General features: G+C 45.8%; 2 protein-coding genes across 4 annotated transcripts; both read left to right on the top strand.

Moving 5' to 3' along the window:
- The first annotated feature begins 22,509 nt into the window (after positions 1-22,509).
- On the top strand, positions 22,510-45,215 carry TCN2 (transcobalamin 2). Of its 3 annotated transcripts, XR_007514941.1 has the most exons (12): positions 22,510-22,734; positions 22,878-23,077; positions 27,115-27,307; positions 27,983-28,158; positions 29,921-30,082; positions 31,675-31,847; positions 31,979-32,165; positions 33,414-33,585; positions 37,913-38,028; positions 40,365-40,973; positions 43,694-43,806; positions 43,935-45,215. XR_007514941.1 is itself a non-coding variant. In XM_049866370.1 (10 exons), the coding sequence occupies exons 2-10, from the start codon at positions 23,014-23,016 to the stop codon at positions 40,424-40,426; spliced, it is 1,305 nt and encodes a 434-aa protein (XP_049722327.1). In that variant the 5' UTR covers positions 22,510-22,734; positions 22,878-23,013; the 3' UTR covers positions 40,427-45,215. The 3 variants fall into 3 exon arrangements, 1 of the variants encoding a protein (XP_049722327.1); XR_007514940.1 differs by having other exon boundaries at positions 40,365-43,806; XM_049866370.1 differs by having other exon boundaries at positions 40,365-45,215.
- An 806-nt stretch (positions 45,216-46,021) lies between these two features.
- Positions 46,022-52,545, top strand: SLC35E4 (solute carrier family 35 member E4). Its single transcript, XM_049866579.1, has 2 exons — positions 46,022-46,640; positions 51,562-52,545. Exons 1-2 carry the CDS (start codon positions 46,022-46,024, stop codon positions 51,993-51,995), a joined length of 1,053 nt encoding a protein of 350 aa, XP_049722536.1. The 3' UTR covers positions 51,996-52,545.
- The last annotated feature ends 18,757 nt before the right edge of the window (positions 52,546-71,302 follow it).

The following is a 71,302-nucleotide window of genomic DNA, read 5'->3' as shown; positions in this document are numbered from 1 at the left end:
AAATTAGTATAGAGTTTTACCCTTGTAGGTATATGAAAAATGTTATAACTACAGGGATATTTTTATAAAATTCTTAAATTTTTATAAAATTTCTTCTGAAACACTGCACAAAAGCTTTGTAGACAGGTATTTTGGTGTCACCTTCTCTGACAGTGCCAGCTGGTGCAGTCTGTACTCCCCGGACTTTCCCCCCAGTGGCACTACTGGCCACTATGACCAAGACTCAGGCTACATATGGGTTCAACATCATGGACTGTCACTTACCAAAACCCATCTAGGCACCATTCTCTCTGAATGCCCAAACTGTCAGTAACAGAAAACACTGAGCCCCCAACATGAGCATTATTCCTTGAAGAGACCAACTGGCCACTTAATGGTAATTAAACTACAATAGGCACAATATGTCCTAGGAGAGCCATCGGTTTATCCCCACAAGGATATATACCTATTCTGGGTATGGGTTTGCCTTTTCTGCAGAATATCAGACAGCACCACTATCTGGTGGCTTATGTGGGATTCCATGCATAGAGTCCCACATAGCATAGCATTCCACCAGCAGACCCATTTTACATCTAAGGAGGTGTGAGAGGGGGCCCATGGCCATGGGATCCAATGGTTATATCATGTAATTCATCACAGAATACTGGAACAGCCTTCTACACAGCTAAAGTACCAGCTTGGAGGAAATACTCTATGCTATCCTCAAAGATGCAGTGTGTTTATTAAATGTGAGATCTGTATATGACATTGTGCCTCCAATAGAAAGGGTACATAGGTCTAGGGCACAAGGGATGGAAGCAGTAGTGGCCTCACTTACTCCCAATGATCCACTGGGGCTATTGTGCTTCTCATTCCTGCAACTCTGAACTCTACAGAGTTAAAGATACCGTTCTCCAAAGGGGACAGACTTTTGCCAGGAGACACATAAAAGGTCCCATTTAACTATAAATTATGGCTGCCACCTGGACACTAGGATTTTCTCGTGCCTGGGAACCAGCAGGTTTGCGAAGGAGTCACTGAACTGGCAGGAATAATCCTGATAAGCAGGAGGAGATATGCTGCCTTTACACAATGGGGGCAGGGAGGAATATGTGTGAAACCCAGGTGATCTTCTTGGGTGCCTCTAGGTACTACATTGCCCGTTATAACTGTGAATGGACACATGAAAGACCCTGGCCTCACAAGGGTTTGAATACCAAAGGTTCAGACAACTCAGGAATGAAAGTTTGCAACATACCACTAGGAAAAACAACAAGACCTGCTCAGGTGAGAGCTGAAGGTCAGATAAATCTAGAATGGATGGTGGAGGAGGGGGAGAATGAGTACCAGTTGCAGCCCGGAGATCAACTGCAGCGATGGAGGTTGTAGTTTATCCTGCTGGCCTTCTCTTTTTTTAACCGCCATTTTTTAAGGTTCTTCTTAGGAAGATAGGCCTTTGGCATTGTTCCCTGAGGAGAAGTAGATATATGTAGTGCATGCAAGGGATGGGCTGTGGTGGCCACAAAAAGTGCTTTTCAGATCTCCTGCTGTGGAGAGCATAATTGCTCAACAGCCCCATCTGCACTGCAGTGAAATCCATCACTGTGTTAGTGGCAAGATTATACTTCCCATGCTTTATGGGTTGAATTGCGTCCCCCCAAAAATGTGTGTCAACTTGACTAGGCCATGATTCTCACTATTTTGTTCTCTTTTTTGTGATCTGCTGTAACTACCTATGTGTTATAAATCTTAAACTCTATGTTAATGAGGCAGGATTAGGGTTATGTTATATTAATGAGGTAGTTATGTTAATGAGGCAGGACACAATCTACAGGATTAGGTTTTATCTTGAGTTGATCTCTTTTGAGATATAAAAAAGAAAATTGAGCAGAGATGGACCTCCTATCACCAAAAAAAAGAGCAGGGAGCAGGGAGTATTATTTGGATCTGGGATCCCTGTGCTGACAAACTCCTAGACCAGGGGAAGACTGATGACAAGGACTTTCGCCCAGAGCTGACAGAGAGAAAGCTTTCCCCTGGAGCTGGTGCCCTGAATTCAGACTTCTAGCCTCCTAAACTGTGAGAGAATAAATTTCTGTTTGTCAAAGCCATCCACTTGTGGTATTTCTGTTATAGTGGCTCTAGATAACTAAGACATCGCCGGCTGCTCCCAGCCAACAACTGAGCACAGCAGGGATACTGAGGCAGTCCAATTCCTTGGAGGCACAGACTCCTCTGTTGGGCAACTTTGGCTTGAGGGCTTTCCACAGCTTTGATGAAACTTTGTAGGAAACGGACAGCAGTCTAAGATCTTCACTTATTTCTTTCATTCCCTTTCTTCTTCACAGAGGTCGGACCTGCATCATAGTCTGATGATTCTCCCAGCCCCCACTGGCTCCTTCCTCAATTACGTACACACTACTTTCCCCCAATAAATCCTTTGCACGTATAATCTCATCTTGGCATCTACTTCTTAGAGGATCTGGACTAACACAACCAGTCATAAATTTATATCTTTATGATTCTTCACAAACTGAACATTTCTATGTAACCAGAACCCCAGGAGCCTCCCAACCCAATGGTGCTTCCTTCCAATTTACTCATGCAAACAGAATTGCTAATCTGACTTCCCACATCATACATTACTTTTGCCTGTTTTTGAACTTTATATAAACTGAATTTCATACATGTGTCTTAGTGTTCTCTAGAGAAACAGAACCAGTAGGGTGTGTGTGTATATATATATATATATACATATATGCACACACACAGAGAGGCCTATGTATCTATGTATCTCTCTCTCTCTCTATATATATATGTAGAGAGACAGAGAAAGATTGATTTCCTTTAAGGGATTGGCTCATGTGATTGTAGAGGTTGGCAAGTTCAAACTCAGTAGGTCGGGTGACAGGCAGGTGACTCCTGCTGGCTCACGTGATTGTGGGAGCTCACAAGTCCAAAATTCATAGATCAGGCAGCAGGCTGGAGACTTCCGAAGGCTTGTGTTCCAAGATCCATAGGTTAGGCAAAGGAAAGAATGCAGAGTGAAGAGAGAAGGCAAGTTCTGCCAAAATATCTATTTATAGTTTGGAGGCAGAACATACCCTAAGGACCACCCCCCCTTCAACTGATTGATTGATTGCATTAGATTAGATTACATTACAGAACATGATTACATTACACGAGGTTAGATTACTTTATGAAACAGCAACTAGACTAGTGTTGGGTCAAACTACCAGGAACTATAGCTTAGCCAAATTGACACATAAAAGTAACCATCACAGAATGCTTTCGCAAGAACTGTGAGGGGTCTGGGATGTTACTCCACTTGCACAGGATTTTTAGGACTTTGTGGCTATTGCTGGACTTGGATACCAAAATTTTCACTATCAGCCCAACCTTTATATCAACATTTGAAGGCTTCCAAGCCCAATCCTTTTCAACTTCCAGAAGATAGTAGGGAGGCCATGCTGAATTAAAAGAACCACTAGCTGATGCTCTGGCTTTGGGATTTCCTAGCTATAATCTAGATTTTTCACATTTTGTACATGAGGTCTACAAAAATGCCTTAGGAGTGCTTACCCAAAAGCATAGAAGACAATAAAGATTACAGTCTGCCACTAGACTCAGTTGCCAGAGGATACCCTCCTTGCCTTAGAGAGCAGTGGCTACCACTCCAAAATTAGTAGAGGCAACAACAGACATGGTTTTAGGGAATTTCATAGATGTTTATGTTCCTCGTGTAGTGTCCATCATTTTGAACTCCACATTAACCCAGCACCTTTTGGCCAGACTTATTTCATATGAAGTCTTCCTCCTGGCTGCCTCTAAGATTTTACTACACACTGTAGCCTGTCTAAACTCCGCTACCCTCTTACCCCTCCATGATGATAATGGCTACCTCCTTCAGGATTGTTTAGACTCAACAGAACAGCTTTTGTCTCCCAGAAGTAATTTACAGGAAACTCCTCCTGCTAACCGAGATTTAATTTTATTTGTGTATGGGTCATACTTAAGACCTGACCCTTCCAGTTCTAATTATCAAGGAGGATACGCTATTACTACTTTAACTGAAGTCCTTGAAAGCAATGCCCTTCCTGAAATCACTTTGGCCCAACAAGCTGAACTGATTGCACTCATGAGGGTTTGCAAATTGGCTTCCAGGTGATCAGTAAATATTTACACTGACTTGAGTGAGGTATGGCTTCAGGATAGTCCATGATTTTGGCATGTCATGGAAACACGGGGGTTCCTGACTTCTGGAACCCAAATTAAAAATGGTCCCTTAGTGGCAGACATCCTAGAAGCTCTTTTACTTTCTTAAGAGGTTGCTGTAATTAAAATATAAACCCATCAGCCTAAAAGAATGCCCCAAACAGAAGTGATTAGAGGGAACAACTTGCCTGAGAGAGCAGCCAAAGAAGCTGCTTCCCAAATTCTCGTTTCCCTCATCATCAATCATGAGGAGGAAAAAAGGAGGGAAATAAATTTACTTATGATAACCTTAACCTGCATGCTGCTTTAGAACTGCTCTTCAAATACTAATATTGGGCCCCTAAAGATGAAATTAAAATATGGAAAAATAATGGATGTTCTAAGAACTTGATAACTAACCTATGGACAGAGCCTAATGGAAAAATTGTTTTACCCAAAATCCTGCATATACCCATGTTTTGGAATTTACATGAAAGCACCTAAGTGGGATGTGACCAAATGATTGAACCCATGAAACAGTATTGGTGAGAAGAATTCTTTGAAGCTGCAAAACATGTGGCTTCCCATTGCCTGGCCTGCCCTGGACAGGCTGCCTCCCAGGTTTTCATGTCTGCTGTAGTAGCTGAGGGAATGTTTAGCCCTGAGCATAATGAAGAAGATCTCTTTGATTAGTTTATATAGGACTGTACCCCTAACAAAGTTGCCTCAGAGAATCTCTTTAAACATAAAAAAGCAGCTTCTGCTGATGAAATAAAGACATGGAAGAAATATGTTTGTTCCCAGGAATCTACCTTTGGGATATGGATAGGACATAATCAGAATCCTGCCCTCCCCAACTCTCTCCATATCCCTATGGTGAAAACGTTACACATGCACTCTAACTTGGAGAGAGATAAAATGATGGGAACTTTAAAGAAACACTTGGGGGGGGTGCAGTTTTTTGAAGCCACTAATTATGTTACTCAATCCTCAGCTCATTGTTCCATTTGTTCTCAATTCAATTCAGGCAAGCCCTATAAAGCTCCTCCTGGGAGATATTCCTTGCCTTCAGGGCCTAAGCTTGAATGGCAAATTGATTTTATTCGGTTTCCACCTTCAGATGGCTATAAATATGTCCTTGTTATGATTTGTAGGTTTTCACATTGGGTGGAAGTGTTTCCTTTTGCCAAGCTACCACCACTTTTGTAGCTAACAAGCTTCTTGAAAATATCATCCCCACACAGGGAGTCCCCAAAATTCTTTGCAGTGTCTGAGGGACTCATTTTAGTAGACAGATAGTTAGAGAAATATGTAGAGTTTTTCCTATTTTTCAAAGTCTCCGTTGTCCTTACCACCCTCAATCTCCTGGTCTTGTAGAGAGGAGTAATAGCATAATAAGGATTCAATTAACCAAATTTTTTAATCTTTACAACTCTCCTGGGTTAAAGCATTGCCTTTAGTTCTTTTGAACGTAATGTCTACTCCATTTGGGCCACATAAATTAACCCCACAAGAAATTATCACTGTATGGCCTATGGCCCTCCTTTTTTTGGTCTGCCTTTACTAATTCTAACCTAATTCAACCTGAATTATTGAGATATTGCCAGAACTTATGCCAGTACTCTAAAGACAACTCTTCACAGATTAAAGAGGACTTCAACAATCAAAAGCCTGATGTACTACAATTACCTACATTAAACCTAGAGATTATGTCTACTGGAAAAGACATCAGTTGAAACATTCTCCTTAGCCTCGCTGGAAAGGACTACATTTGGTTCACCTCACTAACCCTTGTGCTACTAAACTGCAGAGAATTAAGACTTAGATTCACCTATCCTAGTTGAAGAAGACAAAGGCACCTACTTGGACTGTTCAACCTACTGAAAGACTTAAAGTTCAAACATTCCAGTGGCCAGAAGCAGACGATGTCAGATGTGGACAGCTCCTCCCAAGATCACGGAATAAGACCCCATGCAAGCTTTGAGGTTCTTGGACTTTGCTTCATAGCCATTTTTATGTTAATCACTGTATTACGTACATACTTGTGGTCTTATTTCCTGTAAGATTTATTTTTATGTAATTGACTGATATTTATGGACTTTACTTCATTGCAGCTATCATTCTTATGCTATTTGCTTTATTATATTACTCGTGACTATTTTTCCTTCAGTATGAAGTCTTAAGTTTCATTTTACTACTTTCAGTAATACCTATTAATGCTTAGAAGAAAAATGCATTTGTTAGACTAGCTTAATCAGACTGCTGGTAACTTAACTGATTGTTGGATTTGCCACTGTCCCCCTAAGTCTATGCAAGTAAATTCAGACCCATTAGCATTACCTCTATCAGATTATAGCCTTGTACCTGCCACTACTGTTAATTTCAGCAGCATTGTTACTGAGCCAAATGTGGGTCTCTCCCTGGTGTGCACAGAAATCCAATTACTGGACACTGGTCTTTGAGAAAGAGAAAGTAGTTTTATTGTTGGGTGCAAAACAAGGAGCCAGGAGGAAGATTCCACAGACTTGACTCTCCGAAACGTGGGTGTTCGGGGGTTTTTATGAAGGTAGTGAGAAGGGAAGTTACAAATATTCATACAAGGGGTTGGATGTCACATGGCGATTGAATAAAACTAAGTTTGCTTCAAATTAAAGGGCCAGGCAGTGTTTATTCTTCTGTGCAATGGAAGTCTTTCAGAGTTTAAGCGTCAGGGAGCAAGGAAGTTCTACTTGGTGGGTGTAGTAGGTAGGTACCGATGTGGCAGGCCTGAGTTTGAGAAGGGTAGAGGGGTGAGGCTCTCTCTTTGCACATCTGTGAAGATCATGTCTGTTTTGTTTTGTTTCTTGGTCTATCTGTATGTTTCTGAAAAATGACTTAAAGGAATTTACTCAATTTCCTGGAAAATCACTGGTAATCATCAAGGTGGAGTCCTAGCAGGCTTACAGGGTTGGGGTTTGGTTATAGCACCATTGTGAAACAGATGATACTTGTCAGATTGTGGCATCCCCCTGGGTTATTAGACCTACCTCAGGTACCCTGTTTTCATTTGACCAAAAAATGCTATGGTCAACCTACATACTATACCACACCCACACAAACATTCTATTTCCCTGGCATCAGTTATCGTAAGTCCTTTTCCTTCATAAAACTAATACTGGTATTTGTAGGTCAACTATGTGTTTGTAACAATTCCTTAACAGAAAACTGGCTTGAACAAATTAATCAATTCATTCTCTTCTCACATGGCAATGATAGAGAAGATATTGTGCTTTAAGTGAAAGTTTACAAACCAAGTCAGTCTCTCATACAAAAACTTGTGTTCACCTTGCTATATGCTCCTAGTTGCTCTCCCTCTAATGATACAGCACACTCCTTCCCTCCACTCTGTTTTCATGTCCATTTGGCCAGCTTCTGACCCCCTCTGCCCTCCAGACAGGAGCTGCCCACATAGTCTCATGTGTCTACTTGATCCAAAATGCTCACTCTTCACCAGTATCATTTTCTGTCCCATAGTCCAGTCCAATCCCTATCTGCACAGTTGGCTTTAGGAATGGTTCCGTTCTTGGGCTAGCAGAAGGTCTGGAGAACATGACCTCTGGGGTCCTGCTAGCCTCAGACCATTAAGCCTGGCCTTTTTACAAGACTGTGAGGTCTGCATCCCACTGCTCTCCTGCTTCCTCAGGGGTTTTCTGCTGTGGTCCATGTTAGGGCAATCATCAGTTGTAGCCAGGCACCATCTAATTTTTCTGGTCTCAGGCTGATGTAGTCTCTGGTTTATGTGGTCCTTTCTGTCTCTTGGGCTCATAATTACCCTGTGTCTTTGGTGTTCTTCATTATCCTTTGCTCCAGGTGGGTTGAGACCAATTGATGCATCTTAGATGACCGCTCGCTAGCATTTAAGACCCCAGACGCCACTCTCCAAAATGGGATGCAGAATGTTTTCTTATTTATTACGCCAATTGACTTAGATGTCGCCTGAAACCACGGTCCCCAAACCCCCATCCCTACTACACTGGCCTTTGAAGTGTTCAGTTTATTCAGGAAACTTCTTTGTTTTTGGTTTAGTCCAGTTGTGCTGACCTCGCCTGTATTATATGTTGTCTTTCCCTTCACTGAAAATAGTTCTTATCTACTATTGAATTAGGGAAAACCCCTCTCCCTCCCTCCCTCTTCTCATAACAAAGAATATTTTCTTCTCTGTTTAAACCATTGCTTGAATTCTTATAATAGTGGTCTCATTTGTCCTTTTGCAACTAATTTCACTCAGCATAATGCCTTCCAGATTCCTCCATGTTATGAAATGTTTCATGGATTCATCATTATTCTTTATTGATGCCTAGTATTCCATTGTGTGAATATACCATAATTTATTCATCCATTCATCCATTGATGGGCACCTTGGTTGCTTCCATCTTTTTGCTGTTGTAAACAGTGCTGCAATGAACATGAGCGTGGATATATCTGTTCATGTAAAGGCTCTTATTTCTCTAGGATATATTCCAAGGAGTGGGATTGCTGGATTGTATGGTAGTTCTATTTCCAGCTTTTTAAGGGAGCGCCATATCTCTTTCCAAAGTGGTTATACCATTTTACATTTCCACCAGCAGTGTATAAGTGTTCCAGTCTCTCTACAACCTCTCCAACATTGATTATTTTGTGTTTTTTGGATTAATGGCAGCCTCGTTGAGTGAGATGGAATCTCATTACAGTTTTAATTTGCATTTCTCTAATGGCTAATGTTTGTGAGCATTTCCTCATTTATCTGTTAGCTACCTGAAGGTCTTCTTTGGTGAAGTGCCTGTTTATATCCTTTGCCCATTTTTAATGGGGTTATTTGTCTTTTTGCATTGAGTTTTTGCAGTAAAAATGTAGATTTTAGAGATCAGGTGCTGATCAGAAACGTCATAGCTAAAAACTTTTCCCTAGTCCGTAGGTAATGTTTTTACTCTTTTGGTGAAGTCTTTGGATGAGCATCCCAGTACCCAGTATAGGTGTCTGATTTTTAGGAGCTCCCAGTTATCTAGTTTTTCTTCTGCATTCTTAATAATGTTTTGTATACTGTTTATGCCATGTGTGAGGGCTCCTAGCATTGTCCCTATTTTTTCTTCCATGAACTTTATTGTTTTAGATTTTATGTTTAAGTCTTTGATCCATTTTGAGTTCTTTTTTGTGCATGGAGTGAGGTATGGGTCTTGTTTCATTTTTTTGCAAATGGATATCCAGTTATGCCAGCACCATGTGTTAAAGAGACTGTCTTCCCCATTTAAGAGACTTTGGGCCTTCATCAAATATCAGCTGCTCATATGTAGATGGATTTATGTCTGGATTCTCAATTCTGTTCCATTGGTCTATGTATCTGTTGTTATACCAGTACCAGGCTGTTCTGACTACTGTGGTGGTATAATAGGTTCTAAAATCAGGTGGAGTGTTCTTCTTTCTCAGTAATGCTTTACTTACCCAGAGCCTCTTTCCCTTCCATATGAAGTTGGTGATTTGATTCTCCATCTCATTAAAAAATGTCGTTGGAATTTGGATCAGAATTGCGTTGTATCTATATGTGGCTTTTGGTAGAATAGACATTTTTACAATGTTAAGTCTTCCTATCCATGAGCAAGGTATACTTTTCCACTTATATAGGTCTTTTTTGGTTTCTTGCAATAATGTCTTGTGGTTTTCCTTGTATAGGTCTTTTATGTCTCTGGTAAGATTAATTCCTAAGTATTTTATCTTCTTGAGGGCTACTGTAAATGGTATTGATTTGGTGATTTCCTCTTCAATGTTCTTTTTGTTGGTGTAGAGGAATCCAAATGATTTTTGTATGTTTATCTTGTATCCTGATACTCTGCTGAACTCTTCTATTAGTTTCAGTAGTTTTCTTGAGGATTCTTTAGGGTTTTCTGTGTATAAGATCACGTCATCTGCAAATAGAGATACTTTTATTTCTTCCTTACCAATCTGGATGCCCTTTGTTTCTTTATCTAGCCAAATTGCTCTGGCTAGGACTTCCAGCACAATGTTGAATAAGAGTGGTGATAAAGGGCATCCGTGTCTGGTTCCGGATCTCAAGGGGAATGCTTTCAGACTCTCTCCATTTAGGATGATGTTAGCTATTGGCATTGTATAAATGCCCTTTATTATGTTGAGGAATTTTCCTTCTATTCCTATTTTGCTGAGAGTTTTTATCAAAAATATGTGTTGAACTTTGTCAAATGCCTTTTCTGCACCAACTGATAAGATCATGTGGTTCTTGTATTTTGTTTTATTTATATGATGGATTACATTAAGCGTTTTTCTAGTTTTGAACCATCCCTGCATACCTGGTATGAATCCCACTTGGTCATGGTGAATTATTTTTTTGATATATTGTTGAATTCTATTGGCTAGAATTTTGTTGAGGGCTTTTGCATCTAAGTTCATGAAGGATATAGGTCTGTAATTTTCTTTTTTTGTGGTGTCTTTACCTGGTTTTGGTATGAGGGATATGCTGGCTTCATGGAATGAGTTTGGTAGTATTCTGTCCTTTTCTATGCTCTGGAATACCTTTAGTAGTAAAGATGTTAACACTTCTCTGAAAGTTTGTTAGAACTCTCCAGTGAAGCCATCTGGGCTAGGGCTTTTTTTTGTTCGGAGTTTTTAAATTACCTTTTCAATCTCTTCTTTAGTTATGGGTTTATTTAGTTGTTCTACCTCCGTTTCTGTTAGTTTAGGTAGATAATGTGTTTCAAGAAATTCATCCATTTCTTCTAGGTTTTCAAATTTGTTAGAGTACAATTTTTCATAGTAACTGGATAGGATTCTTTCAATTTCAGTTGGGTTTGTAGTAATATCTTCCATCTCATTTCTTTTCTTTCTTTAAATAATTTTTATTGTGCTTTAAGTGAAAGTTTACAAATCAAGTCAGTCTCTCACATAAAAACTTATATACACCTTGCTACATACTCCCAATTACTCTCCCCCTAATGAGACAGCCCGCTCTCTTTCTCCACTCTCTCTTTTCGTGTCCATTTCACCAGCTTCTAACCCCCTCTACCCTCTCATCTCCCCTCCAGGCAGGAGATGCCAACATAGTCTCAAGTGTCCACCTGATCCAAGAAGCTCACTCCTCACCAGCATCCCTCTCCAAACCATTGTCCAGTCCAATCCATGTCTGAAGAGCTGGCTTCAGGGATGGTTCCTGTCCTGGGCCAACAGAAGGTCTGGCGGCCGTGACCACTGGGGTCCTTCCAGTCTCAATCAGACCTTTAAGTCTGGTCTTTCTATGAGAATTTGGGGTTTGCATCCCACTGCTCTCCTGCTCCATCAGGGATTCTCTGTTGTGTTCCCTGTCAGGGCAGTCATTGGTTGTAGCCAGCAACCATCTAGTTCTTCTGGTCTCAGGATGATGTAGTCTCTGGTTCATGTGGCCCTTTCTGTCTCTTGGGCTCGTAATTACCTTGTGTCCTTGGTGTTCTTCATTCTCCTTTGATCCAGGTAGGTTGAGACCAGTTGATGCATCTTAGATGGCTGCTTGCTAGCATTTAAGACCCCAGGCACCACTCTTCGAAGTGGGATGCAGAATGTTTTCTTAATAGATTTTATTATGCCAATTGACTTAGATGTCCCCTGAAATCATGGTCCCCAAACCCCTGCCCCTGCTATGCTGGCCTTAGAAGCATTCAGTTTATTCAGGAAATTTCTTTGCTTTTGGTTTAGTCCAGTTGTGCTGACCTCCCCTGTATTGTGTATTGTCTTTCCCTTCACCTAAAGTAGTTCTTATCTACCATCTAATTAGTGAATACCCCTCTCCCACCCTCCCTCCTCTTCTAACCACAAAAGAATGTTTTCTTCTCAGTTTAAACTATTTCTCAAGTTCTTATAATAGTGGTCTTATGTAATATTTGTCCTTTTGAAACTGACTTCACTCAGCATAATGCCTTTCAGGTTCCTCCATGCTATGAAATGTTTCAGAGACTCCTCACTGTTCTTAATCGATGCATAGTATTCCATTGTGTGAATATACCATAATTTATTTACCCATTCATCTGTTCATGCGCACCTTGGTTGCTTCCAGCTTTTTGCTATTGTAAACAGTGTTGCAATAAACGTGGGTGTGCATATATCTGTTCGTGTAAAGGCTCTTATTTCTCTAGGATGTATTCTGAGGAGTAGGATTGCTGGATCGTATGGTAGTTCTATTTCTAGCTTTTTAAGGAAGTGCCAAATAGATTTCCAAAGTGGTTGTACCATTTTACATTTCCACCAGCACTGTTTAAGTGTTGCAATCTCTCCACAGCCTCTCAAACATTTATTATTTTGTGTCTTTTGCATTAATGCCAGCCTTGTTGGAGTGAGATGAAATCTCATTGTAGTTTTGATTTGCATTTCTCTAATGGCTAATGATCATGAACATTTCCTCATGTATCTGTTAGCTACCTGAAAGTCTTCTTTAGTGAAGTGTCTATTCATATCTTTTGCCCATTTTTTAATAGGGTTATTTGTCTTTTTGTAGTTGAGTTTTTGCAGTATCATGTAGATTTTAGAGATCAGACGCTGATTGGAAATCTCATAGCTAAAAACTTTTTCCCAGTCTGTAGGTCGTCTTTTTACTCTTTTGGTGAAGTCTTTGGATGAGCATAGGTGTTTGATTTTTAGGAGCTCCCAGTTATCTAGTTTTTCTTCTGCATTCTTAATAATGTTTTGTATACTGTTTATGCCATGTATTAGGGCTCCTAGCATTGTCCCTGTTTTTTCTTCCATGATCTTTATCATTTTAGATTTCATATTTAGGTCTTTGATCCATTTTGAGTTCATTTTTGTGCATGGAGTGAGGTATGGGTCTTGTTTCATTTTTTTGCAGATGGGTATCCAGTTATGCCAACACCATTTATTAAAAAGACTGTCTTTTCCCCATTTAACTGTTTTGGGGCCTTTGTCAAATATCAACTGCTCATATGTGGATGGATTTATGTCTGGATTCTCAATTCTGTTCCACTGGTTTATGTATCTGTTGTTGTACCAGTACCAGGCTGTTTTGACTACTGTGGTGGTATAATAGGTTCTAAAATCAGGTAAAGTAAGGCCTCCCACCTTGTTCTTCTTTTTCAGTGTTGCCTTATTTATCTGGGGCCTCTTTCCCTTCCATATGAAGTTGGTGATTTGTTTCTCCAACTCATTAAAGAATATCGTTGGGATTTGGATTGGAATTGCATGAAATGTATAGATCGCTTTTGGTAGAATAGCCATTTTTATAATGTTAAGTCTTCCTATCCATGAGCAAGGTACGTTTTTCCACTTATGTAAGACTCTTGGTTTCTTGCAGAAGTGTACTGTAGTTTTCTTTGTATAAGTCTTTTACATCTCTGGTAATATTATTTCTAAGTATTTTATCTTCTTGGGGGCTACTGTAAATGACGTTGATTTGGTGATTTCCTCTTCGATGTTCTTTTTGTTAGTGTAGAGGAATCCAAATGATTTTTGTATGTTTATCTTGTATCCCGATACTCTGCTGAACTCTTCTATTAGTTTCAGTAGTTTTCTTGAGGATTCCTTAGGGTTTTCTGTGTATAAGATCACGTCATCTGCAAATAGAGATACTTTTACTTCTTCCTTGCCAATCTGTATGCCCTTTATTTCTTTATCTAGCCTAATTGCTCTGGCTAGGACTTCCAGCACAATGTTGAATAAGAATGATAAAGAGCATCCTTGTCTGGCTCCCAATCTCAATGGGAAGGCTTTCAGGCTTTCTCCATTTAGGGTGATGTTGGCTGTTGGCTTTGTATAAATGCCCTTTATTATGTTGAGGAATTTTCCTTCTATTTCTATTTTGCTGAGAGTTTTTATCATGAATGTGTGTTGAACTTTGTCAAATGCCTTTTCTGCATCAATTGATAAAATCATGTGATCCTTATCTTTTGTTTTATTTACGTGGTGGATTACAGTAATTGTTTTTCTAGTGTTGAACTATCCCTGCATAGCTGGTATGAATCCCACTTGGTCATGGTGAATTATTTTTTTGATATGTTGTTGAATTTTATTGGCTAGAATTTTGTTGAGGGCTTTTGCATCTATGTTCATGAGGGATATAGCTCTACAGTTTTCTTTTCTTGTGGTGTCCTTACCTGGCTTTGGTATCAGGGTTATTCTGGCTTCATAGAATGAATTTGGGAGTATTCCATCCTTTTCCATTCTCTGAAACACCTTTAGTAGTAGTGGTGTTAACGCTTCTCTGAAAGTTTGGTAGAACTCTGCAGTGAAGCCGTCCGGACCAGGGCTTTTTTTTCTTGGTAGTTTTTCGATTACCTTTTCAATCTCTTCTTTTGTCATGGGCCTATTTATTTGTTCTACCTCTGTTTGTGTTAGTTTAGGTTCGTAGTGTGTTTCTAGGAATTCAACTATTTCGTCTAGGTTTTCAAATTTGTTAGAGTACAATTTTTCATAGTAATTTGATATGATTCTTTTAATTGTAAATGGGTCTATTGTAATATCACCCATCTCATTTCTTATTTTGGGTTATTTGCTTCCTCTCCTGTTTTTCTTTTGGCAGTTTGGCCAGTGGTTTATCAATTTTGTTGATTTTTTCAAAAGACCAGCTTTTGGTCTTGTTATTCTTTCAATTGTTTTTTCTATTTCATTTAGTTCAGCACTAATTTTGATTATTTTTTTTCTTCTGTGGGCTTCTTTCGTTGCTCTCTTTCTATTTGTTCAAGTGGCAGGGATAATTCTTTGATTTTGGCCCTTTCTTCTTTTTGTATGTGTGCATTTATTGATATAAATTGGCCTCTGAGCACCGCTTTTGCTGTGTCCCAAAGATTCTGATAGGAAGTGTTTCATTCTCATTGGATTCTATGAACTTCTTTTTTCCATCCTTAATGTCTTCAATAACCCCGTCGTTTTTGAGCAGGATATTGTTCAGTTTCCAAGTGTTTGATTTTTTTCCCTGCTTTTTCTGTTATTGATTTCTACTTTTATGGCCTTATGGTCAGAGAAGATGCTTTGTAATATTTCGATGTTTTGGATCCTTCTATGGCTTGCTTTATGACCTAATATGTGGTCTAATTCTAGAGAATGTCCCATGTGTGTTGGAAAATAAAGCATAGTTGGCTGCTGTTGGGTGGAGTGTTGTATATATGTCTTTGAGGTCATGTTGGTTGATTGTGGCATTTAGATCTTCTGTGTCTTTATTGAGGTTCTTTCTGGATGTTCTGTGCTTCACCGAATGTGGTGTGTTGAAGTCGCCTGCTATAATTGTGGAGCTATCTATCTCACTGTTCTATGTTGTTAGAGTTTGTTTTATGTACCTTACAGCCCAGTCATTGGGTGCATAAATATTTAATATGGTTATATCCTCCTGGTATATGTCCCTTTAATCATTATATAGTGTTCTTCCTTATCTTTTGTGGTGGATCTAACTTTAAAGTCTATTTTGTCAGAAATTATTATTGCCACTCCACTCTTTTTTGATTGTTGTTTGCTTGATATATTTTTTTCCATCCTTTGAGTTTTAGTTTGTTTGTGTCTCTAAGTCTAAGGTGTGTCTTGCAGGTAGCATATAGATGGATCATGTTTTTTTATCCATTCTGCCACTCTCTGTCTCTTTATTGGTGCGTTTAGTCCACTTACATTCAGCATAATTATGGGAATGTCTTTTTTGTGTGTGTGTGGTTGACAGTTTCTTTTTCCCACTTAATTTTTTGTGCTGAGTAGTTTATCTTTACATGTTGTCTTTTCCTCTTATTTGTTGTATTTGATTTTGCTTCTACTGGGTCTCTATTTTTTTTTTCTTGTATTTTATTTTGATGAATAGGATTGTTAGTCTCCTTTGTGGTTACCTTAATATTTACCCCTATTTTTCTAAGTTTACACCTAACTTTTATTTCTTTATATCACCTTGTCTTTCTCTCCATATGAAAGATCTATGACTACATTTCTTAGCCCCTCTTTATTGTTTTAATGTTGCCTTCTTTTACATAATGACATCACTGTTTCCCTGTTTTGAGCATTTTTTTTTTTTTTTAACCTTGATTTATTTTTGTGATTTCCCTATCTGGGTTGACATCTGATTGCTCTCTCCAGTGTTCTAGTCTTGGGTTGATATCTGATATTGATTTTTTAACCAAAGAACTCAGTTTAGCATTTCTTGCAGTTTTGGTTTGTTTTTTACAAGTTCCCTAAACTTCTATTTATCTGGAAATGTCCTAATTTCATCTTCATATGTGAGAGACAGTTTTACTGGATATATGATTCTTGGTTGGCAATTTTTTTCTTGCAGTGCTTTATATAGGTCACCCCCCACCTTCTTGCCTGCAAAATATCTTCTGGGTACTCTGAGCTTATTCTTATTGACTCTCCTTTGAAGGTGACTTTTTATTTATTGATAGCTGCTCTTAAAATTCTCTCTTTATCTTTGGTTTTGGCAAGTTTGATTATAATATGTCTTGGTGACTTTCTTTTAAGATCTACCTTATGTGGAGTTTGATGAACATCTTGGATAGATATCTTTTCATCTTTCACAACATCAAGGAAGTTTTCTGCCAACAAATCTTCAACAATTCTCTCTGTATTTTCTGTTATCCCTCCTTGTTCCGGTACTCCAATCACTCGTAGGTTATTTCTCTTGATAGAGTCCCACATGATTCTTAAGGTTTCTTCATTTTCTTAAATTCTTTTACCTGATTGGTGCCAAGTACTTCATCTTCAATCTCAACAATTCTGCCTTCCACTTGCTCACTTCTGCTTCTCTGACTTTCTATTGAGTTGTCTAATTCTGTAATTTTATTTTTAATCTTCTGAATTTCTGATTGATGTCTCTTTATGGACTCTTGCAGCTTATTAAATTTTTATTATGTTCTTGAATAATCTTTTTAATTTCTTCAACTGTTTTACCTGTGTTTTCTTTGGCTTGTTCTGCATATTGCCTGATCTCCTTCCTGATGTCTTGATGAGTTCTGTATATTAATCTTTTGTATTCTGCATCTGGTAATTCCAGGAAGGCACCTTCATCCAGAAGATCCCTTGATTTTTTGTTTTGAGAGCTTGTTGAAGTGATCATGGTCTGCTTCTTTATGTGATTTGATATTGACTGTTATCTCCATGACATCCATAAGTTATTGTATTTGTTTATTTTATGTTTACTTCCTATATCCTAGCTTCTAGCTTTGTTTTGTTTTGATATGTCCAAATAGGTTGCTTGAGTGAGCTAGCTGGATTATTTTTGCCTTTGAAGCTCTAACGCCCTGTCACCAGATGTCTGGAGCTGTTACCAGGTATATAAGCCTAGGAACCCATTCACTTTCCTTGTATGGATGCAGCTCAGGTGTCCAGGTAGTGGGTCATCAAATGTGTGGTACAGGCTCTGTCCTACAGTTTTAGAGGGGTATGGGTGATTGGTGTAGGTACCGGTATCTAGTTGCAGCAGGAGGTCATGCTCTGAACAAGGCAGGGTGCTGACAACCTTCTCCCCAGTGTCTGTAAGGAAAGTGTGTCACTGTTCCATAAAGTGCACAGGTGGGTGGGTTCTGCAGATGGACCTTAGGCATTCAATGCTTTTGGTCATAAGGACTGGGAGGTACCAGTTTTCCTTGGACCCCTGTCATGGGTGACTGGGTGACCTGAGTAGAGCCACCAGTCCTTTGGGCCCTGATGTGGGTAGGTGAAGACCCTACCTAATAGACAAAGCTGTGTCAAACATCAAACAGCCACCTCTCCACCACATAGGTGAAACAGTTGCAGTCTGCCAATAAGGGTCTATTCTCCTGAAATAGGCCCACACAAGTCCATGCAGAAGGGAAAGGTATTCAAAGTCCATGGACTATTTATGCCTGGACAGGAGTTGTTTCTGTCCTGACCTCCCCAGGTTACTGGAGCTGGCAGATTATCTTTTCCCTGATTGTGAATTTATTCCTTCTCCAAGACCGGGAGAATGGTTCCAGGCATGCAACAGGACCTATCTCAGGCCCAGGGAAATAGAAAGCCAATGAAGCCAGCTTCGGGGCTTGGGGAGCGGTAGAGTATATGCAAGCATTTAGCTTTTGCCAAGAGTGCAGTTCTTCTCTGGTTCCAGAAGTGTGAGTAAGCTGTGTGGCTGGCTGTTTCTCCCTGAGGAATCCGCCACCAATCGCTACCACCAGCCTGCCACACCCGTTCCCAGGAATGGTGCCTGATGAATCTGGGCAATTCAGGTAGGGGAACTCCTCTCTGCTTCTGAACCATCTCTCCCTCCCCCTGCCGTTCAGTCTGTTTTCTAACTTTGCCTTTGATGTTCAGGGCTTCTAGCTTGTCATAAATGTAATCTTTTCACTTGTTTTTTCCAGTCTTTGTTGTCAGAGGGTTCACTGGAAGCATTTGACTTCTCCACTATCTTGGCCCTGCCTCTCTTGAGTTAGCATTTTTGATTGCCATGTTTTTCCTCCAGATTTGGCCCTGTTTGCAGCACTGACCCTGTTGAAAGTCAACTCACTCCAAAGATGAGGTCTATCGATATGGCAAGATGAAGAGGAAAATCATCCAGAGACCTTAAGGTCTGGTACTATGGATACCTGGGCCTGCGACATACCCACAAAGTTCTCGCAGAAGAAATATAACTCCATTGTAGGTGTTCAGCGCCCCCTAGTATGGGCATGAGCAAAAAGGGGGTATGTGGACCCCGGTTGGCACAGTGATTAATAGGCCAGGTGCTAACCAAAAGGTTGGCATTTTGAATCCACCAGCCTCTTCTTGGAAACACAATGGGGCAGTTCTACTCTGTCCTATAAGGCCACTGTGAGTTGGAATAGCAATGAGTTTGGTTTTGGTTTGTGCTAGCAAACTTTTAAAACTGAGGCACTTGTCATAATAAAATGGCTGGCACAAGGTCTGAATCAAAATCCCATTTTGTTACAAGCTCCTGCTTCTGTGTTCTTGAGAATGTAACCTCGACTTCTTCCCATTCATACGCATATGGCCTTGGGCCTCTGGCTGGGTGGAACCAGGAGACCCTGGCCTCTCTGTCAATCATCTTGTTTAACTGACCTGGCTTTTGCCCCAAGCCACTCTTAGCAAATAAGAGTGAAGGTCAGGAATGTGACTGTAGGAGAACGAGTTTACTCAAGATGTTCCAGGAAGAAGTTAGTTGAAATAGAACTGCTGATGACATACCCACCTTTGGGGGGAATCTTGCAACCATCACATACTCCCCTTCCCCATTTTTGCTATAAAAGCACACTTCTCCGTCCGTATTTTGGAGCAACTTTTATTCTCTATAAGGTTGCGGTCCAATTTAAAAATTGTTTTTCTTCAATAAATCGCTTTACTTTTATTTTAACAGAGTACACGTTTTTACTCTTTGACACTTTATTTTTCTCTTCCTCCTCCTCCTCCTTCTTCATCCTTAACAAATCTGTATTTTCTAACTTTTTGTGCAATCAACATGTTACTTATGTAGTTAAAAAATTTTTTAAATTATGAACATTTTTCCATGTCAAATGGCTTCTAAAATAAGATTGTAGCATATTTAAAATTTTAATGACATAAAATGGGTATTTTATATTGTGAAAATAATCAAAACTCAAAAAGAATTAAAGCAAATAAGGAGACTTTTCTGTTCAGAAAAACAGGAGAGCCTGTTGTGGGCTAGTTACCGTGAGCTTTTAAGGAGAAAATAGAGGCAATACAAAGTAGAAAACCACTTGTCTAACCATGTTCCCTCTCCTTCCTGAGGCTTCTTGGTGGTCCTTGTGACTTGGCCAGCTCCCACAACAAAGATATCTCAATTACTCAGGAAAATCCAAAGGTAAAAGGCTAAAACCAGATTACTTCAGGTAAAGTTAAATTCTTTGCACAAGGTAAACTTCTCGAGGTCCATGGTATATTCAATATTCTTTGCCAACACCATAATTCAAATGCATCAATTCTTCTTTGGTCTTTTTATTCATTGCCCAGCTTTCACATGCATATGAGGCGATTGAAAATACCATGGCTGGGTCAGGTGCAACTTAATCCTCAAGGTGACATCTTTACTTTTTAACACTTTAAAGAGGTCTTTTGCAGCAGATTTGCCCAATGCAATGCATCATTTAATTTCTTGACTGCTGTTTCCATGTTCACTGGTTGTGGATTCAAGTAAAATGAAATCCTTGACAATTTCAATCTTTTATCTGTTTATCATGATGTTGCTTATTGGTCCAGTTGTGAGTATTTTTGTTTTCTTTATGTTGAGGTGTGATCCATACTGAAGGCAGTAGTAAGTGCTTCAAGTCCTCTTCACTTTCAGCAAGCAAGGTTGTATTATCTCTGCGTATCACAGGTGTTTAATGAGTCTTTCTCCAATCCTTTTGCTGCAGTCTTCTCAGATTATTTGCTCAGCATACAGATTGAATAAGTATGGTGAAAAAGTACAACCCTGATGCACACTTTTCCTGACTTTAAACCACAAAGTATCCCCTTGTTATGTTCCAAACAGCTGCCTCTTTGTACAGGTTCCACATGAGCACAATTAAGTGTTCTGGAATTCCCATTCTTTGCAATGCTATCCATAAGTTGTTATGGTCCAGATAGTCAAATGCCTTTGCATAGTCAATAAAACGCAGGTAAACATCTTTCCGGTAATTCTCTGCTTTCAGCCAAGATCCATCTGACATCAGCAATGTTATCCCTCATTCCATGTCCTCTTCTGAATTCGGCTTGAATTTCTGGCGGTTCCCTGTTGATGTACGGCTGTAATCATTTTTGAATTATCTTCAGCATAATTTTACTTGCATGTGATATTAATGACATTGTTTGATAATTTCTGCATTGCATTGGATCACCTTTTTTTTTGGAATGGGCACGGATATGGATCTTTTCCAGTTGGTTGGCCGAGTAGCTGTCTTGCGAATTTCTTGGTATAGACAAGTGAACACTTCCAGCATTGAATCCGTTTGTTAAAACATCTCAACTGATATTTCACCAGTTCCTGGAGCCTTGTTTTTCACCAATGCCCTTAGTGCGACTTGGACTTCTTCCTTCAACACCATCAGTTCTTGATCATATGCTACCTTCTGAAATGTTTGAATGTCGACCAATTCTTTTTGGCTCAGCATCATAGCAATATGCAATCCACAACTGACAGAAGGGCAGTGGCTGTGTGTGAGATGCGTTGGTTGGGAATGGAACCCAGGTATACTGCATGGATAGAGAAGAATTCTACCACAGAACCACTAATGCCTCTCCCAGTAGCTTTATAGCTGGTTTTGTCTTTACCTGATACATGATACATGGCCAGATACACTTTTACTCTATCATTCTAAGCTATTTTTAACTTTCTCAGCTATAGCCCCCCATAGACATCCTGAACCAAATGATTTCATCATTTTTCTTTGCACTTTCCCTGACCCCGACTAATCATTCCCTTTATTTTTATTACTATTGTGCTGTCCCTGCCCCCTGGGCAAGAAGTCCATGTGGCAGAGGCTTGTCTGCCTCCTTCACAGGGGAACCCTCATACCCTTGGGATCAGAGGCAGCCCTCTGGGATGAAGTTGCCATTCCTAGAGGCTGGGTGGTGGGGGAAATCCTCCACCAGAGCTGTCCCCTCCAGGCTGTCCTCCTGGAGGTGGTCCGATCCAGAACCTCTGTCACTCGCTGCAGGGTTGGCAGACTGAGACGGAAAGGAGGCCCCGTCACACACACCCGCCATGGCTTCCCTGGAGATCTGGGCACTAGGTTCTGCAAAGATTGAGTCCTGATCCTTCCCACAGTGCCTCCTAGGAAACACATCCTTCTTCCTCCCACGCAGCCTTCCAGCACCAGACTGTCTTACTTTAAATTCATGAAGTACTTCCACAAAACAGATGCACTTCTCTGTATTTGTCTATGTCAAGAGTGATAAGTCAAGAGCAAACAGATTATCCTGAGAGAGCAAACCTTGGCATTTTGCCATAAAATAATTGCAATAAAAATCTTATTTGGAAATGATTAGAGGTGTTTTAAATGATTAGGTGTTTCACCACATCTTCACAAGTTGAGCTGGAAGAAGTCCAGTTAGAACGATCTTGTCTAGGATGAGGAGAATCAAAGTCAAGGTCACAAAGCCACTAGAGCTAACAGGTCCATTGTTTCTCCTGGAGGCTGGGAGCATGAGAATTTAAAAAAAAAAAAATTTTTTTTTGTTCCTCTTGGCAGAGTTTTTTATGTTTACTTTCCTATTCCTGAGGAGCAGCCACACACCCTCTGGTTTTGTGCCTCAAATGATAAAATTCCATTCCTTAACTTTTTGGCTTTGTCCCCTCCAGGAGGCCCTCAGCTTTCCCGTTGGTTGAGAAAAGTAGCATGTCTGATCTGAAGCCAGCTGGCCTCGCCTGCAGGGGGCGGGCAGAGAACTGCTGACTCTAGCGATCATGTGACCGCCCAGCTCCCTGTTCTGATCCCTGTCCTGGGCCAGGATCGGCACTTCCAGGGGCCCCTTCAGTGAGAAGCAGCACGTAGGCACTCCATTACTGACGAACCACCTCTGGAACAGCTGGGCGACACCAGTTGGAGCTTGCCAGAGGGTCCTCTTCCCCCCAGGCTTGGACAGATCAGCTGGCCAGCCCTCTGCACTGGTCCAGGACAGAACGTTGCGGACCTCAAGGTATCTTGCCCAATCCCTACTTGTTCCCTCACCATCCCAGCCATCCCCTCCCTGAGAAAAGCAGCTCTACCCTTCCTTCCTCTGTTCTTTGGTCCGCCTTTCCCTTGACAACAGACCTTTCCCCTTTCTCTCTGCTGATTTAGCAGTGACACTGCTGGGCGTGGAAGATTAATCAGTGACAGGAAGCTGTCTTTTTCAAAGCAGTGACCAGCTGTGGTCAGCAGAGCCTCTACAAGGCCGGCACGGGAGTCTGCCCACTGCCGGCCCCCTGCTCCTGACATGAAGCACCTCGGGGTCCTCCTCTTCCTCCTGGGGGGCTTGGGGGCTCTCGCCGAGCGCTGTGGTGAGTAACCAGCTTACCCCATGCTCTTTCTTCCTGGGTCCTTAGGAGGGAGGACTATCTTATCCAATTCCTCATTACATATCTGGGGAAACTGAGGGCCAGAGGTGGGGGCAGGGGCTCCTCGGCCTCTTGGGGCTCCCACAGCAATTTGGGCTTAGTTGGACCTCAGCAGTCACCACCTTGTATTGAGATTAAGGGTATGTCTGACTCCCCAAGAGACAGACATCCCCCATCAATCCACTCATTCATTCACCGATTTGCTCAATGTGAAGTTATGGTGCCTTCTATCTGGCAGGCCTGTGTTAGGCTTTAGGGAAAGAGCAAAGTAGAAGACAGGTCCAATCCCTGTTCTCCTGGAGTGAAACCTGTTGCCATCGAGTCAATTCTGGCTGATAGCAACCTTGTATGACAGAGTAGAACTGCCCCATAGGGTTTTCAAGGAGCAGTGGGTAGATTTGAACTGCCAACCTTTTGGTTAGTAGCTGCAGCTCCCCATAGTTCTTAGCCACTGGGCCACCAGATCTACCTCCTGGAGTGAAGAGACAGACAAAAAAGTCAAGGAACAATTTGGTGCGCATTGGCAAGCCGTGGTGAGTGCCACAAAGGAAGCTGGCCAGGCTCGGAGGCAGAGATTCAGGAAGGGGCCAGGGAAGGATCTCTGAGAACCAGGCAACATGGGAACTGAACCCAGAGGAGGAGAAGGAGCCAGTGAGGAAAGAAGTGGGGACGGCATTCCAGGCAGAGTGGTGTGAATGTTCGGAAGGTTCACGGGCTAGTGAATCTGAGAGAGGGGAGGAGGGCCATGGCAAATCTGAGGAGGGCAGGAGGGCCACAGAAAGGCACTTGGATTATATTCCATGCACAAGTGGCCTGGCTGCACCGGCTCTGTGGCCCCAGGAATGGGTGTGAGCAGCACCTTGAGGCACGTCCTTGCGTCTGAGCACACAGGCTCAGCCAGAAGCAGAAGGCAGGCCCCCTGCTCCCAGGCTGCACCACGTCCTCTTCTTCCTGCCCTCACACTCCCCTCAGGGTTACGAGGCTCTTTGTCTGTTTCAATCCCTGGAGAAAACCTGAGAGGTAGGGGAAGTCATCTCCAGATGTCAGTGAAGCAGGAAAGGATGAGAGGGCTTCAGGGCCTGCTGAAGGGGGTCCAGCATTACCAGGGCTTTGCTGGACTCAGTTCTTGGAACTCCAGGCCGCAGCCCTTCTCAGGGCACCACTGGCGCAGTCAGACTCCTGAGCCCTGGGCTCTTGGTTTCTGTCCAGGCAGACCCCAGGGGAGACCCAGTTTCTGCCACCCAGACCTTCCTCTCCTGCCTACCTGCCCGGCCCTGTCCTCATCCTCACTGGGCATGAACCTTCACAAAAGCCCCCTTCCTGTGGATCTGGAGCACCCTGGGCTGGGGTGCACCCCCGCCACTGTGGGCCCACTTAATCACTCTCGGCCTCATTCCCTCGCTTCCCTGCCTTCCCTCTCGTGTGGGGTGAGGATCCTTCTGCACCCTGCTTCACCTGCTTGAAGCTCTGCAGTCGCAGATTGACTGGGAATTGCTGCACTCACACTATTGCAAGGTGGGCTCCCTGTGCTTCTGAACCCCAATCAGTCCCCAGCTGGCATTGCTGGGAGCCCTGGGAAGGGGAGGCCCCAGGCCACTTTTATTACCCCACGAATCTGCCCAAGGAGCCCTGGTGGCACAGTGGTTAAGCACTCAGCTGCTAACCAAGAGGTCGGCGGTTTGAACACCAGCCACTCCTTGGGAGAAAGATGTGCCAGTCTGCCTCCTTAAAGACTACAGCCTTGGGAAACCTATGGGGCTGTTCTGGTCTGTCATACAGGGTTATGAGTCAGAATGGTCATGGGTTTGGAATCTGCCCAGCTCCTTCTCAGGAGGTTGAACTACTGTTATCAGTGGTATCTCATCTTATCATATCAGATGCTGATTCACCTGGTGAGGGAGGTCAGGGCAGGGTAGGAGTAGGTCTCCCTCATCAGTTTAAAGAAAACCCAGACCAAACCAGTTGCTATCCAGTCAGTTCCACTCATGGTGACTCAATGTGTGTCAGAGTAGAACAGTGCTCCACAGGGTTTTCAATGGTTAAGTTTTTGGGAAGTAGATTGTCAAGCTTTTCTTCTGAGGCACCTCTGGGTGGACTTGAACCTCCAAACTTTCAGCTATTAGCCAAGCACTTAACAGTTTACACCACTCAGGGAGGGAGAGGGAAAGAGAGATGCAACGGACGTATGACCAGAGAGATAGGCTGAGAGGTACAGAGACTGAGACAGATCCAGAGAGAGAGAGAAAGAGAGAGAGAAATATGTCTAGAGATGGAGACAAACAGAGAGGTCCTGCGCGAAAGGGAGAAGAAAGCACTCCCAGTCTTTCTCAATACGTGGTGAGAAAACAGCCATGTTCTCTGACTGGGGCCCACATAAAACCAAAAAACCAAACCCGTTCCTGGGGAGTTGATTTCAACTCCCTGGGTGATGCAAACGTTTTGCAATTGACTGCTTACCTAAAGGCCGATGGCAAGCATGGACCTGACTCCAAAGCCCCTGCTCCTTGGCACTCTGCAGAAGGTGTGTTCTACCTGTTTACAAAACCTTCAACCCACAGCCAGAAGGTGTTATGCATCAAACTTTAAAACTCTGCAGAACTCCAACTGCTGTCTGGGCTGTCTGGGGTATTTTCTCTGTGCACTTCTCAAAATCATATTTTTCCTGCCATGTCTGTTTAAGCAAAGAGGACCTGAGACAGTGAGGTGCGTTGTAAGGAGCTCTTACAGTCTGCAACGCACCCAGCAGCACCACCGAAGAAAGCCCGGGTGATCTGCTTCTGTAAAGGCTACAGCCAAGAAAGCCCGGTGGACAGTTCTATTCTGTGACATACGGAGTTGCCATGAGTTTGGTCCACATAGCCAAGAATCATTCAGGGTTTTCATGACAGTCCGTGATCACCTTGTAGCAAAAGATACCTGTGGCTTTTGGGAAAACAGGCCTGAGGTGGTGGGACTCAAACCCAGAGACGGGCTAAGAGCCAGGAACACTGGTCCTTGTGTCTGAGGCTCAGGAGGCAGGTGAGCCACCCTGTGCGGCAGTTCCTTGGCTTGGCCTCCCAGGAGGGGGGCCTGCCCAGCACCTTGGGACTTGGCAGAATGGAGGACACCTTCCGGCAGCTGGAGCTGGCAGCGACTGCGTGACAGGGAGTGGGGATGGAAAGAATGGGGCTGGATAGTCTAAAGTATCTTCCTCAGGAAACATCCCTGAAGCCTCTGCTTCTAACACATTTCTTTATATTAGTTTCATGCTTAAAGTAAATCCCAAAGGCCAAAGATAAGTGGTTGCAGACTGTAAGAGCTTCCTTACAATGCACCTCACTATCTCAGGTCCTCTTTGCTTAAACAGACATGGCAGGAAAAACATGATTTTGAGAAGGGCACAGAGAAAATTCCCCCAGACAGCAGTTGGAGTTCTGCAGAGTTTTAAAGTTTGATGCATAACACCTTCTGGCTGTGGGTTGAAGTTTTTGTAAACAGGTAGAACACACCTTCTGCAGAGTGCCAAGGAGCAGGGGCTTTGGAGTCAGGTCCATGCTTGCCTCTGCAACCTCATGTAAGACACGATATGACTTCAAACCTTTGTTCCCTCTTTTGTGCAAAGCAATGCCCACATCACGGGGTGGCATGAGGACCAAGTGAGAACACCACAATGTGGGGGCACACAGCATGGCTTGGCCTCCAGTCTCTCTGTCACTCCTGATGGGTGGAGCTGGTTGCCTGGCAACAGCCATCTGAGGGCTGGTGTTACCTCTTCCTGTTCCACTTCTGCTGTCTTGGGGTACCTCTCCCCCGCTTTCCCACTGCTTTTCAGAATGGTCAGGCAGTACAGTATTTCCCCAGGCAAGTATGTGTGCCGGGGGGATGCCTGGTGGAGGTGGGGGTAGGACGTTCATTCCCTGGGGAAGTTCCTTGTAAGGTAAAAGCATTTCCTTGTTGATGGCTGGCCCTGTGGCCTCACTTGTCCTGTTCTCTTTTTTAAGAAATACCAGAGGTGGACAGCAAGCTGGTGGAGAAGCTGGGCCAGCGCCTCTTGCCCTGGATGGAGCAGCTATCCCTGGAGCAGCTGAACCCCAGCATCTATGTGGGCCTGCGCCTCTCCAGCCTGAAGGCCGAGGCCAAGGAGGCCCTCTACCTGCACAGCCTCAAGCTCCACTACCAGCAAAGCCTCCTGGGGTACTGTCATGCTGCTCCCTCTGCTCCTTTCCCCATGTCTTTCTTTGCGTCCTAAGCTATAGGAGATCTGATTCTGTTCCAGGCCTGTCACTGCTTTGTTGGGAGACCTTAGGCATTTTGTGTCCTCTGGGCCTTCCTCCATCCAAAGTTGGTTGGACTAGACCAGAGGTGCCAATCCAAGGCCCACGTGCTGCTAGTGTACCCTCCTGTGCCTGGGCAGACATCACTAATCCATGACTTCACTCTTTCCTACTGAGCCCAGAAGCATCAGGTGACTCTGCGCTCCCTTCCCAGGGGGCGGCGAGGGAAGTTTTGTTCTGAAATTCAGGGAAGAAGTTTGAATGAGCTGAAGCAGCTTCAGGGCACTTCCTGCTTGGAGCCAGGCACCAGTGCCTAGGGCAGGGAAAAGAAAGAAATGGGAGAGCTTGTGGGTGAAGTGTGACCAGACCTATGGGGCAGGCTTAGGTCATCGGATGGGGGAGGCCTCAGAATTTGTCCTGGAGCCTTCATTTTATGAAACATTTGTAGCTTATACCTTGTAATTAGGGTAGTGGACTACGTCTACTTTTGAAGGTTCTAACTATGATGTTTTCCACTTTGAAATATTAGGGTGCACTCCCGGGCTTACAGGGCAGCTCTTTCTCATGGTAGTGGTATTAACTGGCCTCATCCTAGGTCTGCCTCCAGCAATGGTGATGACAACAGTGACTTCCAGGCTAAGCCCTCCATGGGCCAGCTGGCCCTCTACCTGCTTGCTCTCAGAGCCAACTGCGAGTTCGTTGGGGGCCACAAGGGGGACAGGCTGGTCTCACAGCTCAAGAGGTTCCTGGAGGATGAGAAGATGGCCATTGGTGAGGAGACACTGTCTGCTGGGCCAAGGAGCCACTGGGAAGGCTCATTGGGCAACAGTCTCTGGAGAAGTATCTACCACGCACCTGGCCTGTGCTGCTCTGAGTGCCAGCCTCAGACAGCCAGCGCCCAGGGTTGGCTCCATGTGGAGACCCGGCAAGCATCTCAAACCTAACATACCACAACTTGGAGTTTTCTCCCAAGGCCCCTTCCCCCACTTCCTTTCTGCCTGTCTTACTATCAACCCAGAGGCTCCAGCCTGCCCCAGGAGCCTAAATCCATCCTTTCTCGCATCCCCCATATGCACTCCAGGGGCAAGTCTGGCTGCCTAGCCACCAACATAGACATGCCTCTACCCACCTTCTGCACCAATTGCACAACCTCTTTACCAGTCCCTCTGCTTCCTTTGCAGCCTCCCTGCACAACAGCCAGAGTGAGAATTTTTTTTTTTTTTAGTGGTAGAAACTTCTTTTTATTAATATAATTTCACGGCTTTTTGCAGTAAAAAAAAAAACAGTAGTGGAAATTTTAGCATTTCTGATTACTGTTGATCACCGAGTTTCATATTTCCTTTTTATTTTCTAATGTTAGGTGTGGAATATCAGGTTTAATCATCTTTTTCAGAAAGTGTGAAATTATAATAATATTTCTTCTCATTGTAATACTACTATTCACATTATAAAGCACATCAACATAATTTGTTTCATTAGAATTTTGATAATCACCAAAACCCCAAGAGCTTTGTTAACTACTAGTCTTTTTTCTGGTTTAAAAAGAAAAATGCTCTTTAGGTGAAAGTTTGCAGTGCAAACTAGTTTCTCATTCAAAAATTTATACACAAATTATTTGGTGACATCAGTTACAATTTCTGCAATATGTCATACCACTCATCCTCTTTCCCTTTCCACCCCAGGTTCCCTATGTCCATTTTTCCTGTCCCTTCCTGCCTTCTTGTCTTTGCTTTTGGATGGGTGTTGCCCATTTGGTCTCGTTTACTTGATTGAACTAAGAAGCACGTTCTTCACATGTGTTATTGTTTGTTATATAGGCCTGTCTAACCTTTGGCTGAAAGGTGAACTTCAGGAGTGGCTTCAGTTCTGAGTTAGCAGGGTATCTGGGGCAAAGTAAGCATTTTAAATATTAAGTGTGTCCTTATCAGTCACCATTTAAGCCCTGTGCAGGCTCATGGCTCTTTTCACAGCCTGCAAGCCTTTGTCTCCCCTCCAGGCTCTGCTTACCACTCTCCCGCCCCTCCATGGGCCTCTCCCATTCCACCGGCCTGCTCCCAGCTACAAACCAGGCTCCTCCCCCCAGTGTCTTCATCTGTGTTCCCTCTGCTTGCAATGATTTCCCTCCCCTTCTGCTCACTCCTGCACCATTTTTAGTTCTCTCCTCCCCTCCAGAGCACATCACTTCCATAGGGAATCCTGTTCTGACTCACTAGGTAGTCAAATACCACAGGCCATGGTCTGCATTTCCTTATAATTGCGCTCTCACGAGTATGGGTTGTCTTACTGTCAGAGCTCCCAGTCTGTCTACCCAGTGCCTGCTCTGTCCTCGCTGGCCCAGCCCTGACAGATAGGGGGGCCTCATGAAAGTGGGGTGAGGTAGTGAAGGCATGAAGGCTCCCATAACCCAAAGGAGGGTGCTGGAAAGTGCGGGCAGTGGGGGCCCGTGTGCTGAAAGGCAGGGAGCTGGGTCAGGGAGAGAAGCAACCCCTCAGGCCGGGTGTGACACCCTGCCCTGTGATTTTCTCCCTCACAGGGCATGATCACAAAGGCCAACCCCACACCAGCTACTACCAGTATGGCTTGGCTATTCTGGCCCTGTGTGTCCACCAGAAGCGGGTCCATGACAGTGTGGTGGGCAAGCTCCTGCATGCTGTGGAGCACGACCATCCTCTGCACCAGGGCCATCTCTCTGTGGGTGAGTGGCTGACCCTTGGGCCAGGTGGGCACTCACCACTTCCCACCCCAACCCTGGCCACCCCTTCACCTTTCCTTGGGACCTCATGTCATCTAGAAGCGAAACGGCCAGTCACAGGCCGGGTGTGGTGCAGTGGCTAAGAGCCAACTTGGGAGCTGGGCCAGGATCCTGACCAGGTCATCCCACATTCATTGTAGGACCCAGGGCAAATCGAGGGGCCTTTCTGACTCAGCTTCTCCTTCTATAAGATAACCTCCCAGCAGCATCTTGATAAAGGAACCCTGGTAGTATAGTGGTTAAGTGGTTAAGTGCTACGGCTGCTAACCAAGAGGTTGGCAGTTCGAAGCCCCCAGGTGCTCCTTGGAAACTCTATGGGCAGTTCCACTCTGTCCTATAGGGTCACTATGAGTCTGATTCGATAGCAACAGGTTTGGTTTTTGGTTTTATAAGTAAAGGGTGAGGCAGTGGTTGTTCAGTGTAGAATTCTTGCCTTCCATGCAGGACACACCGGTTCAATTCCTGGACAACGCACCTCATGTGCAACCCAACCCATCTGTCAGTGGGGGCTTGCATGTTGTTATGATGCTGAACAGGTTTCAGTGGGGCGTCTAGACTAAGACAGACTAGGAAGAAAGGCCTGGTGATCTAATTTTGAAAATCAGTCAACGAAAACCCTATGGATCACAATGGTTCGTTCTGCAACTGATCACGGGGATGGCATGAGACTGGGCAGTGTTTCGTTCTGTTGTGGGTGGGGTCACCATGAGTCAGGGGCAAACTTGATGGCAGCTAATAACAACAGCATAAGTAAAGGGCTTAGCATAGTGTCTGACATGGAGAAAGTTCTGGGTACACAGTTATGAGCACATTACTTTATGAGCTAGGAAGTCTGAGTCCTGGATTTTGCATCTGCTTCCTAACTGCGTGACCTTGGGTCTCCATTTCTGTTTCTTGTCATTGTGACTCAAGGTGTCTCCTAGGCCTTTCATTCTGTGAGTGAGTGTGGACCTCACATAAGGTGGGGAAAGAATAAAGTAGGTTAGGGGAAGGTAGGTGCTCAGAGAAAAAGTACCAACGTCTCTGCCATCAGGGAGCTTGTTCTTCATCAGAGACTTGTATAAAACCACTGTGGACATATTAAAATCCCCTGGAGGCCTTTAAAAACCCCAGTACCCAGACAGCACCCTGTGCCTGTTCAATCAGACCATCTGGGGTAGATCCTGGAATCAGTAAGTTGTAAAACTCTACAAGTGATTCCAGTGTGCAGCTAGGTTCGAGAATTAGTGGTGTGGGATAAAGTCCTCTTGCGCCTCCCTAATCTCTAACCCCCAGGCAGTAGGCAGTGGTAGGGTGACCAGCCATCTTGGTTTGATCAGAATTGAGGGGCTTCTTGGGACACAGGATGTTCAGTGCCCAAACTGGGAAAGTCCTGGGCAAACTGGGCTGAGATGGCCACCCTAGCTGGTAAAGGATTTCTAAAATACTCATCTGACCATGCTGCTCTCCTTCTTCAAATCCTCCGTTGCCCCCAAAGGCCCCACCTGACCTCGCTCTACTTGGCTTGTGGCTGACCACATGTCCTGTCCCTGCAGACACGGCGGCAATGGCAGGCTTGGCCTTTACCTGTCTGAAACGCTCCAACCTCAACCCCCAGCAGAGAGAACGGATTGTCCTGGCCATCAAGACAGTGCGGGAGAAGGTCCTGAGGTCCCAGACACCTAAGGGCCACTTTGGGAATGTCTACAGCACCCCACTGGCACTGCAGGTGGGAAAGAGGCTCTGGAGCCCTGGTCCACCCAGGGTGCCAATGTGGAGTGGGCTGGTCAGGTACTGGAAGACCCCACTCCTCCCTGCTGGCTGACCAGTCGCCTCTCTCTTTTCCCCACTCTGTCACAGTTGCTGATGACCTCCTCCATGCCCGGGGTGGGGCTGGGCACAGTGTGCCGCAAGGCAAGGGCTGCCCTGCTGGCCAGCCTGCAGGATGGGGCCTTCCAGAATGTTCTCATGATTTCCCAGCTGCTACCTGCTCTGAACCACAAAAGCTATGTGGATCTCATCTCCCCAGACTGCCTGGTGCCAAGAGGTAGCAGAGCTTTTCATGAAAGTCCAGCTTTTCTCAGAACAGCAGTTGAAGTTTGCCACCCCAGTGAGAGGAGGTTGCTTGGTCCTGACTGGCCAAATCAACAAGGGTTTGCATGTGTACAAAAATGCACTGGGAGCTAAGCTGTGGCCACTACTTCTAGAAGCTCACAGCATGGACAGGGAAGCAGAGAGCTCTGAGCTGGCCAAGACCATGAATCTCTAGCCCCTTGTGTGGTACCCAGCACAGAAGTGTTTGAGTGAACGAAAGAAGGAAGGAAGCAGGGAATGGGGGGTGTCTCAGTTTTCTAGTACTGCTGTAACACAGATATTGCAAGTGGGTGGCTTTAAAGAACAGGAATTTATTTTTGGAGGCTAGAAGTCCAAATCAGGGTATTGGCCCTAGGGCAGGGTCCTTCCTTGTTGGTAGGCCCAAAAGTTTCTTGGTGTTCCTTGGAATCTGTCTTCCCTCTACGAGTGTGTCTGTATCAATTTTGGTCTTTTTATAAGACACCATTCAGAAGTGATTAGGTTTAGGACCCAACCTACTCCAGTATGACCTCATTAACATAACAAAGAAAATCACTATTTCCAAACGCAGTCATATTTACAAGTACAGGGGCTAGGACTTCCACATTTCTTTTGGGGTTACACAATTCAATCCATAACAGGGAGAGGCATATTTGGTGAACTCTGATGCAACATGTTTAGCCCCAGTTAGCATCTGGGAGGGAATTTGAGGAGGCAAGAGGGATTTTCCAGTGGAGAAGGGAGAAGGAGAGACAGAGCAGGGAGTAAGCAGCAAGAACAAACACACAGGGGTGTATAAGACTGGAGTTGAGGGGAAACAGTCTTGCTAAAGAGTAGGGTCTTGGAGAATGAGTGGGCGGTAGGCAGAAGAATGAAAAGGAAAGGGAACTCTCAGAGACAAGTGATATGAACAAATGCATGTTCTATAAAGAGGCCTGCAAGGGGGAGGGTGCTACATGGCAGATAGACGGAAGGGGGATACTGGAGACAGAGAAACCAGTGAGGGACTGGAACTTGGCATGGTGGAATGTGGGGCTGAGGGACAGAGGAGGCTGGGATGGCAGCCTAGTTTGGGGTTGCATAGGTCGTGGTGGTGACTGAGATGGAGATATGGGGACGAAGAAGGTCCATATTGGGTACTATGTCATTCAGGGTGGAAAGGAAGGCTAACCTCCAGTGTCCAGCCTCATACCAGCTGCCCCTTTCTCTCTCCCTGGCATAGCCATGTTGGAAGCAGGTACTGAGACCTCTTCACAGACCCAAGCCCCAGAGGACATTAGGGTCATACTGAAGGTCTCCAGCGTCTTGCCACCATACAAGCACTCCATCCCTGTACCTGCTGGGTCCTCCTTGGAGGATGTTCTGAAGAAGGCCCAGAAACTAGGAGGATTCAGGTGAGACCCCACACTGGCCCCTCACCCCACCTGTCCCTGCACCTCTGAAACTGAGTCATGGGTAGGGGGACAGGGGATGGAGGAGAGGCTTCCCTTGGGAGAGGCACGGGGCCAGGTTCTCCACTCCCAATGTGCCCCCATGCTGCAGGGGAACTAGGGAGCCATGGGCCAGCCAGCACTGTCATTGAGGGAGCAGGCCTGGGAGAACCAGCTCCTACATTGGAATCTCAGCTCTGCCACTCTTCAACTCAGGGCCCGAAGCAAGTACTTAACTGTAACTCAGTAACACCAATTGTGCTCTCCTCACAGGGCCGATGTGGGAGTCCAAGATGTATATATGTGTCCATATGTATGAGTATACCAAAAAAACCCAAACCAAACCTGTTGCCATCGAGTCAACTCTGACTCATAGTGACCCTGTAAGACAGAGTAGAACTGCCACATAGGGTTTCCAAGGAGTGCCTGGTGGATTCAAACTGCCAATCTTTTGGTTAGCAGCAGCAGTTCTTAACCAATACGCCACCAGGGTATATATGGATATGTGTGGATACAGGTATGGATATACATATATGTTTGGATATGTGTGTGTGTGGATATATACACACATGTGTATATAAATGTGAGGGTGTGCTGGTGGCGCAGGGGTCAAGCACTCAGCTTTTAACCAAAAGGTCAGCGGTTTGAGCTCACCAGCCACTCTGAGGGAGAAAGACAAAGCAGTCTGCTTCCTTAAAGATTTACAGCGTTTGAAACCCTATGGGGCAGTTCTGATCTGTCCTATAGGGTAGCTGTGAGTCAGAATTGACTCCATGACAGTGAGTTTTGGGGTTCTTTTTATATGGATATGTGTGGGTATACATAGCTATGAGTCAGAATTGACTCCATGACAGTGAGTTTTGGGGTTCTTTTTATATGGATATGTGTGGGTATGCATATATGTGTGTATATATAGGTATGCATATATGTGTGTACATGGATATGTGTGCGTATATGTGTAGGTGTATATATATGTGTGTACATGGATATGTGTGGATATATGTATGGGTGTACATATATGTGTGTACATGGATATGTGTGGGTATACATATATGTGTGTACATGGTTATGTGTGGGTGCACATATATGTGTGTACATGGATATGTGTGGGTGTACATATATGTGTGTACATGGATATGTGTGGGTGCACATATATGTGTGTACATGGATATGTGTGGATATATGTGTGGGTGTACATATATGGGTGTACATGGATATGTGGATATATGTGTGGGTATACATATGTGTGTACATGGATATGTGTGGGTATACATATATGTGTGTACATGAATGTGTGTGAATATACATGTATATGTGCATATGAATATGCACGGCTATGTGAGAGTCCAGGAGTTAGGGCATGCAGTGTATGTGGCACATGCATTTTATACATGCCAAGTCTGGCACATAGTAGGCACTCAATACAGGTTAGCCTTTATGGTAATGATAAGATTTTATTATCAAATAATCTTGGTCCAATCCCTGTTATTAATTACCCTGGGCGAGCCCTCTGTAAAATGTGGCAGTTGGACAACGTCCTAAACTTGCTTCTCATCCCTAGATTTGATGAGCCTGAGGATGAGCCAGTCTGGAGTGTTGTTCTATGCCAGCTCCTGTCTGCATATCCATACATCCACACACCTGTAACATACATATCCACACATCTATATCATACATATCCATACATGCACACATCTGTAACATACATATCCACACATACACACATCTGTAACATACATATCCACACATACACACACATCTGCAACATGCATATCCACACATCCACATCTGTAACATACATATCCATACATCCACACATCTGCAACATACATATCCATACATACACACATCCATAACATACACATCCATACATACACACGTCCATACATACACATGTTCATACATACCCATACATGCATGTATATCCATACATATCCATATGTGCATACATACACATGCAAATAGACACAAACACATACACACATATCCACACAATATACGTATCCATATACACACATATGCGCGTCCAAGCATGCATATCCATACATATCCATACACACATGTCCACGCACATACATATCCATGCATGTATGTATTTATACATTATATGACCATGGATATCATATATATATAATATATATAATTTTATCATATAATTATTAATATATATAAATATACAGAAATAAGATGGGTGTCTTATGTTATGAATGGGGAATCTGGCCCAGAGAAGTTGCAAACATTTCCCCAGACCCCAGACTTCCCCCTAAAATGTTGTGACCCAGTCCGAGAGGGCTCCAATTTCTGTCTCCAACCTGAATCCCCAGAGACCAGCCTTCTGCAGTCAGGGAGGACCTACAGCTGGCACCTTGGGGTTGCCTGGGGCAGGGTACCTCAAACTGGAGAGGTGCAAAGATCCCCCTTTAAAAGACAAAAACTCAGGGCAGTGGTGGTTCAGTGGTAGATTCTCGCCCTCTGTGCGGGAGACCTGGGTCAATACAACTTAGACATGTACTGATACAGCTACTAAATATAAAATTCTGTCTCTTTCTAGCTCACTGTTGTTGTTAAGTGCTGTCGAGTCGATTCCCACTCATAGCGACCCCAGGTGACAGGATAGAACTGCCCCAGACGGTTTTCTAGGCTGTAATCTTACAAGAGAGTAGATTGCCAAGTCTTTCTCCAGTTTCTAAGTTCAAAGACAAGCTATAAATCCTAAATGACTTTGCAAATTCAATACAAAGTAAACTATAAAAGCAAGAAAATGCAAATAAAGAGTACCTGCTGAGATTCAGGCACACTGCCAAGTGCAGCGTGAAAATTCAACTCAGCACCTCCCTCTGTCTGAACTGCCAAAAAGCCTGAGCTTGTCCAGACCTTTATTTACTATGAAGCCACCTCCATTCCCATTAGCCTGCAGTGCTGGGCAGCAACACAGTTAAAGACAGCAACACTCACTGAAAGCCCTTGGCTGGGCTCGTTGTCACAGCAGGCACTGAGTTACCCAGATCTGCTGATAACCATTTGTGGTTTTTAGCATCAAATGGAAAAAAAAACAAAAACAGAATTTAACATTTTCATTCAGAGCTTGAGGACCTCCGAGAAGACATCCATGGATCCTAATTTGAGAAATAACCCTCTCATTATTGGCGGTGGATGCCTGAAAGGGGGGTGATTAGGTTCACCTGCCAGGCAGGAAAGCCAAGATTGAGGCACATAAATTCACAGCAGAGGAAGCTAGATTGCAGAGAGAGGGAGAGAGAGGGAGAGTGAGAGAATCGGACTGAGAGAAAGAGAGATGTGCAGAGAGAAGTGGCTTCAAGCAGCCACACAGCTCCAAAATTAGGGAACAACCTAGAAACTTCTCTTTCCCTATGTCACCTAGTGGGTTTCTGTTTCTTAAAACTAAAAAAATCCCTGGCCCTAAGACCAAAGTCACTGATAAGCCTTTTGGAGAGACAAAGGATATGATCCATAGAGTTTTAAAAGGATCCTTTTGGCAGTGGGGTGCCTGGGTGAGTCTGCTGACCTAAGGGATGGTGATTCGAACCCATCCAGCAGCTCTGTGGAAGAAAGGCCTGGCGATCTGCTTCCGTAAAGATTACAGCCAAGAAAACCCTATGGGGCAGCTGTACGCTGTAACTCATGGAGTCACCATGAGTTGGAATTGACTCGATGGCATGGGTTGTCTTTGGCAGTGGTGTCCAGAAGGGCAAAGTTTGAGGTGAGAAGTTCAGGGAGGTGGAGTGTGAGTCAGGAGTTCCTTGGTTACAAGGGCCAGAAATCTAACTTAAACCTTCTCTGGCAATGGGGAGCATGGGGTTTGTAGAATCAGAGGAAGACTGAGCAGAAACTTCCAGAACCAGTGGCCCAGCGCCACCACTAGGTGGCTGCCTTTGTCTCCCATGCCCCAGCTTCTCTCTGCATGCTGGCTTCACCCTGTCTCGTGACACACTGGCATCTTCTAGGTGATGCCAGCAGCTTTTGTTTCTTACCTCCTACAACATCCATCCCAAAGAAGGGACAACTGCTGAGTTGATAACATAATAGGTATCCCTTCCTGCAGGCCATGGTCATGGTCAGCAAGAGGAGAAGCCTGAGCAGGTAGTGTCAGTGGGGCTGGAGAGGAGGAGGTTGAGGTCAGTCCCATATGGGGTAGCCCAGGAAGGGTTGGGTTATCGCTGACCCTGAGGGTGACAGCAGAACTTTGCTGGTCGGGGTGAGTTTCACTTCTCTCCTTGGACTGATGCGACCAACAGTCATCTGTTCTTTTTTTCACCTTTTCCTTTGGTAGGTATAGGACACAGGCCTCATTGTCGGGCCCCTACCTGATCTCTGTGATGGGGACAGAGGCTGGAGTACGGGAGTTCTGGCAACTTCTCCAAGCCCCTGACACCCCCTTGCTGCAAGGTGAGTCTGGTGGCCTGCTACCCTTGGACATGTCCCTAACCTAGCCCCTGCCCCAGCGGCCAGGCTTTGCCCAACTCACCCTAGCTTTTCCTGAACTTTTCTGGATTTTGGCTTCATGAAATCATCGATGCTCAAGCCTGGGTGTAATTTTTCAAACTGAATTCTTGGAATTTTTATGTAAGTCATTATGGAAACTCTAGAAAGTCAGATAGGCAAAAAATAATAATAGTAAAATAAAATTTAAATCACCCATAATTCACTACCCAGAAATAACTGCTTTTAACTTTTTGGTGTATTTTCTTCTATATAATTTATTAAATAATAATAAAAAAATTAAATATGTAAGTTTATTTGCTTTTTCATAAAAACAGACCCATGCTATAATCAGTGCTATCAAATAGAAATGTACTGTGAGCTACATAACTAATTTTGGATTTTCTAGAAGCTATGGAAAAAAAAAAAAAACCCAAGGTGAAATTAATGGTGTATCTTATCCAAAATATTATCATTTTAACATGCAATCAATATAAAATTATTGATAAAGTATTTTACCTTTTTTTTTCCCCTAAGATTTCAAGTATTCAATAGCCACATGTAGCTTGGGGCTATCATATTGGACAGTGCAGCTCCATATACTATTTTGCATTTTTTTCACTCTTAATAGATTATAGACATTTTTCAATGTTGGTATATATGTAGACCTTCCTCGCTCTTTGTAATAACCATACAGAATATATTATCCATTAGGTAAGTTGGGCAGCAAGTAAGAGGAAACACAATGCAAATGACTTCGACAATAAGGACATCCATTGGCTGATGTGACTGGAAGTTCAGAGGTAGAAGGGGCTTCAGAGTTGATGTAACACGGCTTCCAACCACACTTCTCTGTGATTTCTTTGGCTCTGTCCTCTCTTTGTTGGCTTTATCCTTCAGAGACTGTTTCTTTCTGGGGCTCTTCCCTTTTAAGACTGAGGAAACTTGTCCCTGAATCCCCCAGCAAACTTCTGACATCTCAGGGGACACATGTCCATTCCTGGATTCATTCCTGTTACTAGGCGATTGCTCAGGTTCCGAACCCACCAGTAACTAGGTGGATAGGATCACCACGACTGGCTCAGACCAATCAGGGCCTTTGCCTGGTGTTGAGCGGCTGCACAATGGAGGTGCAAAGTGGGTTGGATGGGCCACAGGTGGATCAACTCTTGGTGGACCTTCAGGGTGTCTCAGGTTTTAACTCTTATGCCCCATTCTGTGATGAGCATCCTGTGAGTCAGCCCAGTTTTTAAAGTTCTTCCTACCCTACTCTTGTTGTTACTTAAGATCCTTTTACAACAATCATCCTGGAAATTTTATCAGGCACTTACCATGTGCCAGGCATTGTGCCAAGTGCTTTGTAGGAGGTGGGACTTTTTGGGGGAGCCCACTAAAAGCATTCTTCTTCCTTGCCTGGGTCTGAAAACAAATGGAGAAAGAAAACAAAGGGGTGGCAGGTGGTGACCCCCAAAGATAGCCTTTACTACTGATAAAGGCTGGACTGGAGAAGGGCCCTTAGGGTAAGAGCCAGGTGGACCGAGCCCTGAGTTCTTCCTCTACCACCACTTCTGCCACTCCCAAGGGTAAGAAGGGAGTGTCCGGGCTGCACATGCCTGGTTTATTCTTCCCAAATTAACCAGTTGCAGAAGCCATGCTTCTAATTTCCCAGGGATGAAGGGTTACAGCAATCAAGTTCCTGCCATTGAAAGCAAACATCCCTGACATATGGGTTCACTCAGGGGATCCTTCCAACGACCCCACAGGTTGTTGATATTATTATTACCCTTATTTCACAAATGAGAAACCTGGAACTTACAGGGGTTAAATAACTTACCTAAAGTCACACCTCTAGTGAGTGGCAGAGCTGGGGCTTGGGCCCAGGTGGACACATGAGCCTAGGCTCTCTCTAGTGAGCTGAAGGCTGGCTCCTGGGAGAGTTCACCCGTGGTCCTGGTTCTCCCTCAGGACCACATTGAGCAAGTCCCTCTTCTTAATGGCCTTTTGGATACTATGAAGACAGTGACTTGCCTATCAGTGACCTGTGTTTGTTATCCACTATGTTGTCCAGTATCTCCACTCTCTGGGGCTTCCCCACTGTAAAGTGAGCATGAGGGTCTTATTAACCCCTGAGGATACAACTGAGTTCAATCTGCAAACTGGCTCTGGACAGCACCCCGCTTACCACCACCCAGAGTGTATCTTACAGACGGTGGCCTCAGGGTGGGGGGGCCCTAGAAGATGAGGTTGGAGGCGAATACTCTGGCCTGTTAACCTCCCACACTGGGCCCATTATGTTTCTGCAGGTATTGCTGACTACAGACCCAAGGATGGAGAAACCATTGAGTTGAGGCTGGTTAGCTGGTAGCCCCTGGGCTCACTCACCCCAGCAACTCTGTGCACCCCTGGGTCTTTGCCCTTCCTCCAGATGTCCCTGTAACAGGCACTGCCTGACCCTCTGCCATCTCCTGTGCACTTGGAGCAATGTACCCTGGATCACCCCAACCAGCACCCCTGCAAGGGTCCTAAGCCAAGACCTCCTGGAGCAGAGAGCCAAGCACCTTTCTCCAGAAGTCTCTGAGCTTGGGTCCGGCCCAGTTTGGCATTCCAGAAAGGTCATCATGGTCCATGGTCCAAAGGGCATGAAGAGTCTCAGCCTTCTCTGGCAGGAGAAGTCACAGGACAACTGCTGGGGTCGTGAGTAACACATGCTCTGGGATGGTGGTCCTGCAGGAGGCCTCTGCAGTGGCTGCAGCTCTTACCCCAGCACTCTGCTTTTGGCCTGGGTGGCACTCCAGAACTGCTGTGGCATATGAACTGGCCAGGACCGCACAGGTTGCTCAGTGCCTGCCTCCTAAATAATTAAAGCATCGATTGCCTGTGCACCTGCTGCTGTGTCCTGGTGCTTCATGCTGGTGAGTGCACGGCCCAGAAGAGAGAAGGGGAGATAGCCCCTAGAGAAGCGTGGACAAGAGGGCGGGTGCGTGTTCTCTGGGGCACTGAGGGAGTGATGATGGCAGTGGAGGTGGTGGCAGAACAGGCGCGGTAATGGGTGACTTTCTTGCACAACTCTGTGAGGTGGTTGGTATTTTTGTCTTCATTCCTGCTTTACTGATAAGAAAACTGATGCTCAAAGAGGGAAGATGGCTCACCCTAGGTCACAGACCAGGTTGTGGCTCTGAGGGAGACTGTGTCTGGTGGGGACATGAGCACTGGGTAGGGAGTCGGACAGATCTGGCCTGGGGGAGCCTCCTGGCTCTCCACTCAAACACCTGAAATTGGGGGCTGCAATGACTGTTACAACCCCCTGGTACAGCCCAGATTCAAATGGAGGCGCAGGACTCTGGGGCTGGGCTCTCACTCCTGCTTTGCCCCAAGCCACAGTCAGGGCACTTCCCCCTTGGCATCCAGGGTGCCGGGGATCCTGCCTCTCAGTGGCAGGAGGTAAGGTTCAGGCCAGGAAGGCACCCTCCCAGGACCTCACCCCCCGCCCTGCTCCCATGTTAAGAAGGGCACCTGCCGTCAGAGGGGCCTCTGGTATACAGCACATGAGGTTAAGGTCCAGGTGCTTGAGAAGACACGGTGATACACATGGAGTCCTCGAAGTCAAACATTAAACATGTGCTTCTTCCATAAACAAACAAAAAAACCAAACTCATCGCCATCAAGTCAATTCTGACTTATAGCGACCCTACAGGATAGAGTAGAACTGCCCCACGTGGTTTCAAGGAGCGCCTGGTGGATTTGAACTGCCGACCTTTTGGTTAGCAGCTGTAGTAGCACTTAACCACAGTGCCACTAGGGTTTCTGCCTCTTCTGTACAGCATCAATTTCAAATATTTACGGTCTTGGGAAGGTAGGGGAAGTAGGCGATTTAAGACATTCTTTTATGTTGAAACAAACATGGAAATATCTGGAATCTGAGGGCAAAACCAGCCTTCATTTTTAAGGTCAAATGTCTGCACCCAGGGCCCTGCACTTGCCCATCCTTAATCATGGTGAGACCTGCCCTTTAACAGCCCCATTGCAGAGGGCTGGAGGCTCAGAGAAGTCAGCGACTTGCCTCAGGTCATGCAGCCTGTGGGTGGCAGAGTGGAGACACTCACTGAGTTGTCCCACCCCAGGGCTGGGCGTTTGCCACTGCACTGCCCTGCCTCCCTCTCCCGGAGACACCAACTGAGGAAGGCCACCAGCCCTGTGCATACAGAGGAGACTGTGAGAGAAGGGAATGGTAACCACAGGGACCGCCTGCCCCGTACTGTCAAGGGTCTGAGTAGCCGTGTGTGGCAGCCAATTCTCAAGGTTTGATGCTGCCTCCCGGAAGGACTGAGTTGGGGTGCATTTGGCTCTGAGGAGCCAAAAGCTACTGAATCCTATTCAAGTCAAAAGTACCCAGGCCACCAATGCAGGGCCTTAACAAAGTTGAAGTCTGGCTCAGGGACCCCTCACCCTGGCTTCCCTTGGGCCTTCTCTGCCTCTCCTCTCTCAGCCGTTGGGCCCAACAGGAACTGTCTGCAACCTTCCAGTTCAAGCTTCCCCTCCTTACTTTCTCAGCCTGTGCCCCAAGGCCTGGAGACACAGCCTAACTCTGGAAACTTGGGTCAGGGTCTAGTCTGGCACAATCAGTAGGGCAGGGGACAGTCATGTCTTAGACAGGGCCCTGGGCATGGAGTAGCCCCGCTGGCCCCCCAGCAAGAGTCTGATATGCAGGGACCCTCAAAGATCAGGGGCCAGGTTTGCATCTAGTTCTGACATTTAGGTCTATACAACTCCAGACAATCCACTTCCCCCTCTAAGCCAGTGGACAGTGCCTTGGTTTATACAGCATGTTCGTGCCTGTGATCTCATCAGCCCCCCCCAAAGCCTTGAGGGAAGGATATCATTGCCCCCGATTCATAGATAGGGAAACTGAGGCCTGAGGAGTTCAGCGACTTGTCTAAGGACATGCAGCAATAAGAGGAGAGGCCTGTCCATAGCCTCTGCAGCCCAGCTGCTGGGGACCCGTCCTGCTCCTTTCAGGGCCTCCCCAGCCTCTCCCTGGGATAGCCTGCTTTGCATAGCCATGGCCTGGGCCCCCAAAGGGCAGGACTCAGATTCGAGGAATGTTGGGAGCCTGTGCGGCAAAGGCAGGCTGCTCTGGGCTACTCTGGGCTTTCAAGGGAGCCCCAAGGAATGTGATAGAGCCCCTGCTGCCCTCCATAAAGCTGGGCTCCCAGCCCCCTGAGTCTCCTTTATGGGAATATCTTATTGACAGCCCCACTGTCTGCAGTTGAAGGCTTTTCAAAGCTGGGGCTCTGGAGCCAGACAGCCCCCAGTCATCACTCATATACTTCATGCTCCTGGGCACCTGGTTCCTTCACTCTCCAGGCCCCAGGTTCCTCAACTGTGAGGAGGATAACCCCAGTGCCTGCCTCTGTGGAGTGTGATGAGTGGAGGGAAGGATTTCTCGGAGGAGGGGGACTGTCATCAGCCAGTCCCCCTCATGCCTAGTAGCTGGCGGTGTTATCTCTTCCTGTGCCCTGGCTCTTTCGAGTTCCATCTGGAATGGCCCACTGCTGGGCCCTCTGCCTTCCGCCTCCCCCCACCCCACCAAGGCCTGCTCAGCCTCATCTCAGATAACCCACCTTTCCCATAGCCACCCCTCACCAGGCAGGGCAGAGGGGAGCTGCTGTGCGGCGGTTTGAAGGAGGTGTAGACGCACTTTCACCACCCACCACTTTCACTCCCTGTCAGTTCAGCCCTGAGAAGGTCAGTGTGTTTATATTGTTTTTATTTTTAAACTTATTGGGAAACTGACAAAATCCCCAAAAGAATATAACCCTTAGGTGGCCTGGATTTTTCTCCTCCTCAGGGGAGCTGCTTTTTTTTTTCTTCAGGGGAGCTGCGCCGTAGCTGACTCAGTTTTCCTTCTGCGACCCCTGGTGGAGAAAGCCTGTCTAAACGTTCCCCCCCAGCCCCAGCACCCCCCCCCTTTTTTTTGGTCCTTGGTCTGGAAATCTCCTGTGTGCGTCCCACCCTACCTGCATTTTGGGCTTTTCAGCAGTGATTTGCAGCCTCCAGTGAACGTCAGAATTACCAGAGTCAAGTGTGGAAATGCAGATTCCTGGGCCCCACAACCACAGATTGTGATCGGCTGGGAGGTTGAAGGGTGCTTGCAGCCATTCCGCGACCTGACCACCGGAGGGCGCTGCGGACCTGGCTAAGCAGTCTCTTTAAGGTCCTTTTTTTCCAGGTAGGTAGCTGTCCTCAGGACTCGCTGGTCAGGTAAAAGGGGAAGGGCTGAGCTGTGTGCTGGAGGGTAGGAGCTTTCACTAGGGAAGGAAGCCCGATGTCAAGAAAGAGCTCACAGCATGCACTGTGCGCCCCACTGTGCCAGGCACTCCTCCTTGGTCCTTGCGCACCTGGACTCTGAAGCTCAGAGACCAGGGCTGGGCCTGGAACCCAGGTCGACGCGTCCTGCTCTGAGGAGCGCTAATTACGCCCTCTCCCCCGCCCCCCACCTCCCCGAGCTCAGAGAGCACCCGTTGTTCGGATGGGGATAGCCGAGGCCCAGGCAGGGGCAGGGGCTTTGTGGCAATCCAACCCAGGGCCCTTTGTCCTGCCAGGGCTGGGGACCGAGGGTGGACAGGAAATCCAGCTATGAGTCAGCTCTGAGTGTCCAGGGTCTGCTGGCTGGGGGATGGACACCGGGCGGTACCCTGCTTCCGCAGCTGTGGGTGGCCCGGTGATTCAGCTTCCCTTTGCAGCCAGAGGGGGCGCCGCCCTGGACTGGGGTGGGGAGAGGAAGCTGGGGCTAAGGAGGGGAGATGGAGGGGCCTTAGGGGCCTGGCGGCCCAGGTCTGCTGGATGCAGAGGTCCCACAGGATAACTGTGACCAGAGACCCCGTGGACCCGACACTCATCCTGGGTTGGGGGAGACTCAACGAAGACATCTTTGAAAACAGCGTGGGGAGATGTCTCCCTCCTTGTGTCTCCCACCTTTTGTTGGTCTCTATCAGGGGCTCGGTGGGGAGGGGCCTGAGCCCCCCTTCCCGGTAGAGCTGGGGGGAGGGAAGGTTGGCCACTCCAGCTGAGGACTCTAATGAGCAGAAGGGCTGGCGGAAGACAGAAGAGTCGCGCTGATAGAGGTAATGCCAGGCCGAGGGGCGGGGTTGCGAGTGGGCGGTATGGGGCGGGGCGAGGCCTCTGCGTTGTCCTTCCGCTCTGGGGGCGGGGCCTGGCTGTGGCTGGGCGGGGGGCTCTGCCCAACTTTCTGGGCGGGGCGGGGCGGGGGCGGGGCGGGGGCGGGGCCCAGAGCTCCCCGGCCACTGCCTGAGCAGCAGCCGCAGCCCGAGCGGCCGGGAGCCGGAGCACCTGGGAGCCGGAGCTGGGGCGCAGGCCCAGACGGAGACGAGCCGAGCTCGCCGCCTGGTCTCGGCCGCAGCGCGGGCGCGGGCTGGCGTGTCAGCAGTGCGGCCTGGGCGCTGTCGGAGGCAGCGAGCCTTGACCCCCTTGGCACCACCCGGCACGGGAGCCAGGATCGCCCCTGACCAGGCCTGGTCACCGTCTGAGCACGCAGGAGGTCCCGGTGGTGGGATCCCCCCACTAATGGGAGCGATGATTCCATCCAGGAGCGCAGCTTGAGAACTAGGAGGGGAGAAGAGCTGAGGCTTCGCCTGACACCGGGCAGAGGCGCCCTCACCCGGCCAGGCGTGAGCACCAGGGAGCCTGGCCTCCCAGCAGCCACAACCTGGGCACAGCAGACGAGGACCTCAGCTTTCCCCGTCTGAGCCCGGAGGCTATCAGCACAGAGCCGGAATCTTGGCTGGCATAGGCCTGGCACAGGAAGCGGTGCCCTCACCTGTCAGAGACCAGCCACGGGGCCCGAAGAACTGGGACCCGGCCTGGCCCGCAGAGGGGCTCTCTGGGAGCCCAGAACGCCTCCCTGGGGAGCCCACCTCCCGTCCCGACCCCACTGGTGTGGATGTGCCGCTGCCCCCTGGAGTACCATGACCGCAGGATGACCTCGGCTGAGGCAGCGGCAGGGGTTGGTGGTGCCTGGGCTGCTGGGCTCCCTGAGTGGCCCCTCGGCAGCCCCCAGGCCCTCAGGTTGCCTGGCCAAGCAAGGGTGGCCATGGCGGCACTTGTGTGGCTACTGGCAGGAGCCAGCATGTCAAGCCTCAACAAGTGGATCTTCACCGTGCACGGCTTTGGGCGGCCCCTGCTGCTGTCCGCACTGCACATGCTGGCAGCAGCGCTGGCATGCCACTGGAGGGCACGGCGCCCCTTGCCAGGCCAAACGCGATGCCGAGTGCTGCTGCTCAGCCTCACTTTTGGTACTTCTATGGCCTGTGGCAATGTGGGCCTGAGTGCCGTGCCCCTGGACCTGGCACAGCTGGCCACCACCACTACTCCACTGTTCACACTGGCCCTGTCAGCGCTGTTGCTGGGCCGTCGCCACCACCCGCTGCAGTTTGCAGCCATGGGCCCACTCTGCTTGGGGGCCGCCTGCAGCCTGGCCGGAGAGCTCCGGGCACCCCCAGCTGGCTGTGGCTTCCTTCTGGCAGCCACCTGCCTCCGAGGCCTCAAGTCCGTTCAGCAGAGTGAGTGCCTGGGTCACTGGTTGGGGAGGTGGGGCAGGCTGGGTGTGTGGCTTGGGTGGCCCTGTCAGAGGTAGCGCAGTTAATCCATTTTACAAATGAGGAAACCAAAGCTCATGGCTTTGGAAGAGGCAGAAACTGAGGTTCAGAAAGTTCCAGGCCCCAAACTTAGGCTCTGAAGGCCTAACCAGTATTTAATAATAGTCACCAGATCTGTGTCCCGTGTGTTGTCACGCTCTTTATCTCATTGGATCGCCACACTGTGCCCTAATTGAGGCAAGTGTTATAATATTCCCATTTTACAGAGAGCTGAAGGGGCTTGCCTTTGACCATGTGGCTAGTGAGCAACAGAGACAAGACTAGAACCCAGGTGGTTGGACTCCATACTGTCCAAGTGATGGGTTGTAAGTCTGTGAAGCCCAGAGGGTGGCCTGGGCTTGGACCAGGGAGAGAGTAAGAGGGTGAGGCCTTTGAGTTGGACTTTGGAAGGCAAGGGGTTTGTTTAAGTCTGGGAAGGGCTGGTGTTTACCAGGAGCTATTGGGTTTTTATAGCATGATAGGCCTGATGCTGGGTGTTGATCTTGAGTTGTCATGACCTTCATCCCCATTTTACAGATGATGGAACTGAGACCTAGAGAGGTCCTGTGATTTGCCTAGGGCCATGTGGCTCCTAGGGACTTGAAGCCTGGTCCTGAAGCTCTGGAGCCCGGCTCTGATGAAAGGGGACAGGTTGGGGTCAGGCAGAAGGTAGGACCGAGTCTCAGGCCTAGACCCTGCTAAATCTCTCTGCCTGAGGGTGGAGACTGTCTTCCCTCCTGCCCTGTTGAGGGGCTTCTGAGTCCCAGCCTAGCCAGATCCCACCCTGTCTCTGCCTCAGTCCAAGGGAGACATGGAGGAGGCCATGGTGGGGAAGCGTGGTTTCCAGCCACACCTTTGCTCAGACTTGTTGAGCAACCTTGGGCAGGTCGGGTCTTGCCCTGGCCTCAGTCTCCCCATCTGCTCAGTGGAGGCAGGTCTTTGTTGATGGAGGGGCTTCTTGCCCTTCCTTTCTCCTGGATCTGAGATGCTGTGACCTGGGTGTGGGAGAAGGAAATGGGGGCTGGGCTGGGTCTGAGGCAGCTGGTGGCCGATGTCCTGCCCTGCCCTGGCATCTTCTGAGCTGGAACCTGAGGCCCTGTCCCCATCCTCCTAGGTCCTGAGGCAGGGCCAAAAGCCAGTTCTATTTTTGCTCTCAGGTTACATGAAAGCTGAGGACTGAGCTCTGGGCGTGAGTTGGCAGTGGGAAACCTGACCCACTGGGGCCCTCCTGGGCAGGGCCTGAGCATCCCTTGCCTAGGGCCCCAGGCAGCCTCAGATGGCAGGAGGGCTGTGGCCAGTCAGGCTCAGGCACACTAGCACAGAGCAATAGGAGCCAGGCATCGGGCCGTTTCTTGGCCTCTGCCAGCTGTCTTCTTCCCTCCAAGTCTCAACTGGCCTGTCCCCTAAGGCAGGTCTGGTAGGGTGCCTACTCCAGGCTCCCATAGCACTCTCTGCTTCCCCCATCCCAGCTCCAAATGCCCTGTATCATACTTATTTGGCTACTTGTCTGCCTCCCAACAGACAGGAGCTCCAAGAGGGTAGAGACTGGCTTTAGGGCATCTCTAAGTCCCCAGTACCCAGCACGAGGCTTGGCACAGGGCAGATACTCCTTAAATGGTGGCTTTACTAATGGCTCTGACAATGGATTGGCAAGCTGGCTAGGCTGCATGGCTGGGGCTGCTAAGAAGGGAGGTTAGAAGACTGGAGGCCCCACCAACACAAATGGGAACCTGGCAGAAATGGTCAGGAACCGGCTAGAGCCAGGGAAGATGTGGGTTTAGGACAAGTGGAAGCTTCTACACCAGAGGCTCCAGGAGAGGCAGCAGGACCAAATTCAGACTACAGTGGAAATGGCTGATGCCAGCTGCTTTCCTGAGAGTAGACTCATTGGAGCCAGGGATGGGGGAAGAGAATCCAGGGAGGGGAGAGATCAGGCAGCCATGGGCAGGGCCAGCAGCTTCCTTCTTGCCTGGGCTAGTTGTAGGCCCAGGGGGACTCTCTGAGGAGAAGGAGTGATGCCCCTTCCCACTGAGAGGCTGAGGAGCGGGGTGCCAGCTTGCTTTCTGGGAGGACCTTATTCTCAGCTATATGCACCTGTGGCAGAGAGCAACCTGACCCCCAATCCTTGTCCTCTGAGCTCTCAGGCTGGAGGGGAAGATGCCCTCAGAAGTAGAGGTCACAGTGGCTCATGGGAAGCACCAGAGCCAAGGTGGGCATGGGTGTGGTCGGGTGGTTGCTTCTTCCTGGGGAGATACGAGAAGGCTGCCTAGAGGAGGAGGCATGGAGTGATGACAATAACAATAATGTAGTAATAGCAGCAGACACTGAGCCATCACTGTGTGCCCACACCATGCTCAGCTCTTCCTAAGGACAGAGTAGGAAAGGGCGTTCTGCAAACAGGAAGTGATCTGTGCCAGGGCACAAGGCATCAGCCAGCAGGAGCAGTTTGGTGGATTATGGCAGCTGCTCATGTGAGTAATTACCGCGGGGCACCAGGCCCTGTTTTCAGCACCTCAAATGCCCCTGTAAGGGGTGTGCTGCACTCTCCCCATTTTATGCATGGGAGGCTAAGGCCGGGAGATGGTGCCTTCTCTAATGTCAACATATCTAACAGAGGAACAGAGAGGGGATAAGTCAGTAGCAAGGGGAACAGTCGGCTGTTTGTCTACATGTACCAGAAATTTGGGCATGTTCAGATGAGGAAACAAAAAGGCCTTCCAAGAGGGAGACATTGAAATTGGGTGTCATGGGGGATGGCAGGAGAGTGGTCACCGAGGAGCCAGGATGACAGGCTGCCATTTGGGGCCTGGAGTGGGCCTACGTCACCCCTGGCAGAGGACCACTCTCCTTTCCCCAGGCTGCAGGGAGGGGAGGGGAGGACTGGGTGGGATGCAGAGCAGGTTGCAAGGGGCTGGGTGGGGAGGCAAGGCCCTTCCTGCCTGGCTATCCTGCAGAGAGTGCAATCTGCCAAAGGTGAGGTTCCCCTGAAAACACCAATGCTTTCTTATGACTGGTCTTTGAACATGCAGGCCACCGGCAGCTCATAACGGTGCTAAATTTGGAAGCAAATGAGCAGGAGGCGTTCCAATTATCTGTTCGTTTCTAGAAATGCTTGAGCCTGAGGGACTGTTGCCTAGAGAACAAAGCCAAAACATAAGAATGAAATCGAGAAAGAAATGAAATTTCCTATTCTAAGCATAGCCTATGAGTAAGCATCTCCATGGCTATTAGGAATGTGTGTGTCAGAAGATGCTGGGAGCCCGCCCTGGGAGGAAGCCTGTATTAGTTACTCATCCCTTGCCACTAAAACTTAGATAAGAGCTCTGTTTGTCTTTGCTGATGGGGGCTACTTCCTTTTTGAACTGGCCAGGTGGTAACATATTTATATACACGCACACATACACATGCACACGTGTGCACACACATGCACACAGATGGCACACACTTGCACATATGAAGGTGGCAGGATCCTCTCTTTCCTTACAAAGCTAAAAGGTTTCCTCTTAATCCTGGATTCATCTTGACAAACAGTGCTAATAGCAAAAGACGCTGCTATCAGTTACAACCAGTGAACGATAGCCAAGCACAAACAATGCCTTTCTTATTCCCTTGTCATCCCGATGGTCACAAGTGAATGAAGCAATGGATGGACTCACCATTTTGGCTCGAACAATTATTTTAAAACTCTCTCTTTTTAATTTAAAGGTCACATGGCTAGTAAGTGGCAAACTGGCCCCCTCTGCTGGCCTGTTGTTGCTGTGGTGCTGGGAGCTAGGGTGTGAAGTCCTGGTGGGTGTGACAAGGGGTCAGGCCAAGAAAGGTGGATCAGCGCCAGTTGGTGCTGGACCTTGAAAGCTGAGCTGAGAACAAGGACTTTTGTCTCCAGGGTCTGGGGAGCCCCTGAAGGCTTTTCAGCAGGGGAAAATGCTGCAAATAGGTTATTGCTTCAGCCTGTGGGAGGTGGTTTGAAGTAGGTGATAACAGATGGATTTATTTTAGTTACTTAGTTATTACATTTGCTGAGCACTTAGCTTATTAAGTCCCTGGGTGGTGCAAATGGTTAAGAGCTCATTGCTAACTGAAAGGCTGAAGGTTCAAGTCCACCCAGGGGTGCCATGGAAGAAAGCCCTGGTGATCTATTTCCAAAAACTTAGCCACTGAAAACCCTACCGATCACAGTTCTACTCTGACACACATGGGATCGCCGTGAATCAGAACTGACTCAAGGGTAACTGATGTTTCTTTGTTTTAGTTTTTACCTTATTAAATAGGTCCCTAGGTGATACAAACAGTTGTGCCCGACTGCTAACCTAAAGGTTGGCAGTTCAAATCCACTGAGCGGTGCTACAGAAGAAAGTACTAGTCAACTATTTCCATAAGGATTACATCCAAGAAAACCCCATGGGGCAGTTCTACTCTGTAACACATAGGGTCACCACGAGTTGAAATCGAAGCAGTGGCCATGGGTTTGGGGTTTTTTTTTGGTTATCTTATTAAGGGCTTTATGTATGTTATCTTTTTAAGTCTTTATAACAACCCTGTGTATTAGGTTTTATTATTACTCAACTGTGCAGATGAGGAAACCGAGGCTCACGGAGGTTAAGTACCTCACCGAAGCCCAGGTCACAGCTAGTACAGAGTGGACACAGGTCACTATCTCAGGGGTCTGGCTCCAGGTGCTTGACTATCATGGTGTATGTAGGAAGCTAAGGGCTACCTGGGGCGGGGAGCCACGAACTCTGCCAAAGAGCCTGAGAGGAGAGGCCATGCGGGTGGGTCATCCATGTCAGCCGCATGGGGGTTTGTCTTCCCCACTGCTTGCTGATGGCCACTATCCTGGTTGCAGGTGCCCTACTGCAGGAGGAGAGGCTGGATGCAGTGACCCTGTTGTACGCCACCTCGCTGCCCAGCTTCTGCCTGCTGGCGGGTGCAGCCCTGGTGCTGGAGGCTGGCGTAGCCCCGCCACCCACTCCCACTGACTCCCGCCTCTGGGCCTGCGTCCTGCTCAGCTGCCTACTGTCTGTGCTGTACAACCTGGCCAGCTTCTCCCTGCTGGCCCTCACCTCCGCCCTCACCGTCCATGTCCTGGGGAACCTCACCGTCGTGGGCAACCTCGTCCTGTCCCGGCTCCTGTTTGGCAGCCACCTCAGCACCCCCAGCTATGTGGGCATTGCACTCACTCTTTCTGGAATGTTCCTTTACCACCACTGTGAGTTTGTGGCCTCCTGGGCTGCCCGCCGGGGACTGTGGTGGAGGGACCAGCCTGGCAAGGGTCTTTGAGACCTGAGAGAGCTCCTGGGCCACCTGCGATAGTGCTGGCCTGAACCCGACCTTGGCCAGTGGCCATGGGAGAAGTGGAGAGCAGGCAGCTGCAAATACTGGGACTACAGGAGGAGAGGCACCTTCTGGAAGGGCAGCCTTGGCGACTGGAATGGGGACTCCCAGAGAGGCCTCCTCTCACCCTGCCTCCTGTGCCCCATCACAGACTCACCACTGGATGGTGCATCCACGCCTGGCATGGTTACTGTGCTTGTCAGAGTAATTATTATGATGACTATCGACTACTTTGCTGAACACTGCTGGCCAAATTTGGAAAACCTCAACATGTTACAATGACGACGACAATTCTTGGTGGTTACACAATCCCTCCCTAGGCGGGGAGGCAGCTGGGGGGCCCAGGTAGGGCTTCTTTGCTGCTGGGCTCTCCTCAGGGAGTTGGAGTAGTCTGCGCCAACTCTAGGCAGCTGCTGCGGCCTCATCCTGGGCCCCCCAATTTTGGGTCTTCCGTCCTCAAATAAACTATTTTTGCTTGTATACTTGTGTCACTCGAGGTTACAGCCAAGGGAATAGGGAGAGTGGTGGGCCCACCCACCCACGCAGCAACTAGGACATCCTCCCATGCCCACCACGGCCTGTCCAGGCCCCCACCTGCATCCCCATTATCTTTAAAATACCTCTGCTGGCCAGGCCTTATTCAAGGGGACCCATTGCCATAGCTTAGGAGCATGGCCAGGAGGGGCCTTGCAGGGGAGCCGGGCTCCCATGTAGAGACTCTGGGACATGAGTCCCAACCCCCAGGGTTAGCCTAACTCCTTTGTGACCAGCTGTCAGACCTCAACTTTGTCACCTCACCTCTCAGCCTTCACTTAGCTCTATACACTTAACTCCCCCTCCCAGCTACCTCCCCTGGAGGCTGGTTATTAAGAACGAATGACAAGGACCTAGCCTGGAGCAGGAAGACCTGGGGCCCAGTCCTGCTCTGCCCACCTCACTGCATAACTTTGGGTGGGTAGTCCCCCTCTCTAAACCTCAGTAAAATTTTTTAATCCTTTTGGAGAGGATGGAATGAGGTGCCCATTGGGCAGGGCCAGGAGTGGGGAGGATAGTTTGTGTCAGCTGGCTCTGTCCCTGTCTTGGATTAGTCATCCCACCCTCTCTGAGGTTCCAGGTCCATCTGGAAAATGGGAGGTCCTCCCTTTCTGTGTGAGCCCAGAGGGCTAGACCAGGCTGGCGCTGGAGACTAGGGGGCCTGGGACTCAAGGGGAATCATTCTTTCCTTCACATAACTGAATTCCCCGAGGACTACTGTGCCAGCCAGTGCTAGGCAGGGCTGCATGAAGGGTCAGCCCAAGGCTGGAGGTGGGGCAGTGAGGGGCCTGGCAGGCACCTGCCTTGGGAGGTCAGGCGAAGGGGTTCCCGGCCTCATCCTCCACCAGCCTGGCCCTGCAGAAGGGGAAGTAGAGCCTGGTTGAGTCACCTGTCAACCACCCTCCCTGTGACTCAGAGATGCCGCTGGCCTGACCCCATCCCTGTGTAGGCTGGGCACCTCCAGGCTCCACTCTGAGATTTGGCCAGATGGTATTGGTGGGTAGGGCCTCCTTGGTGACTCAGGACACTTCCCCATTCAAAGGGCCCACGCCATAGCTCAGGAGCAGCTCTGCATCACCCTCACACCTGCTCCTGCCCTTCATGAATTGCTTGGTAATGAATGGGTCTCCTGTTAGAGCCCAGCCTGCTCATGGTGGTTGTGGAGGTGGGGAAGGGGAGCTTGGAGTTGTGTCTGACCTGAGGGCTGGTCTGTCCCCAGACTCAGGACCATCGGGCATTGAGTGATTCCCCCAAGGTCACAGCCAAGGTCCTCCCTATCATTTCTCCTAGGAGTGGACACAGGGAACACTGGACTGGGAGGCAGAGAGCCTGGGTTTAGGTCCTGGCCCCCCTTACTCCCGGTGTGACCTCAGTGGGTCTCACAGTGTCATTGGTAGTAAGGATCACAGGAATAACCAGTGGGAAGGACTTAGTGGGTTCCAGGTGAGGAAGAGCCTCATTGAAAGGTCACTGTCCCTTTAGGCTCGACCTCACACGGCTCTGTCGCCTCAGGCAAGTCTCTTCATCTCTCTGAACCTCAGCCTTTGCATCCAGCCCCTCTTGGGAAGCCCTTTCCTTAACATAACAGATACTACCTTGTCTGGGAAGCTCTCCCTGGTGCCCCCCAAGCTAAGTTTGGTGTCCCAACTAAATGCCGCCCGAGCTTCCTGCACAATCACACCCTAGTCCTAGAACTGGATTATTGTCTCTTCTCCATCACTCCGGGCTCCATGAGGGCTGAGACGACTGTCTTGCTCACCACTGTCTCCCCAGCAGCAGCACCATGTCAGGCACGGAGTAGGTAGAAGAGAATACTAGCCAAGAATAGGACTCTGGAGTCAGACCTGGGTTAAAATTCCAGCTCTGGCATGTCCAAGCTGTGTGGCCTTGGACAAGGGCCTCTCCTTCTGTGTCTCTGTGTGCCACGTGGAAGCAGCAGTAGGACCGAACTCATTTGGCTTTGAGAGACTCCAGTGGGGTAATGCATGGGAAACCAAAAAAGAAAAAGCCAAACCCATTGCTCTTGGAATGTGTGGAAAGTGCTTAGCAATAGTGCCTGAGACACAGTAGGTCCTCAAACTTTAGCAAATAGACCCTCATCCCAGATGGCTCCTAGTACTTCCTCCCAAGGCTTGCTGTGCTATCTATCCCCACCAACCACCCCTCCTCAGCCTTCCACTTCATGTTCAGAGCCCCCAGGACATCTCTTTCTGGAGCAGAGATGGGTGGATACCCTGCCTTGGAGGAAGCCGGGGAAGCTGGGTCTGCACTGGGCATCCATGCCATTGTGGCCTTTGGAAAAATGCTGGTACCTTGTCTCAGCACCAGCTGCCAGCATGTCCCTGTCACCCTCCTCTGGTGGCCCTTGGATTGTCATTCCAGAGGCCAGAGCAGATAAGGACTCTTCTTGCTCACTACTCAGGTCCCAAATCAGCTCAGAGATGCCAGAAACCACTGCTGCACTGTTCCTGCCTAGTTGCAAATGCCTCCTGGAAACAACACAAAGCACTTAACTGAGGGCAATGGAGTGCCATGGAAGGCTTTGAGAAGGAGCAAGCCATGATCTGATGCTCATGAACATTTTTGGACAAATGGACCTTCCGTTTGGTCTGGGTCTGATGTGCAGGAGAAATCAGAAGGGCTTGAGACAGGAGGCAGGGAAGACCAGGAGGAGCTGTTGTGGTGGTCCAGATGAGTAGATGGTAACCTGAACTAGGTGCTGGCAGTGGGGACAGTGCCTTGGGCACAGTGTCTGGGGCATAGTGATGGGGCAGAGTGGGCACCAGTTGTATTAATTTTCAGGTAGAAAACGATCCCAAAATGTTATGGTTTAAAACACCAAGCATGTATCATCTCACAGTTCTGTGGATCAGGAATTTGGGAGTCAGGTGGCACAGTGGTTAAAGCTGCCAACTGAAGGGTCAGCAGTTTGAACCCACCAGCCACTCTGCGGGAGAAAGATGTGATGGTCCGCTTCCATAAAGATTACAGCCTTGGAAACCTTATGAGACAGTTCTTTTTTGTCCTATAGGGTTGCTATGAGTCAGTATCAACTTGATGGCAGTGGGTTTGGTTTAGGTTTTTAGGAGGCTGATTCTGTCTCAGGGTCTCTCCTAACACTGCAGTCAAGATAGTCACAGGAAGACTTGATTGGGGCTGGAGGATCTACTCCCAAGATGGGTCATCTACATGGTTGTTGGTAGGAGGCCTCAATTCTTTGCCATGTGAGTGTACTTATGCCATCGTAGTTGGTTTCCACAGGAATGAGTGATCCAAGACAGCAAGAAGCCACAATGTCCTTTTTGACCTAATCTCACAAATCACATGCTGTCATTTTATGATAACTTACTGGTTACATGGGTCAACTCTACTTAATATGATCCCTCCCACATTGACTACACAAGGGCATCAATACCAGGAGGAGGGAATCATTGAGGTCACCTTTGAGGCTGTAGTGAATGTTTATTGAGTTAGGATGCAGCCTGGGGCCATGAGAAATTAGTCTGGGAGCTTCCTGTTCTGGGTCAGATCTCGTCAGCCACACCTCTACATGCTCCCTGACCTGTGCTGCACAATCCTGGCCCACAGCAGGTGCTTAGCAAATGTTTGCTCAGTGAAAGGGCTGGAGGCTGCCTCCTTTCCTCTCCACTGCAGACAGCAGAAGGCCTGGGCTCCTTGGCCTGGCATTTCAGGCCCTGGGGGGCCTGATGTCTCCAAGACCACTCAAACTCCCCCAACCTATCCAGTTATATGGGGTTGCTTCTGCTCTCTGTGTTTGCTGGAGTTCTCTGCCCACTCCTGACTTCCATGGCCCTCACGTGCCACACCCTCCCCTAAACACTGCCAGAACCCTAGCTGAGTATTCTCTGGCCTAGCAGTACCTGCTTCCTGAATTGGGCATTTCTCTTTGTATGTTTAAACTTTCATTGGTGGAGGAACCCTTGTCCATGCCATCTTATGCTGGAGCCCTATTCAAACAAACCCAAAGAGTTGCCCTGGATAAACCAGAGCCAGGGACCCTCTTGCCCCGTAGTTACCTTTGCTAGACGTCCCAGGAACCCTGCTTGAAAACCACAGGTCGAGTTCAATCTTCATTGTACATATGAAGAAACTGAAGCCCAAAGAGGGGGAAGAACCAAGAAGACCTCATGCAAAGAGGGAGTAGCAGGGCTAGGACTTCATCTCCTAATTCTTGGCCATTTCCTACTTCCCACTCTGCTGTAAAGAACAGAGCCAGGATGTGAAGTTACAGGGGGGTGTGCAGGGTCAGGCTCAGGTTCACAGGGGTGTTTGCCACAAGAAGGCCTGGAATTCCCCACTCAGTCAAAGAAAGGCATTGTAAATATTTTGCCAAGGATAAACCTAGAAAAAATTTGGGGTAAGAGGTCCTTATGTGAGTTTAAACACAAGGACACCAATGTGGGATTAAATGTGCAAGGATTTTATGAGGAAAAATGTCTATAAGAGAGAAGTGGGGAAGGCTGGGAGAGCTGTCAGATTGTGATACTAGTCCAAGTGGAGGAGAGGGGGAAGGAAGGTTGAGAGGAACATTCTAGCACCCCCTACAGTTTAAGTCAAGGCCATCTGGGAGTTCTCAAGTCAAAGAAGCCAATCAGAGGAGCTCTGTGACTCCCAGGAATGGGACTACCTTAGTATCCCTGCTTTGCTCAGGAATTGGCTGGAAGGAGCTGGTTGGAAGTGTGGTCTCAGTCTAATCACGGTGACGGATTTCAGAGGGCAGCAGTTGAGGCCCTTGGAGGTCTGTGGGACGCATTCTCATGGCCACCACAGACAGCACTGTGATTCTAATTTGAAGAGTAGGCAAAATTCTAGAAAAAATCAGGCGTCTGCCTGAAGTCACAAAGCCAAGTCAGTACAAAAGTCCATACTTTCCGACTCGTACCTCAAGCTCCTGCCTAGGTGATGCAGGTCCTCAAACCAAAGGTGGATGGTGATGGATTCTTAGGGCTTTTGGATTTAACATCCAGGATAGGTAGGTGGGCTTCTGAGCTTCAGGGTCGAGAGCTACCTGCCCCTGGATCTTGTAATGAGATCACTATCTCAATACAGGGCTTTCAGAGAGATTCCCAGGGCCACCAGCATGTCCCCATTTATCTGACAGGGTTTTATGAGCCCCACAGGACCTTCTCAAACCAAAGTTGTCTTTAATTGACTTTAATTAATCAAAAAGAATCTGATTTCGGCATTTTGGGGATACGGAAGTTAGAGGCCTGGGATCTCTGCTCCAAGTCAGGTGGTAACCAGGCTGTTAGGTTGTGAGGACCATTTCATTCTCCTCTATTATAAGATTGTATTAAAAACTCCTGCATGAAGTTCTTCCTCCTAGACTGTCTGAGTAAGAAGTCACTCTCCGCTGGGTCTGAAGGAACAGAGTGAATAGCTGGGGAAGAGGTTTTTGACCCTCTCAACAACCCAAAAGCCAACCCTTGGCCTTCCCCACTTAGGATGTGAAATCCTGGTCCCAGCACTTCCAACACTTGTTTATTTTAAAGAGCTAAAAAAAAAAAAAAAAGCAAACTCAGAATTTTATCTTTTCACTTATTAAAAAAAATGCTTAGAAGGAAGGAAATATACCAACATGTTAGACTTAGTTGTTGCTTGTGGATAGGAATACTAGGGATGGTTCATATTTCTTTTCCTTTTTCCACAAATGAGCCTGTATTTTTTAAAATTTATTAGGCTTCTAGTTCTGAGGAGGATGGAGTTAGCATACTCTGTCTCTCCCCCAGAATGCACGAAGCAGCCCTCTGAGAAATTAAAGGTAGCAGGCGGACTGGGGAAGGAAAGCAGAGCACGCAGTATAAACAATCTGCTAGCAGGGCTCCTGTTTGTTTTTTACTCCCATATCTCTGTCTGAACTCAAAGGCAGCGTGAATCTCAAATCTGTGCTATGGGGTGGAAAGAATGAGAGAGAGTTCTGAGAGAAACCCTGTCTTTCTGGTGTGAGAAGTAGGAAATGGGCCCTTAGGGAACTGAGAAAGCCAAAACAAACCTTTGCTGTCAAGTCTGACTCACAGTGACCCTACAGGACAAAGGAGAACTGCCCCATAGGGTTTCCAAGGCGTGGCTGGTGGATTCGAACTGGCAACCTTTTGATTAGCAGCCATAGTTCTTAACCACTGTGTCATCAGGGCTCCTGAGAGAGCTGAGAGAGTGGGGAAAGTCCCTTTATATTTTTTCCTCTGTTCTCTCTGGTCTTACCTCCAGGCAACCCCAGGCTGAAGTTGAAAAACAGCAGCAGCAGTAGTGGTAGCCAGGAAAGCACCTAAACTGTCTGACCAATAGGAATGTGGTCTAAAGTGTGTGGGGAGGATCCCCATTACTTTTTTATTTTTGAAAAATAATTCAACTTCATTTACAGTAAGAAAAATTCAATTAAAACTACATTGAGATACCATTTCTCTCTCATCAGCTTAGCAAAATATTCAAAAACTTGATGATGTATTAGTGAGGACAGACATTTTCATACATTGCTGGTGAGACTGCAAAATGACCCAACTCCAGGGGATGAGAATTTGGCAATGTCTAGAAAAGTTACATATGCATTTACATTTAAAAAAATGTATTGAGGCAAAATTGACTTAACATAAAATTAATCATTTTAAAGTGACATTTAGTACCTTCATAATGTACACAGCCACCACCTCTATCTTGTTCCAAAACATTTTCATCACTCCAAAATAAAACCCTTTAGCCATTAAGCAGTTTGTAGGAGTGCCTGGAGAGGGGAAGGAGGTGCAGGGCAGTGGGGTGCAGGGCTCTGCTCAGACTGCCACCGGGAAGCTGGGATCAGAGAGTCACTGAGTGCCCCTATTGGTTTTAATAAAATAAAAAAAAAAAGAAAGAAGTTTTTGACTGTTGTTGCCTGTACTTTTATTTTTGTTTTTAAAAACAGATTCATTGAGATATAATTTAAATATTATAAAATTCACCCATTTAAAGTTTATGATTCAATGGTTTTTAGTATATTCACAGATAGGCGCAACCATCATCACTGTCAATTTCATAATATTTTCATCATCTCAGAAAGAAACCTCGTACCCTTTAGCTATCATTTCCATCTGCCCACCCCTACACCCAGCCCTAAGCAACCACCAATCTACTTTCTATAGATTTCCCTGTTCTGGAGATTTCACACAAATGGAATCACATAACATGTGGTCTTTTGTAACTGGCTTCTCTCACTTAGCATGTTTTCAAGGTTCATCCATGTTGTAGCATGTATCGATACTTCATTCCATTTTATGGCAGAATAATATTTTATTGGATCTATATACCACATTTTGTTAATCCATTTGTTTGTCCTTTAACTGACAATTTTGACTATTATGAATAATGCTGCTATAAACATTCATGTACAAGTTTTCGCGTGAACATATGTTTTCAGTTCTTTTGAGTGTATATCTAGGAGTGGAACTGCTGGGTCATATAAAATATGGTAACTGTTTATTCAACCGTTTGAGGAACTGCTAGGCTGTTTCCCAAAGTGGCTGCGCCATTTTACATTCTCACCAGCAGTGTTTGAGGCTTTCAATTTCTCTGCGTCCTGAATAACACTTGTTATTATCCGATTTTTGATTCTAGCAATTCCAGTTGGTGTGAAGTGGTATCCCATTGTGGTTTTGACTTGCATTTCCCCGATCACTAATGATGCTGAGCATCTTTTCACGTGCTTGTCGGTCATCTAGTTATCTCAGTGCCATTTGTTGAAAAGACTATTCTTTCCCCACTGCAGAATATACATTCTTGTTGAAAATCAACTGACTTTAGATGTATGTGTTTATTTCTGGACTTTCAATTCTATTCCATTGATCTATATGTCCGTCCTTGTACCACATTGATTATCATTGTTTTATAGTAAGTTTGAAATTGGGAAGCAAGAGTCCTCCTGCCTTGTTCTTCTTTTTCAAGATTGTTTTCACTATTCTGTGTCCCTTGCAATTCCACATGAATTTTAGAATCGGTGAGTCAATTTCTAACAAGAAGTCAACTGGGATTGTGATAGGGATTGCATTGAATCTGTAGATCCATTTGGGGAGTATTACCATCCTAACAATGTTAAGTCTTATGATGCATGAACACAGGATGTTTTTCCAATTATTTAGATCTTCCTTAATTTCTTTCAATAATGTTGTTTAGTTTTCAGAGTTTAAGTTTTTGCACTGCTTTTGTTAAATTTATTTCTAAGTATTTTATTCCTTCTGATGCTATTGTAAATAAAATTGTCATCTTAATTCCATTTTAATTGTTCATTGCAAGCATAAAGGAATATAATTGATTTTTGTATAAAAACCCAAAACCCACTGCCGTCAAGTCGATTCTGACTCATAGCGACCCTATAGGACGGAGTAGAACTGCCCGATAGAGTTTCCAAGGAGCGCCTGGTGGATAGGAACCGCTGACCTTTTGGGTAGCAGCCGTAGATCTTGTATCCTGCAACATGAACTCATTTACTAGTTTCAATAGTTTTTTTGTGAGTTCCTTCTATATACAAAATCATGACATCTGAGAACAGGGATAGTTTTACTTCTTTCTTCCCAATCTGGATATCTTTTATGTCTTTTCCTTGCCTAATTGCCTGATTAGAACCTCTAGTACAATGTTGAAAAGAAGTGGTGAAAGGAGATATCCTTGTCTTGCTCCTGATCTTAGGGGGAAAATATTTAGTCTTTCACCATTGAGTAGGATATTAGTTGTGGGTTTTTTTGTTTGTTTTTTTAGCTGTAAGTTTTTCATAGACACTCTTTTTCAGGTTAAAGAAATTCCCTTCTATCCCTAGTTTGTTGAGTGTTCCTTCCCGCCCATGAAAGGGTGGTGGATTTTGTCAAATGCTTTTTCTATGTCTATTGATATGACGTGTGGCTTTTTTTATTTCATTTTTTAATTACATCTCTGGGATAAATCCCACTTGGTCATGGTGTATAATTCTTTTTATATGTTGCCACATCTGATTTGCTAGTACTTTGAGGATTTTTGTGTTCATATTCATAAGAGGTAGAGGTCTATAGTTTTCTTTTCTTGCCATGTTTTTGTCTAGTTTTGGTATCAGGGTAATACTGGCCACATAGAATGAGTTAACAAGTGTTCCCCCCTCTTCTATTTTTTGGAAGGGTTTGTGAAAAATAGGTATTATTATTCCTTGAATGTTGGTAGAATTCAGTGGTGAAATCCTCTGGGCCTGAGCTTTTCTTTGTAGGTAGTGTTTAGATTACTGATTCAAGTTCCTCACTTGTTTTGTGTCTACTCAGATTGTTTCTACCTGAGTTAGTTTTGGTACTTTGTGTCTTTCTAGGAATTTGTCCATTTCAACTAAGTTATCTAATTTGTTGGTATACAATTCTTCATAGTATCCCTTCATAATCCTCTTTTTTCCTGTGAGCTTGGCAGTAATCGTTCCTCTTTTATTTCTGATTCCAATAATTTGAGTATTCTCTTTCTTTTGTCAGTCTAGCGAAAGGTTTGTCAATTTTGGTGATCTTTTAAAGAACCAGCTTTCTATTCCTTTTCTTTTAATAATAATTTCTGCTCTAATCTTTATTATTTTCTTCTTCCTACTTGCTTATGTTTAGTTGAATGTCCTTTCTTCAGTGCCTTAAGACGGAAGGTTAAGTGACTGATTTGAGATCTCTTTTTTTCTTAGTTTAGCCATTTACAGTTACAAATTTCCTTTTAAGCACTTCTTCAGCTGCATCCCGCAAGTTTGGGTATGGCGTATCTTCCCTTTCATTCATCTCAAAGTGTTGTCTGATTTCTTTTTTGAATAATTGGTTATTTAAAGTGTGTTAATTTCCACATATTTGTGAGTTTCTTAAGTTTTTTCCTGCTGCAGATGTCTAATTTTATTCCACTGTGGTTGAAGAAGATATTTTGTAGGATTTCTATTGTTTTACATTTATTGTGGTTTGTTTTATGGCCTTCCAGATGGTCTATCCTGAAGGATGTTCTATGTGCACTTAAAAAGAATGTACGTTCTATTGTTGTTGGGTGCCCCATTGTCTTTTTACTTCTCTTCTTCCCACCACTTGGCTCCACAGCTGACCCAGACTACAGCCCCTGCTTTCTAGCTACTGCAACAGGAACAGGAGGGTCTTGAAAACTGGAGAGTATGGAGGAGATTGTAGAGAAGAGGGAGCTTGAGAAATGGATCCATAAAGTTGAATATGAACTCCTCAAATCACAAGCATGGATCTGACCTTAAATGGTAGTCCAATGACTTTGAGAACTTAACTACTAGGCAGACCACCCAGGTTTCAGACTGGCCCCTGGGTGGCACAACCTCAGGATAGATCCAAATTATACTGCAAAGGCTTTGAAAACTGAAATCATATTGGAACTACAGCCCATAGAAGGCAGATAAGAACTGAACTTAAGTGGGTTGATTGTCTTCTAAAACAAAACCCCAAACTTTTTCATAGGATTTAAACAAGACCCAGAGTCTCAAAATATAATCTTTAAAATGTCCATGATACAATCCAAAATTACTAGACATACAAAGAACCACTATGAACCCTGAGATGACCCAGATGTTGGAATTATCAAAGACTTTAAAGCAGCTATTATAACAATAAGCCAAGAAGAGTGAACATGCTTAAAATGAATGGAAACATGGAAAGTCTTAAAAGAGAACAGAAACACAGAAAACAACCAAATAGAAATTTTAGAACTAAAACCCAAAAACAGGGGCAAGATGGCAGAGTAGTCAGATACTTTGGGTGATCCCTCTTACAACAAAGACTCTGAAAAACAAGTGAAACGATTATATATATGACAAGATAGGAGCCCTGAACATCAAAGGCAAAGTTAGAAAATGGACCAAGGAGCCGGGGGAGGGAGATACGGTTCAGAAGCAGTGAGGAGTTGCTGGACCTGAATTGCAGGGACCCTCAGGCACCATTCCCTGGAGCGACTGTGGCGGGACTGGCAGTAGCGTTCCAGGTACAGTTTCCTCAGGGAAAGACAGCAAGCCACACAGCCTACTCACATCTCCAGAACCAGAGATGAACAGTGCTCTTGGCAAAAGCTAAGTGTTTGCATTTATTTTACTGTGCCCTCAGACCCAAAGCCAGCTTCAGTGACTGTCAATTTCCCTGGGCCTGAGATAGATCCTGCTGCAGGCCCTGAGCCACTCTTCCAGCCTTGGAGAAGGAATAAATTAACAATTGGGGGAAAAGATAATCTGCCAGCTCTACTAAGCTGGGGAGCTCAGGACAGAAGTGGCTCCTGTCCAGGCACAAACAGCCCACAGACTTTGAATACCTTTCACCCCTGCAGGGACTTGTTTGGGTCCATTTCAGGAGAACAGACCCTTGTTGGCAGGCTGCAACTGTTTCAGCTGTGCGGTGGAGAGGTGGGTGTTTGATGTTTGACAGTGTTTTGCCTATTAAACAGGGTCCTCACCTACCCACATCAGGGACCTAAGGACTGGCGTTTCCACCTACATCACCTAGCCACCTGCGACAGAGGTCTAAGGATAAGCAGTACCTCCCAGCTCTAACAACCAAAAGCACTGGGTGCCCATGGTCTGGCTCCAGAACCCACCCACCTGTGCACTCTTGGGAATGGGATGCACTTTTTCATTTGGCGGATGGTTGTCAGCACACTACCTTGTTCAGAGCATGGCCCCCTGCTGAAACCAGATACCTGTGCATACGCCAATCACCCCTGCCCCTCTAAGACTGTAGGACATGGCCTGTACCACACACTTGATGACCAACTACCTGGACACCTGACCTGAATCTATACAAGAAAAGTGAATGAACTCCTAGGCTCATATACATGGTAACAGCTCTAGCCATCTGGTGACAGAACATTAGATCTTGAAAGGTGCAAATAATCAAGCTAGCTCACTCAAGCAGCCTATTTGGGCACATCAAAACAAAACAAAGGAATAAGTTAGGGTACAGTAAGCAAACATAAAATAATACAGTAACTTATAGATGGCTCGGAGACAACAGTCAATATCAAATCACATAAAGAAGCAGACTATGATTACTTCAACAAGCTCTCAAAACAAAGAATCAAGTAACTTTCCAGATGAAAGTGTCTTCCTGGAATTACCAGATGCAGAATACAAAAGATTAACATACAGAACTCTTCAGGACATAAGGAACAAGATCAGACTAAACACAGAACAAGCCAAGGAACACACAGATAAAGCAGCTGAAGAAATTAAAAAGGTTATTCAAGAACAGAATAAAAATTTAATAAGCTGCAAGAATCCATAGAGATACAGCAATCAGAAATTCAGAAGATTAACAATAAAATTACAGAAAGTCAGAGGAACAGAGTTGAGCAACTGGAAGGCAGAATTAGTGAGACTGAAGATAAAACACTTGGCATCAATATATTTGAAGAAAAATCAGATAAAAGAATTAAAAAAAATGAAGAAACCCTAAGAATCATGTGGGACCCTATCAAGAGAAATAACCTACAAGTGACTGGAGTACCAGAACAGGGAGGGATAACAGAAAATACAAAGAGAATTGTTGAAGATTTGTTGGCAGAAAACTTTCCTGATATTGTGAAAGATGAGAAGATATCTATCCAAGATGCTCATTGAATTCCACATAAGGCAGATCTCAAAAGAAAGTCACTAAGACATAATCAAACTTGCCAAAACCAAAAATAAAGATAATTTTAAGAGCAGCTAGGGATAAATGAAAAGTCACCTACCAAGGAGAATCAATAAGAATAATCTTGGGGTCTTTTGGAGGCAGGGCCAAGATGGCTGACTAGGTAGAAGCTACCTCGATCCCTCTTGCAACAAAGACTCGGAAAAACAAGTGAATCGATCACGTACATGACAATCTATGAACCCTGACCATTAAACACAGATCTAAAGAGTTGACCTGAGTGACAGAGACTGAGAACGAACAACCACGGGGAAGCAGCGACTGTTTTCGGAGACTGGAGCCAGCATCCAGCCAGGAAACCTTGGCACCAGGCTTTGGACTGGACGCAGGGGAGCTGAGCATGGCATCCTGAGATGGCGCAAAAACGGGGCGCAGCCCTAGCCCCCTGAAGTGACCCTGGGGGAAGCCCAGCCAGTGCACGCAGGCACAGCAGCGACATGGCTGACAGGAGGAGAAGTCACCGGGACGTAGCGACTGGTTTTGGAGCCAGGAGTGTGGTGTCCCAGCCGGGGAACCTTGGCGCTGGGCTTTGGACTGGGAACGGAGGAACTAACCACGGCTTCTGGGACAGCACAAGCACAGGACGCAGGCCTGACCCTCGGGGGCAATCTCTACCCAGCCAGCGCACACAGTCGACGCACTCCTCGGGAATCTCAGATAAAACAGTCATCCCAAGCAAGATAAGTAACTTTGTCTATATTCCGGGGTGCCACTCTCACCTATTTATCTGAGCCCTCCCCTCCCCTTCCCAGGTGGCTTCATCATTAACATTGGAATTTCCTGAGCCAGAGAGTGAACTGCGCTGCAGTTTTTCTTTCTTTCTTTTTTTTTGGTCTTTTCCTAACCCATTCTCCTGGCCTGAGAGAAGCAGCTACAAAAAACCCAGGGACCAAAAATCCTTCCCTAATTGGACTAAAAACACAGAACCAGCTCCACCCAAGCATATGTGATCCACAGTCTTGGGCTTTCATCCCTACAGGGAACAAGGTGGCTATTATGATGCAAAGGCATTTCTGATAGGGATCTGACTGTAATTGTTTTAGCAGATTACTGGAAAGACAAGTTTCCCTGGTCTGATATCTCTGCTTATTCAACAGAGCCCTTACTGACCCACAACAGGGAACTGAGGGCTGAAGCTCCCCCGAGACACCTAGCCTCCTGCCTTAGGGGTCTAAGGAGGGTGACACCTACCAATCTGTAGAGGTACTTGCATTGGTGGCCTAAGGTACAGCTGCAGAGCCCACCCACCAAAATGCTTTAGGAATAGAGACACACCTATGTCACTGGCACTTGGGGGAAGCCTGTCAGCATCCTGCCCCCCCTGGAGTATGAACCCCTGCTGCTACTAGAATCTGGTGTACACAACTATCACCACTACTTCTCTAGGTGGATAGGTGACAGTCTGCACCACACACTTGATGACCCAAAATCAGGTTCTACTCAAGAATAGTGAATGGACTCTTAGGCTTATATATCTGGTAACAGCCCAAACCAGCTGGTAATAGGACATAAGTGATTCAAGGGCTACAACAATCAAGACAGCACAATCTAGTAGTCCATCCATGTATATTGAAAGAAGACAAAACAAGATAAGACTCAGTGAGCAAATATAGAATAAATTACTACAATATCTTAGTGATGGCTCGGAGACGGCAGTCGATATCAAACCACATAAAGAAGCAGACCATGATTGCTTCTACAACTCCCCAAACTAAAGAATCAAAATCTTTCCCAAATGAAGATACAATCCTGGAATTGCCAGATGCAGAATATAAAAAACTAATTTACAGAATGCTTCAAGACATCAGGGATGACCTCAGAAATGAAATAAGGCAATCTACAGAAAAAGCCAAGGAACACACTGATAAAGCAGTTGAAGAACTCAAAAAGATTATTCAAGAACATGGTGGAAAAATTAGTAAGTTGAAAGAATCCATAGAGAGACAGCATTCAGAAATCCAAGAGATTAACAATAAAATTACAGAATTAGACAATGAAATAGGAAGTCAGAGAAGCAGACTCGAGCAATTGGAATGCAGAGTGGGAGATCTGGAGGACCAGGGAATTGACACCAATATAGCTGGAAAAAAAAATCAGATAAAAGAATTAAAAAAATGAAGAAACCCTAAGAATCACGTGGGACTCTATCAAGAAGAATAACTTGCGTGTGATTGGAGTACCAGAACAGGGAGGGATAACAGAAAACACTGAGAGAATAGTTGAAGATATGTTGGCAGAAAACTTCCCTGACATCATGAAAGACGAAAGGACGTCTATCCAAGATGCTCATCGAACCCCATTTAAGATTGATCCAAAAAGAAAATCACCAAGACATATTATCATCAAACTTGCCAAAACCAAAGATAAAGAGAAAAATTTTAAGAGCAGCCAGGGATAAAAGAAAGGTCTCTTACAAAGGAGAATCACTAAGAATAAGTTCAGACTACTCAGCAGAAACCATGTAGTCAAGAAGGCAATAGGATGACATATACAGAGCACTGAAGGAGAAAAACTGCCAGCCAAGGATCATATATCCAGCAAAACTCTCTCTCAAATATAAAGGCGAGGTTAAAACATCTACAGACAAACACAAGCTTAGAGAATTTGCAAAACCCAAACCAAAGCTACAAGAAATACTAAAGGATATTGTTTGGTCAGAAAACCAATAATATCAGATACCAGCACAACACAAGGTCACAGAACAGAACATTCTGATATCAACTCAAATAGGGAAATCACAAAAACAAATTAAGATTAATTTTAAAAAGAAAAAAAATGCTCAAAACAGGGAATCATTGAAGTCAATATGTAAAAGATCACAATAATCAAAAAGAGGGACTAAATACAGGTGGCATAGAACTGCCATATGGAGAGAGATACAAGGCGATATAGGACAATACAAGTTAGGTTTTTACTTAGAAAAATAGGGGTAAATATTAAGGTAACCACAAAGAGGTATAACAACTCCATAACTCAAAATAAAAACCAAGAAAAACATAACGACTCAGCAAACATAAAGTCAAATACTATGAAAATGAGGAACACACAATTTATGAAGAAAAACGTCTCAGCACAAAAAAGTAAGTGGAAAAATGAAATTGTCAACAACACACATAAAGAGGCATCAAAATGACAACACTAAACACATACTTATCTATAATTACGCTGAATGTAAATGGATTAAATGCACCAATAAAGAGACAGAGAGTCTCAGACTGGATAAAGAAACACGATCCGTATATATGTTGCCTACAAGAGACACACCACACCTTAGACTTAGAGACACAAACAAACTAAAACTCAAAGGATGGAAAAAAATATACCAAGCAAACAATAAGCAAAAAAGAGCAGGAGTAGCAATATTAATTTCTGACAAAATAGACTTCAAAGCTAAATCCACCACAAAGGATAAAGAAGGACACTACATAATGACTAAAGGGACAATTGACCAAGAAGATATAACCATATTAAATATTTATGCACCCAATGACAGGGCTGCAAGATACATAAAACAAACTTTAACAGAACTGAAAAGTGAGATAGACACCTCCAGAATTATAGCAGGAGACTTCAACACACCACTTTCGGAGAAGGACAGGACATCCAGTAAGAAGCTCAACAGAGACATGGAAGACCTAATTGCTACAATCAACCAACTTGACCTCACTGACTTATACAGAACTCTCCACCCAAATGCTGCAAATTATACTTTTTTTTCTAGCGCACATGGAACATTCTCTAGAATAGACCACATATTAGGTCATAAAACAAACCTTTGCAGAATCCAAAGCATCGAAATATTACAAAGCATCTTCTCAGACCATAAGGCCATAAAAGTGGAAATCAATAACAGAAAAATTAGGGAAAAGAAATCAAATACTTGGAAAATGAACAATACCCTGCTGAAAAAAGACTGGGTCATAGAAGACATTAAGGATGGAATAAAGAAATTCATAGAATCCAATGAGAATGAAAATACTTCCTATCAGACCTTTGGGACACAGCTAAAGCAGTGCCCAGAGGTCAATTTATATCAATAAATGCACACATACAAAAAGAAGAGAGGGCCAAAATCAAAGAATTGTCCCTACAACTTGAACAAATAAAAAGAAAGCAACAAAAGAAACCCTCAGGGACCAGAAGAAAGCAAACAATAAAAATTAGAGCAGAATTAAGTGAAATAGAGAACAGAAAAACAATTGAAAGAGTTAACAAGGCCAAAAGCTGGTTCTCTGAAAAAATTAATAAAATTGGTAAACCATTGGCCAAACTGACAAAAGAAAAACAGGAGAGGAAGCAAATAACCTGAATAAGAAATGAGATGGGCAATATCACAACAGACCCAACTGAAATTAAAAGAATCGTATCAGATTACTATGAAAAATTGTACTCTAACAAATGTGAAAACTTAGAAGAAATGGATGAATTTCTAGAAACACACTACCTACCTAAACTAACACAAGCAGAGGTAGAACAACTAAATAAACCCATAACAAAAGAATAGATTGAAATGGTATTCAAAAAACTCCCAACAAAAAAAGCCCTGGCCCAGAAGGCTTTAGTGGAGAGTTCTACGAAACTTTCAGAGAAGAGTTAATGCCACTACTATTAAACGTATTTCAGAACATAGAAAAGGATGGAATACTCCCAAACTCATTCTATGAAGCCAGCATATCCCTCATACCAAAACCAGGTAAAGGCACCACAAGAAAAGAAAATTACAGACCTATATCCTTTGTGAACTTAGATGCAAAAATCTTCAACAAAATTCTAGCCAATAGAATTCAAGAACATATCAAAAAAAAATTCACTATGACCACGTGGAATTCACACCAGGTATGCAGGGATGGCTCAACATTAGGAAAACAAGGTAATCCATCATATAAATAAAACAAAAGACAAGAACCACACGATTTTATCAACTGATGCAGAAAAGGCATTTGAAAAAGTCCAACATCCATTCATGATAATAATTCTCAGCAAAACAGAAGGAAAATTCCTCAGTCTAATAAAGGGCATTTATATAAAGCCAACAGCCAGCATCATCCTAAATGGAAAGAGTATGAAAGCATTCCCCTTGAGAACATGAACTAGACAAGGATGCCCTTTATCACCACTCTTATTCAACATTGTACTGGAGGTCCTAACCAGAGCAATTAGGCTAGATGAAGAAATAAAGTGCATCCAGATTGGTAAGGAAGAAATAAAAGTATTTCTACCTGCAGATGACATGATCTTATACACAGAAAACCCTAAAGAACCCTCAAGAAAACTACTGAAACTAATAGAAGTGTTCAGCAGAGAATCCAGATACAAGATAAACATACAAAAATCAATTGGATTCCTCTACACCAACAAAAGGAACATCAAAGAGGAAATCACCAAATCAACGCCATTTACAGTAGCCCCCAAGAAGATAAAATACTTAGGAATAAATCTTATCAGAGATGTAAAAGACCTATACAAAAAGAAAATTACAAGACACTACTGCAAGAAACCAAAAAAGATCTACATCAGTGGAAAAACACACCTTGCTCATGGATAGGAAGACTCAACATTGTGAAAATGTCTATTCTACCAAAAGCGATATATAGATACAATGGAACTCTGATCCAAATTCCAATGACATTTTTTAATGAGATGGAGAAACAAATCACCAACTTCATATGGAAGGGAAAGAGGCCCCAGATAAGTAAAATATTACTGAAAAAGAACGAAGTGGGAGGCCTCACACTATTTGATTTTAGAACCTATTATACTGCCACAGTAGTCAAAAGAGCCTGGAACTGATACAACAACAGATACATAGACCAATGGAACAGAATTGAGAATCCAGGCATAAATCCAACCACCTATTAGCTGCTGATACTTGACGAAGGCCCAAAGTCAGTCATATGGGGAAAAGACAGTCTCTTTAACAAATGTTGCTGGTATAACTGGATATCCATCTGCAAAGAAATGAAACAAGACCCAGCCTCACACCATGCACAAAAACTAACTCAAAATTGATCAAAGACCTAAACGTAAAATCAGAAACAACAAAGATCATGGAAGAAAAAATAGGGA

Source organism: Elephas maximus, chromosome 22, assembly GCF_024166365.1.
Source record: "Elephas maximus indicus isolate mEleMax1 chromosome 22, mEleMax1 primary haplotype, whole genome shotgun sequence".
In the NCBI taxonomy this organism is placed as follows: domain Eukaryota; kingdom Metazoa; phylum Chordata; class Mammalia; order Proboscidea; family Elephantidae; genus Elephas; species Elephas maximus.
The sequence above is the reverse complement of the archived record's forward strand: the minus strand, read 5'-3'. Positions and strand labels throughout refer to the sequence as shown.

Bases quoted from the DNA above. Each gene is read 5' to 3' on its own strand.
- TCN2 (XM_049866370.1), top strand. From the start codon at position 23,014: ATGAAGCACCTCGGGGTCCTCCTCTTCCTCCTGGGGGGCTTGGGGGCT. The intron at 28,159-29,920 runs GTGAGGAGACAC...TCTCCCTCACAG, and splicing joins GGATGAGAAGATGGCCATTG to GGCATGATCACAAAGGCCAA. The intron at 31,848-31,978 runs GTGGGAAAGAGG...ACTCTGTCACAG, and splicing joins GCACCCCACTGGCACTGCAG to TTGCTGATGACCTCCTCCAT.
- SLC35E4 (XM_049866579.1), top strand. From the start codon at position 46,022: ATGTGCCGCTGCCCCCTGGAGTACCATGACCGCAGGATGACCTCGGCT. The intron at 46,641-51,561 runs GTGAGTGCCTGG...TCCTGGTTGCAG, and splicing joins CCTCAAGTCCGTTCAGCAGA to GTGCCCTACTGCAGGAGGAG.